At 33.9% G+C, this 72,089-nt stretch overlaps 3 protein-coding genes and 3 pseudogenes across 3 annotated transcripts; 3 read left to right on the plus strand and 3 right to left on the minus strand.

Annotated features, from left to right (window-relative positions):
* The first annotated feature begins 3,368 nt into the window (after positions 1–3,368).
* Positions 3,369–6,894, plus strand: LOC120209346 (annotated as a pseudogene).
* A 1,961-nt stretch (positions 6,895–8,855) lies between these two features.
* LOC120209347 lies at positions 8,856–11,528 on the plus strand (the record flags this gene model as incomplete). The annotated part of the gene is made up of 7 exons (XM_039208385.1): positions 8,856–9,116; positions 9,253–9,324; positions 9,765–9,829; positions 10,032–10,185; positions 10,825–10,905; positions 11,019–11,108; positions 11,213–11,528. Coding segments are annotated over 7 exons (861 nt in total), but the record flags the coding sequence as incomplete, so codon positions are not given.
* Positions 11,529–18,121: 6,593 nt separating this feature from the next.
* On the plus strand, positions 18,122–19,243 carry LOC120209340 (annotated as a pseudogene).
* Positions 19,244–21,646: 2,403 nt separating this feature from the next.
* Positions 21,647–24,799, minus strand: LOC120209342 (annotated as a pseudogene).
* Positions 24,800–31,111: 6,312 nt separating this feature from the next.
* LOC120209341 lies at positions 31,112–31,818 on the minus strand. Its single transcript, XM_039208383.1, has one exon. It carries the CDS (start codon positions 31,783–31,785, stop codon positions 31,186–31,188), a length of 600 nt encoding a protein of 199 aa, XP_039064314.1. The 5' UTR covers positions 31,786–31,818; the 3' UTR covers positions 31,112–31,185.
* A 2,123-nt stretch (positions 31,819–33,941) lies between these two features.
* Positions 33,942–35,789, minus strand: LOC120209343 (homeobox-leucine zipper protein ATHB-13-like). The gene is made up of 4 exons (XM_039208384.1): positions 35,458–35,789; positions 34,995–35,371; positions 34,032–34,405; positions 33,942–33,998 (listed from the first exon to the last, which is right to left on the minus strand). Exons 1-3 carry the CDS (start codon positions 35,585–35,587, stop codon positions 34,046–34,048), a joined length of 867 nt encoding a protein of 288 aa, XP_039064315.1. The 5' UTR covers positions 35,588–35,789; the 3' UTR covers positions 33,942–33,998; positions 34,032–34,045.
* Between the last annotated feature and the right edge of the window lie 36,300 nt (positions 35,790–72,089).

Here is a 72,089-nt window from a genome sequence, read left to right on the forward strand (position 1 = left end):
AATACAACGCGAATTTGCGATAATGGAGATCGCGTTGCGAATTAGCGATCGCATTGCGATTTTGGTCATTTTGGCAAATCCGAAAAAGTTGGTTAAAATCGTATATTATATGAGAATTTTGGTCACTGATGCGATTTTCTCTTTATGTATTCACAAGAATTCGAACTCGAGACTTGCTTAAGCGGAATCAAGCTGCTTACTACTTGAACCAATTAAAAGTGATGTAGAAACGAATTTTCAAAAGTTTTATACAAAATACAATTTAAAATTTAATTGTTTGAGATTTGTTAAAACTGAGTTTAAAAGGATAAAATATATTATATATTATGTTATAAATTAAAATATAATATTTAAGTTATTTACACTTATATATAAATTATATTAATTTAAACTATAATAAATTTTAAAATAATTATCATACGTGAATTATATTAATTTAACTACATCCACGGAGGAAGTAATCAATCTACTACATGAGGAAGCTAGGGACCATATTAACCAAGCTTAAGCTGAGCAGGCTATTTCTTTTTCTCATAAAAAGGATTTCTTTTATTAATTTATTATTCATATTTTAGTATATAAATCATAAATTGTATTTATTTTTAAATAATTAAAATAAATTATATAAATTATTAAAATAAAATGTAAATACATAATTGAGTGAAACTCATGCATCTGTATGAAAAAATTATAATTTGTTTCTAAACATAAAGTTAAAAATGAAAAATCTATAAATACCAACTTTACGGTTGATTTGAAATTACCATTTCTGCCGTAATTTTTTTATCTTTTACCCGTTTGATATTTTCACGATCAAAACGATTTTTTTTAACCAAATGTTCTTTTAAAAAACTTTACTAAATGTATTTTAAATTAATTGACAATTAAGAGAAGCCTGTAGAATTGATATGCCACAAAAGTATGGTGCACTCAATAACATGAGAGGACAAATCCTTTCTAAAACCACCTATTAGTAAGGTTTAGATGATTCATAGCTTATAAATTTAAAAATTATAATTATTTAAATTAAATTAAATGTTTATTTAATTATATTAATTTTTATAAAAATATACTTGAAAATAATAAAACAATTTTAAAAATATATATACAAATCACTAATTTTTTGTTTACTTAAAAATATAATTTTATAATAATTTTTTGAATTAAATCAAAAGGAAACTCAAATTTATAGGAATATAAGTAAACTCAACTATGATCGTCATGTGTATCTAGTCACCCCACGTACATAACTCCAATTATAATGGCGCAAAGCAATTCCTGGAGCCTGTGGTCAGCATTCTCTAGGTTTGTTTCTGATTTTTATTCTAATTTAAAGTCTAAATTTTGATTTTTGAAGAAAAAAAATATAATCACCCACCAAATTTTTGAATATATCAGAGACAATAACCTCGGGACTAACCGAGTCAAAAAACAAAACACTCCCAAACGAAGGACCCATGAAGCTAGCTTATGGGCTACCTGATTATAACCTGGAGAGCAAACAAATATGAAAGAATACATTAGAGTGCAAAAATAGATCGAGCCTCTGATAAATAGAAACCAAGAGTGGACAAGTCAGGAACGGTGTTGTTTAACTTACTAATGACCAAAGCAGAGTCAGACTCAAAAATCACTTTGAGCCATCGGTTCTCCTGAACAAACTTCAAACCGAAAATAATAGCATTGAGGATCAAAGGCACCATCAACATTGACTTTGATATAACCCGGATCCAGTGGATGCTAGCTTTCCTTCTTCACGTCAACCGCGGAAGCTAGATGTTGACGTAACTGTTGTGTCCTTCCCTCAGTATGGGACCTGGCCATCAAGTATTCTTTTTGAAGCATCCGAGCATTATGGACGAGAAGCCAAGCGGGTTGAACTTTATCATCATGAACTTCTGTATTAAGACCGTTTTATATGTTCCAAAGTAAAACAATTAAACCTGCAAAGCCTTTCAAACCAGTGCAGATATCACAGTCTCAAGCCAGCGTATTGGGATGGTACTATTTAAAGGAACGTACCTGTTACTCCTGCTAGAGCAAACGTGCAAAAAGGAGCTCCCAGTGAATGAAGAATAGTCTCCTCCTCCAAACGGCACATTGGACAGACGCCATCACTTATGCCTGTCGCACGAAGACGACTACTGACAGGAAGACCTCTATGTATAGATTGCCAAACTCTAGAAGCTGGCTCGACAGAGCCACAGTACCCAGACCGAACATAATAGGTATCTGAATTGTGGTTGCCCCACAAGAGTACCTCCTCTATGCATAAACAGCGAAGCAGTTAAATGCTGTGGAGGGTGGGAGGAATAGTCACCTTGAAGTATGACTAATTTAGAGTCGCTCCATTTGTCATGTACTAAGTTGAGCTTACTATTCACACTATTCTCTAATATATTACTCCATCAAAGGCTTGAATTGTTTTGTGGATGCCTTTCCAAGCGTAAGAGTTTTTATCCCCCGAGATACATTTAGGATGTCGCCATCAGGATGATATTTCCCCCTAGCATTCTACATAGCAGACAAATAGGATTGTAATGAGGCGCCAGACCTGTTGACAAGCATAGTCAAGAACTCAATAAAGAGACTTGTTCATCCTAATAAATTTTAATATTTATAATCTATTTTTCATTCCAATTTATGGTATAATTAAAAAGTTTTAATTACAATATATTAGAATTTAGGGTAAAGTACACAAATAGTCTCCTGAACTATTAAATGTTACAAAATGTCACTATAAGAAGTTGATTTGTTGAGTCCCTCGACTATTCAAAGTTATAAAATGATCACTCGACTATTAATTATGTTCCAAACTCTTCATTTTCTGTTAAATTTTTACGACATTCCGTTGTACGTTAACCTACTGAATGAGATATGATAAATATAATCTCATAATCTCAAATGACTATCATATCTTAGTCATTATGTTAACGTCCACCTCAGACTACCGTTAATTTTTTAGTGAAAAAGGACGAGTTTTAAACAAATGAATAGTCGAGTGATCATTTATTTAATAATTGTGGGACTCAATAAAGAAATTCCCGAGGAACTATTTTTTGTAACATTTAATAGTCAAGAGACTCAATAGAACAGTATCATACTACGATGGGTTTGGGCCTTAATATTAAAATAAGACTAGGGTCATTTTAGACATAATTAATGTTGGGCCCATTTTTGGCCCGAACAGAAGATGTTTCCCTGCTCCTGCAAGGCGTAAAAGGTGTTGAAACACAGACACAAAACAAAAAAAAAAAAAAAAACATCAGAAGAAATTTTCAGATCGGAGAGAGGGCTCAAACCTGCTCTCTCCCTCTACAGGTTCATCCCCATTTCGGGAAAATAATCCTAAAAATTTTCATGATTCTTTCCATTATATCCCTTTCTTTTATGCAATTTCTATTAAATTTTCAATTTTGTTTTTATTGCAAGAGAACTGAGTTTGCGCAGTGTTAATAACCATATGCTCCTTCTCCAGCGCATGCCCGAAACCAAATCCACATCCAAATCGACCACCAGCTACCAAAATATGGACCCGATTAAGCTCCAAATCCGATCCAGTTCCCGATCCACTGCTCTCTTCTCCCGAAATCCTCGTCAAACCAGCCACTCCCCTTTCATCGCGGTTTCAATCGCCATATCCATTGCGTTGTTTGTTTTTGTTTACATATTCTTTTTCTCGTCCAAGGATTCCGTCAAGTACAGCATCATAATCGATGGGGGAAGCACGGGGACGAGGATTCAGTGTTTAGGTACAACATTGACGGAGACAGAAACCGGTTTTCGATTTAAAGAAGGATTGGAGAGCTTGAAGGTCAATCCGGGATTGTCGGCGTACTCTGAGGATCTGGAAGGAGCTGCGGATTTGTTGAAAGAGCTTTTGGAGTTCGGGAGAAGTAAGGTTCCGGAAAGCCAATGGGGAGAGACGGAGATTAGGTTAATGGCGACGGCGGGGTTGAGATTGTTGGACGATGAGGTGCAGGAGAGGATTTTGGAGCAGTGCAGGAAGGTGCTTAGGCTGTCTGGTTTTAAGTTTCGCGACGTCTGGGCTTCGGTTATTACAGGTAATATTGTGCTTTGCTTTGAGTTATTTTATTGAGACAATGTGGGGAAAATTTTGATATTATTCAGAATGGAACAGCAGTGGGTAAGTAGTAAAAGGTAGTATACTTGGAGTTGGAAGCTTACATGTATGAACAGGCCTAGAAATGCTAATCGGATTCAGGTAGTATAATTGCTCGTTGAATCGGCTCTTGTAGTATCAATGCTGGAATTTTTACAGTCCAAATGGTTGTAGTTTCTGACCCATATTTTGAAGCTAAGTTTGGATGTTTTGATTGGTTTAGGCTCTGATGAGGGAGTGTATGCTTGGGTTGTTGCAAACTATGTCTTTGGTACTCTTGGAGGTAATCCTCAGCATACTACTGGAATAATTGAACTTGGCGGGGCATCTGCTCAGGTTTGTTTTTAATCTTTAATCTTCATTGCTTCTAGTTTTTTTTTGAATCTTTCTTTTGTTGGGATATAGTTGAAATGAATTTTTCCATGCCAGAATTTGCAAGTCATCCGAGCTTCTAATTATGACATTACTTACTAGTGTTCCTTGAAGCTATTTCTTGTGTATACTTGAAACAACAAAATTATTCGAATATTAAGAAGAGGAAAAAAGGTTAAAAGATTCTAGAAGCAATACTTTTTGATTAATTTCAAATGCATTTAAGGGCATATATGCCCTTTGCTTAAGATTATCATTGAATTAGCTGCTCGACTTATATTTCAGGTGACCTTTTTCTCAACTGAGCCTATGCCTTCTGAATTCTCACGCTCCATCAAGTTCGGGAATTTCACTTACAGTCTCTATAGCCACAGCTTTCTTCACTTTGGTCAGGTAACTTTAGCATGCATTAGATTCTTTTATTTATTTATTTTTCTGGTTATGGTTGCTATGCACATGTCTTCTATATGCAGGCATCTTATTCAACAAGAACGGCTTAGTTAAAATTAAATGGAATGAGAATATATATTTCTGAAAGTAGATAGTAATGATTGACTGTCCTTCTGCCAAGTGTTTTTCTTCAATCCTTAAAAAAATTTGCAGATTATCTAACTTCTAATTAATGTTGATACTATTTCAATATGGTTTTACAATTTATTTTGCAGTATCTCATTACAGATTATGTGAGAAATCCGAAGTTAATCTAGGAGTTTTTAACTTTTGTGATCTTTACAGAATGTTGCGCGCAATTCATTGAGGGAATCACTTATTAAAGGAGATTTCAGTCCAGGTATGTTTCAAGGAATTTGCTTTCTCTTAAAATTTGCGGGCTTAGAAGTGCTCGAAGAAGTCTTAGAGTTTTTTAATTGTGCTTTGAACTCAAATTAGGAATTTAATCACCTAGTTGTTCTTAAATCATCTCTTCGAGTCTCGCAATGTTAAAGCTTGAGGAAGAGATCAAAATTTGAGTATGGACACTGCTTGTATATTACAGTTTGAGTATTTAGCCATTATAGAGATGGTGTGGAGTTACTAGTTAGTTAAGTTATTATGTCTTTATTGTTCATTGTTATTCTTACCTCTATGCAGCTGCCGAGTCTATTCATAAGGAAACATATATAGATCCTTGTACACCAAAGGATACTTGCCCGATTCATCAAACTTTCGTTAGGTTCTAAGGCTGAAAAAGTAATATGTTCTGAATTTCAAGCTAGGGGTAACTTCTCTGAGTGCAGATCTGCTGCACTAATGCTATTACAAAAAGGAAAAGGTTACAAACTATCTTAGAACCCCACATTTATTACACATTATGCCATTGGATAATAATCACTATGTATTCTGTCATGCAGAGAAATGTTCCTCTGGTCTGTGTTACTTGGGATCAGTTTTCATGCCCAAGCTTCAAGGCAAATTTTTGGCTACAGAAAATTTCTTCTATACCTCAAAGGTATGATTATAATCAGTCCTTTTCTTTCAGCGTTATGCTTCTTGACCCCACCTTCCCCCTCTTTCCTTTCTCCCAATTCTTTTATGCCGAACTTGGATGATTTTACATGACATCCTAAAGCTGTGTAATATATGCTTGGGGTGCATGCCTTATATTTCTTTCTTTGTATCCTCCTGCTGGAGTAGTTCTTTAGGTTGCACCAAAAGGGCTCTCTTTCTGATCTAATAATGGCGGGCAACGTTTCTGTGAAGAAGATTGGTCAAAATTGAAGAAGAAACACCCATCACTCGATGAGGAAGATCTGTTGCGCTACTGTTTTTCTTCAGCATATATTGTGGCTTTACTTCACGATAGCCTTGAAATTGCTTTGGATGATGAAGGTATCTTTTCTACTCTGCTAGTTAAGTGTACTCAAAAGGAAACGGGAACCATGGCTTTCCTCCATATGAAAATATTAAATTGGCAGTCCGTCTATAGTTTTATTTGTTCTCTGAACAGAAATTCAATCTGGAACAGGCTCAGCTTTGCTAATCAGGTCAATGATATACCATTAGATTGGGCCTTGGGAGCTTCATATTGCAAAGCGCAACCAACTTGGATGTGCTGCACACCAACTGGATAACGAATATTATCAACAGTGATTCGACAATATTTTCTGTCTTGCCATCTCCGTAATATTGATGTTCAGTGTTTGGTCTATATCAAATGGAGGAAACCCCAGCTGAAGACCGTGTATGATCTCGAGAAAGGAAGATATAGTTACACGTATCAATCGAAGCTGATCTATCATCGTCTGGACAGGATTGAACCCTATGATTTTTTGAATCCAAGGAGGAGAGTTCCTTTTTCGAGGGTATTACTTTTTACGCTTCCTTGGTTTCTGCCCCACCTTAAGGGCATCATCATGGCAGGGACATGTAAGATCACAATACCATGGAGTTCCAACATATGAAACTTTATTGTAACATATCATGGCCGGGGAACTAGGATAAAAGATTATTTTAGATTTCCAATTTGTATCAACCGGAACCAAAACCCTTATTTTATTACCACTTGCCTATTCTATAGGAAGATGTAATTGTAAGGAGTATGATGGGTCAGTTGCAGGGTGAGTTTCCTTGTGCTGTCTCGACTTAGGTGAGTGATGAATATGGCGAAGTGGACAAAGTAAGTGCATGTTTATTATAATATATTTGAACCATCACATTCTTACTTATCTGTCTAAATATATTCACAAATAAATGTTACATTATTAAGTAAAATTCTTTTATTGCTAATTCATGAAAATAACATCAACTTATGTGCTAAGATGTGACCAAAAAAAACATTCCCACCAAAGTATAGATGATTATCCTAAATGTTTAATGTATAGGATATGAATTTATTTTCATAATCAACTTTCTCCCATGATTAATGGTATTTATAAATTTTTGTTAGAATTTATTTGAACAAAATGAGCTTATTTATTTAATTGCAATTTAACATTTTCTCATAATTATTAAAAAATATATTTACCTATACGGGTGTGAACTTCAAATTTAAATATACGATGTTAAATTTTAGGTGTATCATTTATATTATTGAATTTTTAATTGTTCTAATTATAGCATGAATTTAGTTTTGACTTCAATTATATCATTAGGGTTATAAAATCCAAATGGCCTAATAATATGGACAAAACAATATTGTTTTTGGTGAAACTATTGATGTTGAAGACGATATTGTTTTAAGCATAAAGTTTAAGTGTCTATAAATTTTGTCATTAAACTTTTAAATAATTCATTTTTTAGACACTATTTTTTTTTATTGTCACTAGTAGTGAATTATTGTCCGTCACTAGTTGTTATTCACAATAAGATTGATATTAAAATTTTTGTATTTCACTTCCTTTCTTTATCCTATAATTAATTTTCTACGAAACATACTCAAAATTGAAAAAATTAAATCAAAATATAATCATTTATAGGTTTAAGAGACTTCTCAAATTTGAGAGGATTAGAATATTCGTTCAAAAACTCAAATGATAAGAAGCATTATTTCGAGAAGAAAAACAAATCTCAAAACTAGATTAATTGGAAGGTCCTCGAAAAAGATGAGAGTATTAGCATTACGAACCTATAGATGATTTTTTTTTCAATTTTAAATAAGTTTTGTAGAAACATATTTCAGTGAAAAGAAAAATGACTGAAATATGAATATTTTGATATTTACCTTACCACAAATGGTGATCAATGATGGGTAAAGATTGAATGCAAGAATAAGCTAAAAATATTAATTGCTTAAAATTGAATCATTTTAATGTTTAACGACAAACTTGATACATTCTTAGAGTTCAATTTTAAAATATATTTATTATCAACATCATCATTGTGATAAAAAGATTAATCTACATCATTATAATGTTAAAATTTAACGATCATGTATATAATTAAAGTAAAACTCGTAATATAATTAAAGTTTATGTCATCATTACAACAATTGAAAGTCAATGATGTAAGGACTAAAATCTAGTTAGTTTATTCTTAAATATTATATACTTTATTATAATAAATAAAAAAATTCAAGCAAAAACGCGTTTGCAGTCAAAAGAAGCTTAATTAGAAAATTTTCTATCCTATTTTTCTTGGTTCCTCTAGGAAACGCGAATTCCCCATTTTTTAGCTGAAAGGTAAATGTTTTGAGGATTGGTTCATTTTTTTGTTGCCCTCTTATCAGATTCCTTTCTTTTCTTTCTATTCTCTCATTTGTTCGGAAACCTCCGACCCGCCGCTCTTTCTCAGTGCGATCCCGGGTCTTCCTTTACAATTATGTTTTCCATATCATACTGAAGATTTATTTTTGGTTGAATCGTTGAAGTAGCTGAAAGAAATTGGGAAAAATATTTTTTTGTTAAATTGTAGAAATTATGAGTGATCACTTGGTGTATATGTGGATCGTCTGGTGAGGCCGGTGCCCGTGCACCCAGTGGAATCGGAGGCTGGTCCCTCGACGGAGATTTCGGCGGAGGAAAAGGAGAAGGAGAAAGATAAGGAAGTTGTCCAAGGAGGCGAAGATGACGAGGACGAGGGAGAGGAGGAGGACCCGCTTATTCAGGCGGTGGAGTGTCGCATTTGTCAGGAGGAAGATTCCATTAAGAATCTTGAGACTCCTTGTGCCTGCAATGGCAGCCTCAAGGTAATTCGTTTCTTTTATTTTGTTGTTAAATTGATCGTTTTTTGGCTCTCAGTTTAGCAGACCTTATAAATTATGCTAATTTCTCATCAGCGTTTCTTTAAGGTAATTTCTCAGTTTTATATGTTCTGAATTGCAGTATGCGCATAGGAAGTGCGTGCAGCATTGGTGCAACGAAAAAGGAGATATAGTTTGCGAGATATGTCATCAGGTATCTACTTCTGTCAATCCTATATGTATATATATACACGCACACACATACATACATACATATTCTATGAGAAATACGCATGAGCTTACTTGCTACTCTTTTCCTTAAAGAATTGGAAGTTCGCCAATTTTGAGTAAGTAGTTGTGAATGACTCTCGAAGAGGGCGAATCGTTTGCTTTTATGATGAAGTCTGGCAGAGTGAAAAAAAAGGCAAAGAATATGAATTTTGGAGTGTGTTTTGTAGGAAAGATATTTATTCTTCTCCTAATGCATAAAAATGATTCATTCCGAATTTGAATGATAATAGACGGGAAAAAATGGAAGAGTTGTGAGTTAAGCTTGTGTATTTAGGAGATTATCTATTACTTACAAATGCTATAGTTGGTACTTGGTTGTTGTGGCTCCTTGTTGATATGGTCTGCCTTTAATTTACTGTGCAGCCTTATCAACCTGATTACACTGCTGTACCTTGTCGCCGAACTGAAGAAACAGCTATTGATATTGCGTAAGTTTGATTTTCTCACATGTATCAGTTTCTTTATGAAATGATTTTGGGTGGACCTTTCCTATTGGTAAAATTGAGTGTATGCCATTCGATTTACAAAGTATGATGTCCACTAGAAATTTTGATCTAAACTTGTTAGAAATCAATTTTGTATGATTTGTTTGGAAGATTCCATCATAATGATTGCATATCTGTCTTGTAGAGGCTGGACAATCTCTGGCACCCCTCTGGATTTGCGTGATCCTCGCATTTTGGCCATTGAGGAGGCAGAACGCCAATTTTTGGAAACCGGATATGATGAATATGCTGCATCAAGTGCCACTGGAGCTGCCTTCTGCCGTTCAGCTGCTGTAATTGTAAGCATTTAGTTACAAATCAATCATCTGGACATACTGAATTTCATTCAAATCATGTTTATCACGGACTCTAAAACACCTCATTTAAGCGAGTTTTAACATTTTTGCGTAAAGTTGGACCACCATCAATTTAATTTAGAAATACATATAATCATGTTCAAGGAATCGTTTTGATAAATTAATTTGGAGAAAAGAGCTCTGCTAAGGTGTATTAGCTTTTAACTGGAAGATCTTTATGTTCTTAGGAGAAATTTCTGCTCTCATTTTTCCCCGTTTGGAAACAGAGGGGAAACTTAGTATTACAGTTTTATGTATATTTTTTGGATTTAGCTCCTAATTTCCCTCCTCTCATCATGGTAAATTTGAGCCATACCAGCGGTGGTGCTATTCCACTTGGGCCACAATGGCTGTGGCATTCTTAGTTGATTTTCATGTCAACAACTTTCCTTTTCATTGCTTCGCTGTCTGATGGAAAACCATCCAGATTCTACCTCAGCCTTAAGCACTCTCCTTTGAAAATTTCATGTCAATAACTTTCTTTTGGTTCTTTCTTAAAAGATAATTGGAAAAAAAAGAGTTCATTTGTTACATGACAAGACCCAGTTAAAACTAAGAGTTGTTTTTTTTCCATTATTCCAGTTAATGGCACTTCTGCTGTTGCGGCATGCAGTGACTGTCCCCGATGCTGATTCGGATGAGGACGTGCCTTCATTTTTCTCTGTAAGTTTATACTTAAAGAGTTGTATTTTCACCTATGTACTTCTTAAGCATTTAGCTTACCGTTATCATACCATAGAGACATTTATTTCTTAAAACTGCTTGGTTTCTTATAGTTCTTCTTGCTTCGAGCCGTCGGCTTTCTGTTACCATGCTACATCATGGCTTGGGCGATCAGTATATTACAACAACGAAGGCAAAGACAGGTTATCATCCCATTACTTCACAAAGACTTTTTTTTTTAAAATTTCATCTATCCTTGCTTTTCTTCGGACCTTGTTATAGAAAACTCCTACGTTATCCGTACCAGGAAGCAGCGGCGTTGGCCGCAACCCAGGTCGCTTTTGTACTACAATCTGGGCAAAGTAGGGGCATGCATTTTGCCATAGCACCGGGACCTGCGGCGACTCCCTACTGGAAAACGTTTAACTTACAGGAAACCCTATGAAGTCCTGCACTGACATTATATTCGTTGATAGTTTATGAGCAAACGAGGACAGTTGCCCCTATCAAAGAACTTGTGTAAAAGCCGTTAATTTATTTCCTTTTATATACTTTTTGTTATGCCCAAATAGATTGTCGAGAATGATTTGGAGCTTTACCATTTCCTGTTTTAATGCGTTGTTGTAAAATTTTGCTTCATCTTGTCACAGTACTTCAGCTCTAGCCATTGAATGACTTGTGAGTTCGAGTCGAGTTTGCATCAACGGGCGTGTGCAGAGGCGCTGAACCCGAAGCCCGAAACCTAGTAGGATGTACTCGAATCCGTTCTCAATTTTGATTTATTAAGGATACTCACAAAAAGGAATAAGTGAAAAACTCATGTTAGCAATTGAAATTATTGTAATATAATCGTATTTAAACAATGTTGAAAAATATCTTTTTAAAAAATCAAAGGACTATCAATGCTATTTTCAATATTACAAGAACATTGAACTAATATTAATTTAAGGGTAAAGTATATAAATGGTCCCAAACAATAGAGTGTTATTTTATTGAGTTCTCTGATTATTAAAAGTTACAAAAAGGATCATTTGACTATAGAACGTTATTTTTTTAAGTCTTCTTGCTATTAAAAGTTACAAAATGGTCGATTAACCTTTTATTATGTTCCAAACTAGTCATTTTTGTTAAAAAAATTGATGGTAGTTTGAGTTTGACGTTAATATAATATGAACCCATAATCTCAAACGACTATCATATCTCAGTCAACAACTTTAACGTTCAGCTCAAACTACCATCAATTGTTTAAGAAAAAATGACAAGTTTGATCACAATGAATAGTTCAATGATCATTTTATGATTTTTAATAGTTTGGAGAAGTTAAAAAAGCAAAGTGTTTTAGTCAGGGGTCAAATTAAACTTTTAATATTCGAAGGACTCAATAAAGTAATACGTTATAGTCGAGGGATCATTTGTGTACTTTAACCTTAATTTAACTGAATAATATTATTAAAATAGTTAACCAATAATGTTATATTAGATATATAACTCTTAATAACCTAATACTTGTGTTTGCATGCAAATATTCGAAAGAAGTACTTGTGGACCATGGAATCTGGTTCTATAGATTGAAAATGAGTGGCGATGATTGATACAACACGAGGAGTTTCTGCAAGGAAATTAAGGGCCGCTTCTACTTCCATTTGCTGTCACGGGCACTGAATTTGGGCACTTTGAGTCCTTAAAACCAACCCCCCAGTTGGGACATTTTAACAAATAATCATCTTGTCGGTTGTTCTGATAAACACCAGTTGCAGGTGCTGCTTCAAGGAGGAAAAAAAGTTTAATTTGATTCGAATTAACCCGGTTCAAGTTATTTAGCTAATCAAATCCAAGTACTTTAAAGGAAATTTATCGAATCAGTACACGTTCGCCGAGTAACTTAAGGTAATTTTTGTTTCAATCCAACCGTCGAAGCTGACATGATTGTGATCAGACATCGTTTAATCTTAGTGTCTCTGAACATTGAAATCATATTTAGAACTAAAGTCTTGTCATTTTTCGTGCCGTGAACGTGATTAAGACTCGCATCCTCTGGGGCTTGGGGGATTAATTAGTGTGATCATGTCAAAGTTGTACAAGTTAAGAGACTTCATCTTGATGCCTCTCTACTCTAATCTTTAATGAATCATGGCATTAGATTCGTTCCTTGGATTCTAAATAAAAAGGCATGATTGAAGAACAAGGACATAAAAAGACAAAAACAGACCATTAGGAAAGGACCCGACCAAACCATCCTCTCTTACCCACGTTTTAACCTAATTGTCCTTTTAATCTGTGATTGTCTAGTCCAGTCTTGGTTCATGAATTCTTTTATCTATTATAGATAATTTTAATCTCTCGACATTAAATGCTCACACCCCTAATATTTTAAAGTTAGTAAAGAAATCGTTTACATGATTCTAATGCGACGTTATATAATCGATTAATTGAGAAGATATTAATAATTATAAAAGAAATATGAATGTGAACCGAAGAAAAACATTAGAGCCTGAAATTCAAACAAAAACACATTGATTAACATGTATGAATGAATAGGAGAAACAAGCAGCTGCTATTATTGGGGAAAGGATAAAAACATTACACGATACATGCATGTTCTGCTAATGACTAATTTGTCGCTAAAAAACACAAACAATTGGAATAGCTTTATTAATAATAAAAACATGGCATTGTCTTGCTTTTGCTTTCCGATTAACACGTGGAAGTAGACTACATGATTCATGATTAACGCGTGGAAGTCTAATGAAAGGTAATCCAATTTCAGGTTAAGAAAAAACGTTACTAAAAATGTTGTAAAAATTATAACATTTTAAGTTGGTCGCAAACCAAAATGTTAATTTTTAACATTTTTATATTGAAATTTTTTTATAACTTTTTCAGTTGACAATCGAAAATATTATGATTTTTATAGCATTTTCAACCGCGTTGATTTCCTACCGTTCCTTAACCTTAAATTATACTACAATACCCTATCTATTCTCGCATTTCTTTCGTATTTTCATGACTTCTACGCTGCTTTAAATCAATAGAATGATTCTAAAGTGTGCGTATCCAGTTTACCGTATTATTGTTTGGAGTTTAATTACTAAATCAAAGATTAGAGAAGCTAAATTCTTAAAATTGAAAGTAAAGAGACTAAATTTCACATAGGACAGAAGTACAGGGACTAAACAAGGTTACATCAGATTATAAATAAATGCATAAATTACTAGATCTAACCATCAACTAAACATGCTGTCCCAACCAATAGATTTAATCTAGTTAGGCTTGAATAAAGTAAAATTGACATCGGATCAGTTCGGTTTGACTTAAACGCCACTTACTAATTAATCTTTTATTTAAAATTAATATAAAAATTGTTGTTAAAAATAATATTAAATTAATAATAAATGTGGATTTCGAACTGGTTTATTAAGTTCCTGAATTATTAAGATAAGAAAGTGGTAGGGGACAGCTTCTGTTGTTACGGTGCATTTGGGTGTTTAATTAGATGAACTTGCTCTCCAACACTTGTATTTTCCCTATTTTGATCATTGGCCAATAATAATATAATATTATAATATGGTATAATAATAATTTAGTCCTTAAAATCTATAAACTTTATCAATTAGATCCTAATTCATAAATAATTCAATAAAGGGTAAATTACATCGTTCTTCACTGAACTTTATTCTCTCTCCTATTTTCCTCACCCAACTTTTAATTGATCAATTTGCTCACTTAACTTTACATATAAAATCATTTTCTCACTCTGTCGTTAACTATTTAACGGCGTTATCACGTGGCACAGGCATCAAAACGACGTCGTGTTGAAAAACTCAAATATACTCCAAAACGACGTCGTTCCGATGAGTAAAATATGAGAGAGAGTAAAGTTATATGACTCATGGTGTAATTTACCCTTTTTCATTCTCTTCTTCATTTTCTCTCCGCTAGCCACCATATCATTTTCATTTCGGCCACCTTCGACAGTCGTAGATGGTGGTCATTCGGTCCCAAATTTCATGGGTCGGTTTGTCTCGACCCCTGAGTCCGGATCTGGTGGTTGTTTCACTGGAAAATGTCCCAAACCCGTGAATTTGGACTGAAACGTTTCGGTTTCCTCACTTTCAATCTCAAATTCGTGGACTTCGAAACAAGTTCCGACAAAATGGAGGTCATATTCGAACTCAAGGTGTCGAGATGAATTAACCCATCCCATTTCAGGACCGAAACCACCATACGACAGTCAACGGTGGCCGACAGTGGCATCCGACCATCTTATGTTTTAATTTCATTTTTTTAAATTATTTTATATTAAATAATGATAAAAAATAACATATCATCAGGTGCTAGAGAGAAAACGATCGACTGAGCAAAATGATTCGATTGTAAAGTTTTTCGATGAGTAAAATAGGATAGAGAGTAAAGTTAAGTAACTCATGGTATAATTTACCCTTTTCCCTTCTCTTCTTCATTTCTCTCCGCCAGCCACCACGTCATTTTCATTTCGGCCACCGTCTCCCAAATTTCTTGGATCAGTTTATCTCGACCCCCTGAGTCTGAATCTGGTGGTTGTTTCACCGAAAAATGTCCCAAAACCCGTGAATTTGGACTAAAACATTTTGGTTCCCTCACTTTCAAACTCAAATTTGTGGACTTCGGAGCAAGTTACGACAAAATGAAGGTCGGATTCGAACTCAAGGTGTCGAGTCGAAGCGACCCATCCCATTTTAGGACCGAACGACCACCATCTACAGCAGTCGATGGTGGTCGGTGGTGGAATTCGACCACCTTCTATTTTATTTTTAAAAAAAAATTATTTTATATTAAATAATAATAATAAAATGCCACATCATTAGGTTTTAGAGAGAAAACGATCGAGTGAGCAAAATTATTCGATTGTAAAGTTTAGTGAGCAAATTGATCAAATTGAAAGTTGGGTGAAGAAAATAGGAGAGAGTGAATAGTTCAGTGAGGAACGGTGTAATTTACCCTTTAAGAAATTTAACATATGTTACTATCGTATTGATGAAAATAAAGAAACTCTAATTAGATTTAGAGGGGGATTGAACATAGGACCTAATATTAGCAACACATTAACCATTATATCAAGCTAACCAATTGTTTCATGGTTAAAAAATAGGTTAAGTTGGTTGATACAAAATTTTTAAGGAAAATGTGAATTGAGTTTGGAGGGATTAAACTTGGAATTTAGGATAAGACCATTCGTATCAAGCTAAATAAGTATTAAATGATTGATAAAAATAATGTTTTTGATCAGATTAATAAAATGTACAAATTTTAAGGATTAAAACTATTATTATCATGTCACATCATTATCTCTATTAAGTATTAAGAAAAGTTTATCGATCAATGATCAAATAGAAAAGAAAATCTAATGTTAGTGACTAAATAAGAGGAACATAATAGTTTGATAGTAAAAGTAGAAAATTATAATAGTATGGTGACTAACAATGTAATTTCCCCTATTTTTATAATTAAGGAGGTTCAAACCATAAATATATAAAAGGACAAAATACATCACATACAACCAAACTTTAGAGAGTGTATTTGTTTATACCACTAAACTTTCATTTAATTCAAGGCTTAAGGATCACTGTTGCCCCTATAGTAAACTCAATTTATCAATTTCTCCCTATCGTTTTTTTTTTGCATCGATTTAGCCCTTGAAGTTGTTTAGGGTATTGATCATAGCTCTCAAAGTTCGTTGACCGTTTTGACTAACATAACTGTGAGGCTTATGCGTTTGTGGACTAAGTAATTAGGTTAAAATATTTATTAAACACAATGATTAGAACAAATTCTCAAAATTTATTATTTATTTCAGTGAGATTAAGGGATTAGTTAAAAAATTTGGATATTTTTCTAACTGTTGTATTTAGTAAATATTTCATTATTTATTTTTAATACATGTCACATCATCATCAAGCCACATCAATATATTGGTTGATCTGGAAATTGATGGTGTTGATAAACACAAAAGACTAACAGTTCTGTTATTCAAAACGAACTTCGAGGGTTAGGATGAACACCCTAAATAACTTCGAGGGCTAAATTGATGCAAAAAACGATAGGGACAAAATTGATAAATTGAGTTTACTGTAGGGGCAACAGTAATCCTTAAGCCTTAATTCAATTATAACATTTAACTTTGACTTTGTCTTCAATTATACCATTGGATTGTTAAGTTTTAATGACATAATGATGTGGATGGATATCTCTGTCACTATGATGATGTGGACAAAACATCATTTTGGCGCCAGTTATTGATGTTTAAAATGATGTTATTTTAGGCACTAAACTCTAGAAATATATCAATTTTGTCACTAAACTTTAAAAATATTCAATTTTAGGCATTAAACTTTTTCGACCATCGTTGGAAGCTAATAGTCGTCAGTCACTGATCACTTTTTGTGACAATATCAACATCAAAATGTTCATATTTCTTCAACGAATTAGATTTTCATGAAATCCACTCAAAATTGACAAAAATCCATATAAATATTTGATGTACTAATGCTTCGATCTCCTCAAATGGTCGTCTGGTGAGGCTAGTTTTGTGGTATGTTGTTCATCTTCTCAAATAGTGCTTCTTATCGTTCGAATTTATGAACAAACATCCAAAGTCTCAAATCTGAGAAAGCTCCAAACCTCCTAAAAATGATGGATCTTTTTTTGTTTATTCTCGTCGATTTTGAGTGTGTTCGTGGAAAAGCAATCCTATAAGAAGAAAAATGAGTGAAATACAAACATTTTGATATTGACATTACCATGATAACTGTTAGAATATAACAATAATGATTCATTACCATGATAAATGTAGTGCCTAAAAGTGAACAGTTGAAATTTAGTGGTAAAATAGACACCTCCAAACTTTAATGTCTAAAATAAGGTTGTTTTATCTATGTCTTCGTACCGTTTAAATTTTAACAATCCAGTGATATAAAGTCAAATTTTAATTATAATAATTGGAACAATTAAAAGTTTGTATAAATAAAATAATAATCAATCACTTAATCACTAATGGTAAAGAAAATTTTGTATAAATTTTATTAATAATTGAAAGATGTATAAATTTTTGATTCCGTACAATGGATAGATTTGTTTAAACAGTGTTTAGTTTCGGGTAAGAGTGCAATAACTCGTCATTATAACAATCCATCATCATAATTAGATTACAATCGCAGCTCCCTTAAACGACTCGCCACCATTTTTCTTCCTATATTCACCACTTTAGACCAACAAACAAAAAGGAAATTCTCTTAAGCTTCTGCAAAGAAACCCTAACCCCAGTAAAGCCCCCCTCCTTTCACCAAGGCTTTCACCTTTAGTTATAGAAAAATGGAGCTAACAGATGCTAAAACCACCCCATACGCACAATCAGAGTCTTCATCCGAGACACACCCCACCAACAACGACGCCAAGACCAAGTCTTTATCGCTCCTCTTTCATCAGCACCACCACCCAATGGTTGTTTCCTACAGAGAGTGCCTCAAAAACCATGCTGCTAGCTTGGGTGGACATGCCCTTGATGGTTGTGGTGAGTTCATGTCTTGTCCTACTGCTTCCCCTACTGACCTCAATGTGCAGCCTGTGGTTGCCACCGCAACTTCCACCGCCGTGACCCTTATGACGGTCCTGCTTTCATCCACCACCTGCCACCGCCACCGCCACCGCTTAATAATCCTCCTAGCACAAGTCCAAGCCCAACGAACAGCACTAGTCCTAGCCCAACCCATACCCCACCCTCTCCTGTCCCTTACTCTTACTACTTCTGCACCCCACATGCTGCTGGCCTTGAGCACCGGCTACTCGGGGCCGTTGGATGAGTACAACCACTCTAATCCCAGGGTCGGAGGGACAGACAAAAACAACAGCAGCAGCAACACGAGTAGGAAAAAGAGGTCAAGGACAAAGTTCAGCAAGGAACAGAAAGAAAGATGCATGCTTTTGCAGAGAGGCTCTGTTGGAGGATGCCGAGGGGATCAGAAGAAAAGCTGCTAAAAGAGTTTTGCAATGAAGTTGGTGTCGACAGAGGAGTTCTGAAGGTCTGGATGCACAACAACAAGAACATTTTTGGCAAGAAAGATATATTAACAGTCGGTAATCTCAATCTCCATAGCAACACCAATGAAGACGATAATGGAAATGGCAATGCTGGAAATAGCTTAGATTCCAATGTTGACACCCCAACAATGAGCATTGTATTCAGCTTCATGTTACTAACAATGGGCCTTCTTCTGCATCGTAATTTAACTGCAAAATTTCACAGAAATCAACAAGCTTTAGTTGGGTGTTCTTCTTGCCGTTCCTTTCCTTCTTATTCCTTGATCCTATATTAGTGGAAGAGGATATGACTTGTGAGGATAACAATCGAAGGGGGTTTACTTTTGTCTTGTAGCTTAGAGTTGACAGTTGCCTTTCTTTTCTGTTTGGTTTTGTATCATCTCTTAATCTGTCTTGATTTGTCCAAAAGCTGCTGGTTTTGTTCAAATTGTGGTATCATCAGATTAGGGGATGTCCTGAATATGCAAATAGTGTCCTTGTCTTTTACTAGTTCATGGAGAACTACTGGTTTTTTTTTCTTCTTTTTTTTTTGCTGCAAAAGCTATGCACTTTGGAAAGTTTGTATCATTCACAGATTAGAAGTTCTATCTCTGCCTTTGAGTTTGGTGTACCTTGAATGAATTAAACCCCAAATATTTTTCATTTTTTATTGTTTATTTCCAACTATATATTATACCCTTTTCATTTTTTATTCTTTTAAAATTTTCGTTTTTCATTATATGTTTACTAATTTGATGTGTAGGTTGACATAGCTTTGAACATTTCTATTTGTGTATGTTATCTTTGCTTATCTAATCTTTAAAGGGAAGTAGGGTTTGATTTGTTAAGGAAATATAAAATAATACTTTGATCCTTTTGCCTAATGATGATAAGAAGTTGCTTATTGGTCTCATATTATTCTATATTATTATTAAGGGGAAAATGCCACTTTATAAGTGGGAGGTCAAATGATTTGAGTAAATAATTTTTGCCATCTAATTATTGATTAATTGATCATAATATAGTGAAAATGAACTCATCTATTTGGGTTAAATGATTGAGCTGATGTACATGTATTAATGGGTTGGGTGGTTGTTAATTAATTGGGTTGTAGGTTGGGTAAGGTTAGGGTAATTTAAACTATAAATATATTTAAAACAAATATAAATGTTAGTTTAATCGGTGTATTGAATTCTCAATTTAAAAATCAAAAATTGACCTTCCCATCAAAATTATTGAAAATGTGTTGAAATTAATAAAATATAGTTTTAGTTAGTGAAAGTAATTGTATAAATTATCGTTATATTTTTAATAATGTATTTAGTGAATACATATTTAGTCAGGATTATGGCGTTTGTGACCCTTCACTGCATGACTGTTGATTACTAGCATCACCGCAGCTAGATGGTTGTGATCGTAATATCATACAGACGAAGAAACAGAAACAAAACGTCCTCGTTGCTGCTGCCCTCGTTATAGAATAATGACTGAAACTGAGATTGCAGTCTATCTGCAGAACAATGCAATGGCACTTGAGAAGATGGTGATTCCCATTTCTTACATATGGGAAGTTAAAGAAGGTTGTGCGGGTTGGGCGAATATGCAAAGGCAGTGCAACTGCAGCTTATCCAATGTCAGGTGCCACCCAGAGTTCCCCCAAACTCTTCAGTAGGGTCCAAGAAGAGCAGACCCCATAGGCCCATAACCCCCCAGTGAAGTGGTCAGGGGAACTCCAGAGGACAGCTCATTCTATATTCCTTCTTTGATTAGGCAATACAAAGCAAACCTACATATTTATAAGTGAAGTCTCTGTAGGTGCGTGTGCCAAAGTATTTGTATATGAAACAAAATCCGTATGTAAAGTTCTCGAAACTGAATGTAGTCAGGATTATGGCGTTTGGGGGATTAGAGATGATAAGATAGAGAATATTCTTGAGCCAAGTGGACTCGGCTCTCCCCACTCCTTTCCATACTTGCATCTTTGTCATAGTCCAGCAAGTTTTATTTGCACTGCCCTTAACAACATCTGCCATTAATAATCCAAAGCTATTTTCAAACAAGACATTAATTAAACAGGTTCATTGTGAAGAGTTGGTTTCAGTTAACAGCTTCTTAGAGTCTCTGTGGGATGGAGAATAAAAGTATATGATCAGAATTTGATGCAACTCTGGGCCTCAAAATCTTTCCCTTAGGATTCATCTAGCCGGTTATTGCGTCTAGGTTGATCTTTCCCATGGAAATTATCTGAGCATCTTTTGCCTCGCGTGAATCCTTGGCTATTTATACACCGAACCGTCTGTACATAAGTATACCAAGAAACTGTTGTGCAGAGCATGAGAGAGGAATGTCAGGTGTTCCCTGCAGTTTCCCTCATCATTCACTGGGGATATCTTGAGAACCCTTCACTGAAGTGTTTTGGGGAACTCTGGGAGATACTTGACACTGCTTTGCCTGACAGGCATCAAATTCTGTAAGTTTCCAAGTGAGAGTTCAACTATCTGCAAGTTCTATAGATCATATTCTTCAACAGGACGGACACATAACTTTATGGTAATTATGATTAATTAGTTTCATGAACATTATCCAACTCACGAACTCATATGCAATCTAAGAATTGTCTTCATATTTTTACAATATGATTAACGTAGTGCATCAAGCTCATAATTCATAGACACCTGGATAAGTTCTGGGTTGCATCACAATTCATTGCATGGAATAAGGTTAATATTGATATGCATCACTGAAAGTGAAGGTACAATTACAACAATGAGAGAAGCTGACTATCACAACGAAAAACCGATATCCTCATGAAAAAAAGGCAGTGCTAATTTGTCACATGAAATGCAAAATTGCATAAAAAAAATAAGACACGGTGGAAAATTACATTTTACAAGCAACAAAATTATATACATATGCTTAGGAAATTTACAAATGGAATCAATGTGCTCGCGGGGATTGCTAGTTAGATGGTAATGGAGATGCAGTTGGTGTTAGATGCATCGGTGAACGCTGCTGTCTCATTGGAGATTTCCGAGCAGGAAGTGGAATTGTTTGCTGATCTGATTGAGTGTGTTTAGAGGCAGTTTTGGGGGCTTCGAGCTGCTCCAATGCAGCCAAAACTTCTGACATTTTAGGCCTGAGTTTGGCTGCATCACTTAGACATTGTAAAGCAAGGGTAGCAGCTGTATAAGCGCTTTTCTGGGGGTACTGACCCCCTAATCTAATGTCCATAATTCGAATAATTTTCTTCTGTCACCCAAATAAGGTTTTGCCCAGTCTACTAGATTCTGTTCCACACCAACTTTTGTGTTATCCACCGTGCGGCGTCCAGACAATAGTTCAAGCAGCACAACTCCGAAGCTGTATACATCACTCTTAGATGTCAATCGACCTGTTCAACAACGGAAGCTTCATTACATGCAACTTCTGACACAAAGCTTCATTGGGAACCATCTCATGCAAAGATATTCTACGAGTGCCAACTTTTTCTTTTAGAGCAAGCTAAGTATTCCTAGTTTTGGACGCAAGGCACTTCAAATAGACAACAAACAGACAAATGCCGCTGCTTGGTCTCTTAGATACCTTCACAGTTTCTTTTCAGCAACAAATATTACGGATGGTCAATTAAGATACTTCGAACTTATGAGAAGTCTGATGAAACAGCAAGTCGTACTATTATGGGATTTCACTGAACCTCGTACCTGTAGCAACATATTCAGGTGCTGCATAGCCGTGAGTACCCATGACCTGAGTTGACACATGAGTCCTATCACCAGTAGGCCCTGCCTTGGCCAACCCAAAATCAGAAAGTTTTGCATTGAACTCCTGCATCCAATCGGTTGCTACCATCAGAGACGTGTATAAAATCTATAACACAATTTTAAACATAATATTGAAAGGCACAGAATAATTATTTTTCTTTCTTAGCATACCCCGTCCAGTAATATATTAGAAGCTTTAAAATCACGATATATGACTTGGGATTTTAAATCATGAAGGAAAGAGAGTCCTCTAGCAGCACCTATGGCGACCTTAAGCCTCACTGCCCAAGAAAGTGGTTGCGGCCCTCCTGTAAAACAGTAGGTAGCATGATTAGCATCAAGGGTAACTAGAGTTCTCTTGTTTGGTTGTCTGAGAACCAAACTGCCAGGGAAACCTCTATTAGGACTGACAAAAATTTTAGTCTGGCAACTGTGTGTAGGTTAACGGTGACTATTTGAGGTTAAGAATTAATTTCAAGAGAGAAACATATAATACAATGCAATCGGATTCCAGAAATCCTCATCAATTCATGGATACAACACTTTCAAATAGATGATTCTTTGAAAATGTTAATAGGATGTGATACTTACTTCTAAAGAGATGATTCTCTAAACTTCCTTTAGGCATGAACTCATAGACCAAAAGTCGGTTTTCACCCTCTGAGCAATAGCCAATCAACTTAACCAGATTTCGATGATGAAGTTGGCCAAGATAATCAACTTCAGTCTGAAATCAGGTAATGAGCTGACTATCAGCCAACAGGGCATACACACAAAGAGGTCAAGCAAAAGGAGGAGAAATGAAACCTACCAGCCACTCTTTGTGACCTTGAAAACCTTCAGGTTTAAGCTTCTTGACAGCAACAACCATCCCCGATCCAGGCTTTGTAGCAGCTAATGTGTTATAGTCAAGCCATCCTTTAAAAACATAACCAAAACCACCTTCACCAAGAAGACTGTCGGGACGAAAGTTTCTGGTGGCACTCTTCAACTCGCCGAACGAGAAAGGTTTCAAATTAGGGGATGACAATATTTCTCCTTCAGTCCTAGGTGTCGGAAGACATCCTGTACTGCTTGTATCACTGAAAGATGGGATGCTTAAGCTTGAAGGAACTGAAGAGCGACTAGTTTTGCTGGAAACTCTTGAGCTTCCTGATGCTGCAAAGAAATAACATGATATATCAAATGCAAAAGAAATTCAAACTTAAAGTTATTTAACATCTGTTTTGCTTCCATGAGAATGTTAAGCATCACAAAACCATCCAACTCAGCATGTATTTGCATTTATGGAGCATGAGTTTAGAAGCAACATCTAGCTTATGATGAAATCATCAACACATGGTGATGAGGAAGTCATAATTGACTAAGTTACAAAAAAAAATTATTTGAATAGAAGTTTGACAAAGACACCCAAGTTTTAAAATCCAGCAAGATTTATTAGGTAAAAAAAACACAGATTAAAGCATAGGCGAGAGCACTCCAAGTTTGCATTAACTTCATAACATAAATTTGTAGTATATTTTGTCCTACAAGAACCCTGCATGTTTATGTTCACATGATACTCCAAATATTAAAACCAAAAATTTAGTAGCGAACTACATCTATTCACCGACAATTCATCACACTCAAAATAAAGAAATCGAAGAACAGACTCAATAATTTAGCTCTGAGCATCTCTCTAAACCTTTAACCAGAAGTAAAACCCATGGACAACGATAAACAGTAAAAGAATACCCCCCCCCCCCCCAAAAAAAAGTCAATTCCAACCGAAAAGGTTAAATCTTCATAGCCAAAAAGACATCCCAAAAATCTTCAGAAAACAATAACCAACCAGAACAACAAATACCATTTTAAAGGAAACAAATGGTTACCGGAAGTTGCATGGGGGCTTTGACTGGAATCCACTCTAGTAGAAGAAAACAAGCAGTTTCCCATTGTAGAAAAACTAATGCTTCACCACAGTAAGAATTATAATCTTTCTATTTTCTTTTATAGGAGCCAACACTTCAACAAGTCATGGTAACTAAAGAGGATGTCGAAGAAAAAAGGAAACTGAAAAAAGAAAAAAAAGAAAAAAAGAACTCCCTTTATATTGGAATTTGTACTCTTACAAAAAAGGGTAAATTTTTAACTACAAAAAAGGAGATAAAGGAAGAAGGTAAAAGAAGAACAGATGAAGAAGGAGAGCAGGAGAGAGGAAACTGAAGTTTGGGTGTTTGTTAACGTGTGGTTGGGGTGAGGATTTATAAGGCATGAACCGCGTGGAAGGGCTAAAGAGCAAGAGGGGAGAGGACTTGGCCTTATCTATGAAGCGTGCATCACACACAAGCAAACAGATTGGTTGCTGCCTTTGCTTAGTATATTGGTGGCAACCATGAATGCTCTTCATCTTCTATTTCCTATATATTTTCCCAGAAAATCCCTTCTTTACTGAAATGACCCACCTCTCCGTTTGATTTACTACATAAAAGTCCACCTGCTTTCCATGTCTTTACCGGTCAACCTCAAATGATCCTCCTTTTCTCAATTGCATTGTTTTCCTCATCAACTTTGCTAACAAATATCCGTTGTGAGAATAGTAAAATTTATTGAATTTAGATTTTATCTACATTAGCTCAAACTATTATATTTAAATTCGTCCTGATTTTATACCATATTCATACATTAAATGTATATCGGTGGAGAATTAAATGGTGGAACGGGCATGGCATTTTGGTTCCAATATGTAAGTAGATATGGTGGTTAAAAGTTATTGTATTTATTGATATAAATTGGTTGGAAATATAAATAGAAGAACCAAAATAAAGTAAATAAGCAAACCTTCCCATATAAAATGTGAAAGCAAGCATATGCCAATATTTTCTAAATCAAATTTGCACGTTCTAAATATCCCATATATTTTGCTTTGCTTCCAATTCACTTCCACTTAAGGCTGATTTTACTCTACCATCGCCCTCTTCTATCAACTCAACGCTTTCAAGGATGACTCGAGGGACGGGTAGGGAAGTGACACCCTGAAAATTTAAAATTATCATATATTTTATATTTTGTCTATATATTTTCAACTGAAAATATGTTTTCGCCCCCTGAAGTTTTAGTTTGCCCCTTAATTTTAAGTTCATCCCTCATAACACAAGGATGGAGTCAGAATTAAATATTGAAAGGGGACGAAATATTAAAGTTTTTAAGAAAAAATACAATGTCTTATTAGGTATTTAAATTTAAGCACGAACCAAGCGATCTAGGTGGTAAAATAATTGTTGTTATTATTTGAGATCCCAGGTTCGAGTACTAGGAACGTCGGGGGTTGAGAGTTATCTTTGAACATATAATACTTTGTATTCACCCCAGATTAATTAAAAAAAACTTAAAATTCATAATACAATACTTAATTTGTCTAATATTTAAACTTATAATGAACTAAATTATTATTAGACCAAAAACTTTGAGAATATGAGATTCTTCTTCTTTAATTCAACCCTTGATTAAATGTTTAATAAATCTTTATATTTTTTTTTAAAATTTAAATACTTACTTTTATATAAACCAAAATACTATTAGACGAAAATCTATCGAATATATAAATTTTTTATAGGGGTCGAAGTCCCTTTGGGCCCAATAGAGCCCTGCCTCTGTCTAACATGAAATCATGTGTTCGTTCCATAACGCAATAAAATCGTTTAGAATATAATTTGATGACAATTGACCAAAATTTCTTTTGACATGCGTTATTCATTTGTTTGGAGTTATGTTTAAAGCTTCCATGTATGAGAGTGATCTTTGACTTTCATCTTCCCAGGATAATGGAATATTTACTTTTGCTTTAAGATAAAGTTTCTTTGATTTTTTTTCTATTCCATTTTGACAAGTAAGATCATCTTTACTTCCTCACTCTGAAATTGACCCATCCATCCCAAGGAAAGGACTTTACCCCTCGTGAAAAAACCAAGTACTCTGGTTTTGGTGGCATGGGAAAAAATCTGCAGAACAAAACGTTTAGGGGGCCTGGGATTCAGAGATCTCAAACTGTTTAATCTCGTTTTGCTAGGCAACCAAGTTTGGAGATTCATCCAAGATCAAAACTCCTTGGCTTTCAAAATCTTCAAAGCAAAGTATTTCCCCAATTCATCCTTTTTAGAAAGAAAATTTGGAAATAGAGCTTCGTATGTTTGGACTAGCCTCTTCAAAGCAAAATAATACTTGAAACACGGCTTCTTTTGGAGGATTGAGTTTCAAGGGAAGGCCAGAATATTCCTTGATAAATGGGGGGATGCATCTCCGATAAGCTGGACGAGCTTTTACCGCGATAATGAAAATTCTCTTTTTAAATGATCCGACTTTATGCTTCCAAATGGCCCCAAATGGGACGAAGCAAGGATCCAACAGCTGCTCACCCCGAAGACGCGAACAGAGTCCCCAAAACCCTCATTGCTCCCACCCATGATGATAGATTTATTTGGAGCCATCGTAACACCGGATGCTACTCAGTGAAATCAGGGTACAATCGGCTTCTTCTTTAGAAAGACCTCCCCACTGAACAGGGAGAGATATGGAAAACCCTTAGCAAATTGCCTACACTACCTAAAATTAAGATCTTTGGGTGAATAGCGTGCCACGACGCAATCCTTACAGGGGGGAAATTTGAAGAAGGCCCGCTGTCTGAGGAATCGTGTCCCATTTATGGGAGTGAATTGGAAAATACAATCCACGCTCTTAAGAATTGCCCAAAGACACGTGTCATCCTCCAAATCTCAGGGCTCAATCCCTCAGTCATCGATCGACTAGCAAAGGGCATCGAGTAAGGATTGGTTGGAATGGACATCCACTCAGTTGGATGCGGTTGGACTAGCCAGACTCTTGGTACTGCTCTGGAACGTGTGGAACCAAACAAACAAATGGTTGTATGATGAAAAGAGATACAAAACGATAGGGATATGGTGGTGGCCGCACGGGGGCTTCGTGCTGATTTTGTTCAAGCCAATTCAATTGGAAGTTTTCCCACCCCCTCATAGAGCTCGATGAGGAGCCGCCGTAAGATAATTGGTGTTAATATTATCGTCGATGGGGCTTTTAGAGAAACGAAAGCCACAACAACAATAGGCATTGTGGTCAGAGACCACAACGGGATGGTGCTTGGGGGCATGTGTCGACAAATTACTTCACCTTTCACGGCAGAATCCACGGAAGTGGAAGCTTTTACATAAGGGCTTAAGTTCGCAATTGAGAATGGGTGGATGGATGCAATTATTGAAGACGATGGGATTTTCATTGTCAATAAACTTTCCAATAAAAGAGAAGATGTTTCAACCATCATATTGTTACTTAACGAAGCACAATATATTGTAACCAGAAATAGTGATCTTAAAGTTTTTTTTATGTAAATCGTGAAGCGAATCAGGTCGCTCACTTCCTGGCAAATTAGGTTTTGTCGAGATCCAATCCGTACTGATTTTACTATGATGAACCAGATTATAGTAAATATACTATAATCATGGATACTATTGGAATACAAAGATTTTCCTCTTTAAAAAAAACACCAAGTAATAAACTTATGAAATTTCCCTAGACGACAATAGTTTTTGAGTTATTGCACATTAAATAAATTGTATTATTTTTTTGTGATCATAGGTTTAATCATACTACATGTCATTTAGGTGAATAGTTTGATTTGAGTCAAATTAATGTAAATTTTAAAAATATTAGTTTATTTTTAATTAAGGTTAGTTTTAAGTTTAGATTATCTCAAATTTGAGTTAGAGATATTGTACATTAAAAAATATATTTTTATATTCTTTTCGATCCGCTCAAGTATGTATAATTTTAGAAAATACATTGATCTCAAAATAGCAATGTTTTGGTACTATGGTATGAAAATTAAAAGGGTAAACTACATATTTAGTATATAAATTATCAGTTTTGATCCGTTTCAGTACGTAAACTTTCAATTTTTTAAAACAATATCTAATGTTTAGTTTTTGTTTTGTTTTAGTACCTACTGTTAAAAACTTTAGTACCTAAACTATCAATTTTGTTTCGTTTTAGTACTTAAAATGATACAAAAACTAAACTTTAAGTATGGTTTTAAAAAAATTAAAAGTTTAGATATTAAAACGTATCAAAATTGATAGTTTAAGTACTAAACGTTTAATTTACTCTAATTAAAATTAGAGTGGTGGGATTTAAAAGCCGCGTTGCATTAATATTGAATGATGATGGGGCAGGGCTGGTCCCTTAGGTGGCGTTTGGTTGGCATGAATCCCTTGGAATTGGTGGGAATTAGAATCCAATTCCACCACTTTCCCATGTTTGGTTCAAGTTTTCCAAGGGAATTGGAATCCCTCATGGCTTCAACTTTCCATCAAATAAGGGAAAGTGAATTCAATCTAAAAATGGATGAAATTCAATTCCCTTGTTGGAGGGAATTGAAATTTGATCATACTACCATCATCAATCTTTTGGTAACTTATTCACATATTGAATAAAAATATTTTTTTATTATTTCGGGTCAGGTCGGGTTTCTAATTCATATATTCGGGTCAGGTCGGGTGAAACTTTATTTTGGTCGGGTCGGGTTGGTTTTTTAAGTGTTATATTCGGGTCGGGTCGGGTTCGGGTTTAGGGTGAAAAATACCCGACCCGAAAATATATATAATTTTACTTTATATATTTAGGAATAATTACAATAATACCCCTCTATATATAATTTTTTTCAATTAAGTCACTGTTTTTATTGAATAAAAATAATTTTTTTTATTTTGGGTCGGGTTCGGGTTTAGGGTGAAAAAACCGGACCCGACCCGGAAAATATATATAATTTTACCTTATATATTTAGGAATAATTACAATAATACCCCTCTATATATAATTTTTTTCAATTAAGTCAATGTTTTTATTGAATAAAAATAATTTTTTTTATTATTTCGTGTCGTATCGGGTCGGGTTTATAATTCATATATTGAATAAAAATAGTTTTTGGTATATTTACTAATTAACATACTCCGATTGGAATGTTTCGAAATATTGTTATATTTTTTGGTAACTTATTAACATATTTTGATTGCGATGATTTTAACTTATGATGTTTATTAGCATGATTTTTATAATTTATTGAAATGAATAATCAATCAATAAAATGAAAATTTAATATTTTTTTTATTTTTTATAATATCTTATTACATGTAAGTTGTAAAACAAACTAAAATAAAGAAAAAAAACAAGAAGGGCAATTCTGTCATTTTACATTATTAAAATCAAATTCATCTGACATGTCTGCGAACCAAACAGAATATCATGCCAACCAAACAGAATATGGAATTAGATTTCAATTCCTGACATATTACAATTCCTTCACAGATTCCAATTCCCTCATAAACATTCCAACGAACGAAACGTCACCTTAGTTATATTACAACATTGAAACAAGGAATTAAGGTCCATCCTCAACTCAACTCATGTGATTTCAGCCTGAAAATCTTATCCAATTCCTATGCCTTCTATATCATAAGAGTCTTCTGGTTGCCCTCAATTCTCCTCCAGGCTTTGCCTTGCTGCTCAGTCCTTGGATAGCAAGCCAACTGTGTTTGATTTAATAGCTTCGATCATTTGATTTAAAAACTCGTTGGTGTATAAGGCAATAGAGGAGACTCACTCAGAAATCAATTTAACAACCAATTGAAATATATAAGGGCCGAATGGCGTGCTTTTGTGCAACAAGAGTGGGTGGTCCGTTTTATACATATTCCTTGGTCTGAGAATCGGGTTGCGGATTTTATACATATATAAGTCCGTTATGTTGAGGATACCCGAGCGGCGTTCATGCTTTGCTTTATTTTGACATGTCTGGTTCTGGTTCAAGAACACTTGGTGGGGATGTGAACCTGGATGTATAAGATTTGTTTCAGTGTTTGTTCTTTTAAAAAGTACATGTGTACTCTTTTCCTCTAAGGAGATTTTTGACGAGACACGTATGACTCTTTCCGTGTATGATTTTCCTTATTTATCATATCATCTTTACCTAAAAAAAAAGAAATATATAAGGGCCGAGATTTTGAAACAAGACCAAGCAACTCATCTCCTTTTTCTCCTTTCTCCTATCTCTGTCTCTCTACCCACACCCTGTCCTGTCCTAAACAGGATGAACTAAACATCTCCGTCAGCCCCATTCCTAGTATCCTCAAATATCGAAGCTTAACCCTTATTGTGATCTCATTTCTATTATGATATAATCAATAACCACTAGGCTACTAATCCCATTACTACTTATGATAATACCAAAACATATACCACTTTACTACTAAAATTCTTAACTGAAGAACCTCAGAATAGTATGCATATATAGTCAGAAGAAAATTCAAAGAGATACAATTAATTAAGCTTCAATTACAATTATGTTCCCAGTAAAACTATAAAATGTGACACCAACATTGTATATAAAAAAATTCACAGTAAAAACACACAACTTACACGCCTAAAACCCTTTAGCTCCAGTTTCCTTCAAAACAACAGGTTTCTCCGCTCTGGACAGGCAGTACTTTGCAATCTCTCGGAACCTAGGCACGCTCCTAAGATCAACCTTTGTCCCGTCCGTCAAGGTTATGATAACATCACCCCACTCACCTATGAACCTCGGCACCACCTGCACGTCCTTAATCACCTTGTACGAGAAGTCGCTTCTATCCTCGCCCGTCAGGCCCGAAATAACCGTCACCCTTAGGTTGGTGAACCGGTACCTCAGGAAGAAAGCCCTCGAAACAGCAGCTAGAGTCAACGGCAGCCATAGAAGGGTGAAACCCAGAAGCAGGTTGGCTAAGAGGTCGCCGTGGTGGGCTCCTCCGTCGAAGAAGACTGTTTCCTCTTTGGGGTTCTTGGAGGAGGAGGGGGTGGCGGTCGTGGCGGGTTGGTCTGTTGGGGAGGACACGTGGAGCCTGGAGGAGAGTCTGCTGTTTCTGGAAATGGGTTTGGAGAGGAGTTTAGGGAAGGGAAGCTTGGAGGGGAGATGGAGAGAGTGGTGGGTGATAGAATTGGCGGCAGCGGTGGCGACCGGTGAAAGAAGAGAAGTAGAGGCCATGAAGGATTATCCGTTTTGAGAGGGAGGGAGATGATAGGAGGTAATTAAGTTGAGCCGTTGCTGGTCATGTATTTGCCACGTCACGATTGTTCAATTTTTGGGTAAACTATCTTTTTAGTCCCCCAACTTTCAATCAACTCCATTTATTTTTTCTAATGTTTTTCGAGTAGGGGGGAAGGAAACTTAATGGAGGAAAGTATTACCACTTGAGCATGAATAAAATCCTTAAAGTTTTCATATATAAAAAGTTCTGGTTAGAAAGATCCTTTCCATTACCATCCAATGGAGGAAAGTAAGATTCCACTTGGGCACTGATCAGGATTCTACCTGGCATCACTTAGTCTTGAGACGACATCTATGCGATAATCCATAGAACTATGGCGTGTGCTTCAAGTATAAATACTCGTCTGACTATCACTTAAGTTTTGATGATCAATTATTAACACTGCTATACCTTGCACACACACACACACAATGGTCAATTGGTGGTCAGTTCTTTTATTTCCTGTTTCAGGATTCCGATCATCATATGATCCATCAGCCTGGCCTCACTGACAATATAAACAAATAGTAACTGGAAAGAAAGTTTGGTAATGGTGACTACTACTATCTCTAGAGTACTGCACTCCTATATCAAACTGATAACCCCAGCAGCTTCACGTTTCTCTCAGAAGTTGTGAACATGGGCAAGCATCGGTCTACTCAAGTCTAACTCTCGATTTTCATTCAAAAAAAAAAAAAGTCTAACTCTTGATTCAGTCCCATGGCATATCTACTACTTTCCAAGAAGGGCTTTGGAATTGCTGAGCCCAAATCAAGTCAACAATTTGACCTTGTTGATTTTTCATGCCAAGGCTGATTAAAAGTAAAAAGAATGTGTAGTTATCTCTGAGTGGGGGAATTGTCCCAAATGACTCTCTTGATAATGGCACAAAAATGACCCTCTACGCGCATAGCTAAGACCTGATTGTTGTTAAAAGAATCAAGATGTCATATACTCAGAGATATACGGAAAATTGGAGCATTAACTCAAAAGCTATTCAAGACCAGAAAAGGTTAGAGGCAGTTCACATTGTGAAGTTGGGGGGTTCTTTGTTTCACAGTATTTGTTAAATCTCATCAACATTCCTCGATACACGTAGTCACATAAAGGCTCTTCGTGGCGTCTCTTCATCTAAGGCCCCTCCCATGAGACTTCTCGCTTTGCACCCTGTCTCCTGTAACCAATACACTCACATGAGGACTTCATTTATTAACTGTCACATCTTATTTTCATTATCGTTTTTAATTCCACATGACACATCATATTTTCATTATAGTTTTTAATTCCACATGACACATCATATTATCACTCTACCTAAACTTATGAGAAAAAATCACTTATATAGTGAAAGAAGACATTGCTTAAATGATTTTCTGGGATACACAAGGCTTCATTAATTATATATATCATGATTATGCTTTACACAGTTCAATGAATGGTAGGATCGGATTATAGGTTAGCTACCGAACGATGATACGATTAGGTGTCTTATACTGTTATACATGTATACATGCAATACAAAACCAAGCAGTTAGTTTGTGCAATTTAAACCAAAAAATAAAAAATCCTTAGAAGGAAGTGGGGGTTTAAGAATGAGGAGTTTATTGGACGAGAGGGAGTGGGTGTCAGAGGGCCATATGATACATATATAGATATATACAGACGTATATATATGTATATATAGTTTTGGTGCAATCAAAGAGTCCAAGAAAGTCAGAGCAGTAAGAGGCAGTGGTGGGTAAGACAGGTTTTGGCAACGTCCCCTTCACGAGAACAACAGTTTCCAACTTTTCTTGTTTTCTTCTGCTCTTCAATCCTCTTGTCTTCTTCTTCTCTTGGAATGTGTGTTGGAATTCGACACTCTCCCATTTTTTTACAACAAATATAGAAAAGAAAGGGTTAAAATACTACACTTCATTAACCATTATCAGCACCAAAAAGTACAAAAATCATTACAATCTGATCTCTCTTCATTGCAAATAACACGATTCCAAAGCCAGCTACAGGTGCTGCAATTCAACTAGCAACTTAAGCCTATTGAAACCTGATTATATATAATATAACTCAGATACACAATTTATTCCTCCAAAATCATCTCCTAGGGAACCTCTTGATCACCAAAAGTTTCCACTTGATATGATACTTAGAGCCCTCTTTATGTAAAACTTTTCTGTAACTGAGGTGATGGTGGAGGTGGTAGTACTATTCCCAAATTTATCAATTGAAATTGTGTTGCTCGAGCCATGGCCAAAACCCGGTTTGATCCTCGATGTTACAGAACATGTTACCGATGCCTTCTTCTTTAACCATCTGATCCATCTTTTGGCAATGAAGGTGATTATTGACCCTCGACGATGCGGTTTGGAACGGCTGTGCAACCTCAACACCGCCGCCTGTTGGCCTAATTGATGTCGTAGGGAAAAGGGTTATGCTTGTTGGATGACTGTCGATTGCTGGTGTCCTTGAGATAACCAGATTCACATCCGAGCTGTTTTCACTTCTGTTACTGCATGAACCTTCGGTATCTTTATTGAGGTTGATGGATTCTGTCGGCTCCCTGCCTTTCAGTGCCAATATCTGCACCAACAAATTAACTTATCCGATCAAAGATGAATAATGTTGCTACACAAATAACCCAGTATTCATAATTTGATGCTAAAACCAATGAGATCAGTGTTGTAAACTGTAAGAAACATCTCTCACTCATTGCATGCCACAGTCATATGACTCATGGTTACTCTAATTACGCTTCAAACAATGATTAATCATCAAGATTTATTTATGATTTTAGCCCCTCTACTGTGTTAACATTTGCAATTAATCCATCTACTTTAATTTAGCATAATTTGGTGCTTCATTGTTCTAATATCATTAGTGTGTCAAATCGAAAAAAACTCACAGCATCACTTGAATGGCAGTAACTGAAGGTGTTATTAATCTGGACCTACTAATAACATTGTAAAATTAGAGCTAAACTAGAGTACAGGGATTAAATCTCACAACAGTAGAGTGACTAAAACCATAATTAAACCATCAATCAGCCTAGAAGGAAAGTAAAATTATTCTGTAAAAACAATGATTCCATAGAAAGTCAATAAAGCTTTTGCTTATGATTATAATCTTCAAAAAGCTCAATTATATATTCAAAACATGTATATATGATTACCTGTGCATGAAGTTTTTGGTTGTGAGCTTGGAGGGCATCATTATCTGCTTTGATTGCTTCATACTGTCTTTTAAGCAGATCATAGTCTTTCTCTAGCTGCTTAGTTTTCCACCTTGCTCTTCTGTTCTGAAACCAAATAGCTATCTGCCTCGGTTGCAATCCAAGAGCTCTAGCCAGCTGCATTTTTCTCTCGGGTTCAAGCTTGTTTCCCAACTCAAAGTTCTTCTCGAGAGTCTTCACTTGTTCCACGTTAAGCCTCCTCTTCTTTTCTCCTGCCTGTGAACCATCATCTGATAAATCATACTCCCCGTTTGTCTCTTCGCATGCATCGATACCAGAAAACGATATTGAACTCTTCCCCAGAAATGATGCAACGCCTATATATACAAAATAAAACAGAAATCAATTCCATTATAGACTTAGATACTGATAAACCCTAACGATCCAGATGATTTGTATATACCATGAAAGTCTAGGGGTGTGCATGATGGAACCATTTGATTTGTGGAGCTTTGGGGTTGATGATGATCTTCTTCATGGGGAGTTTGGGGCATGAAATTTGCTGGGAAAAAAGCCATCCGATTGCTAGACATGACCCAACAGGCAACTGAGTTTAGCACTAAACTTAGTTCCAATTAGTTTCATACTTGACTGCCATGGTGTTATTCTAGGGAAAGAATTATGCAGCAGATACTGGGAGTGGTGACACACAGTTCAATGAAAGCAAAGCAAAAGATATATTTGATTTATCAATCTAAAAGGAAAAAAGATTAGAATTCCTGAAATGGAAAGAGAAACAGAGATATGCATGTATGATTACTCTATATACTTTCACTTCTCTTTATTTCCTTTAGAAAAAAATGTTTTCTTTAATATATAAAATTCGGAATCAATATCAATTAAAAAAATTATATTATCACATTTGGCTATGTTATTGGTTAGTTGGTCCGTTAACGTTAAGTCCCTTAAATAAAGTTTAGGATCTGAATCATGATATTATGAATAAAATAAATTTAATTGTGAGAATTGTCTTCGTTATGAATCTACTCGTTCTATGAGCGAAATAATATTTTTTATATACACGTACGCGCATGGTCGTGGAAAAAAAAGGGGAAGAAAGCGATAAAATTCAGTGAAAAGGTTACTAACTAAACTTGGTTATATATGGTGAATGTGAAAGCATTTAAAGTAGTGATTCCAATATAAGTTCAATAATTTGAGGTAATTTTCACTGTATTACACTCCTTTTTTTCCACGCTTGGGAGACAGACGTGGTGTTTTCTCAATAAAGACAGTTGCCTTGAGATATACATTAAAATTTTCAAACAAGCTTGAAACCATAGCTACTGGTTCTACAATATCTTAAAATCATTGAATATATCCATATTAAAGTTTCAGTTGAGCGAAGTGATGGTAAATGGGCAATCTTGGGTTATGGTGTAGGGCCATATTGATATAGGCGTGTTACATTCTGTAAGGGGCTATATTTACGTGAGGAAAAAGAAGGGTTGCTTGAGAATCAAGAGAAATTTGAGTGTAGGGTAGGTGAGGGGATGGGACCAAGGGCAGGGGTTGCTACCTAACCCACCAACACCCATCGTGGTTTGGGGCCAACCCTTCTTTCCCATCCGTTTCCTCTCTGCAAATGCCTCTGAATCACAACAAAAGCAAAAAGGAGGGCTTTGAAATAACCCCAGCAATGCTCCTGTTGTTTCCAACCCTACAAGAGCTGGTCTTTTTTGTCTCTCCTGCTACCCCAATGCTTTTGCATTCGCTCATTTCATGTCACGTCTTCAATCTTCTATCTCTTGCCGTATCCATAGAAGGCTCGAGTTTGAAAAAAAACATTAGGAACATAGATTACATTACAATCATCGTACTATTCAAATAAAAAACTTTCATGTATAGTCTCTCTCCCTAAGAAAGCAAGCTTTTCCAAAAGATTAGAGGGAGAAAAGAAAAGTTAATTTAAATATTTCCCATAAATCAAGATTCTGATGCAATGATCAGTACCAAATCTGAACTTCCCATCTTAAACAGACGTATGCAGGTCTCATGATTAGACATAGTTGCTTCCATCATCTTTTTCTCTTCTTTTCCTTTTATCCCGATGTATAGTCTCTCTCCCTAAGAAAGCAAGCTTTTCCAAAAGATTAGTCGAGAAAAGAAAGGCTTTTTTTCTTACAGAAATATCACTTTCATACTAACTAATTATTTCTCTTAATATTATTAATTTAGCACCCTTTTTAAAAAAGTGCGGATCACCATCCGCGCCTTCGCTTAACCTCTTACATATATGGAAGGCACGGATCATGAAACGTATCTTCTATTAAAAATATTGACATGGCGTCACGTGAGAAGGCGCATATTTCAAGGGCATGCCTTTCAAGGTCCACGTCATCTCTCAAAGCATTTAAAAAAATATGCTTTAAAATTTAAAAAAAATGAAATTATAGGGACTAACATCGTTTAATACATATTAGTTCCATGAGTTGAAGAGCTTAATGGGGTTAGCTTACATAGGCATATCAGAGTGTTTAGGTTATGTTTCTTGACAATGTAGAATAAAAGTTAAAAAATATATATCTATATCTAATGAATTTATTTATGGAACTAATATGCCTATATAAGCCAACCCAATGAATCTATTTATGGAAATAATATTCCTATATAAGCTAACTCATTAAGCTCTTCAACTCATGGAACTAATATGTATTAAATTACGATGTTAGTCCCTATAGTTTTATTTTTATAATTTTTCAAAGTATATTTTTTTAAAATACTTTGAGGGATAATGTGGACCTTGGAAGGCATGTCCCTTGAAACGTGTCTTCTTACGTGGCGTCATGTCAACATTTCTCATGAAAGGCGCGCTTCATGATTCGCACCTTTCGTATATGTCAGAGGTTCAGCGAAGGCGCAAATGATGATCTATATCTTTCCTTAAGTGGCGTCAGTTCAGACAAAACTCCGCGAAGGCGTGGATGGTGATCTACGTTTTGTTAGAAAGGGTGCTAGATCAATAATATTATGAGAGAGGTTGTCTGATAGGTAATTAATGGATTTGAGAGTGATATTTTGGTAAAAACATCGGAAAGAAAAACTAATTTAAATATTTCCCATAAATCAATATTCTAGTGCAATGCTCAGTACCAAATCTGAACTTCCCATCTTTTTTTTATTGATCTAACACCCTTTCTAACACGGTGGCAATAAAGCAATATCATCCGCGTCTTCACGGGGTTTTGTCCGAACTGGCGCCATGTAAGGAAATGCGCGTATAGCGATCCACGCCTTCGTTAAACCTCTAACACGTACAAAAGGCACAGATCTTAAAGCACACCTTCTTGGGAAATGTTGACATATCACCATGTGGGAAGGCGTGTTTCAAAGGGCATGCCTTTCAGGATCCACAACATCCCTAAAAATATTTTAGAAAAATATGTTTTAAAAAATTAAAAATATAAAAATATAAAGATTAACATCATAATTTAATGCATATTAGTTTAATGATTTGAAGAGTTTAATGAGATTAGTTTATATAGGCATATTGCAGTGTTTAGATTATGTTTCTTGACAATGTGAGATAAAAGCTAAAAAGTGTATTCCTTAACTTTTTTTTATCTCTATATCTAATGAATCTACTTATTCACTATTGTTATTAACATTGATTGATGATATTTATTATTAAGGTTTATATTAATTAAGATTATTATTTTTATATGTTAATATATTTAAATAATTATATTAGGTTAATATTTATTATTAAGGTTTATACGAAATTAAATTTTGAATATGATATATATCAAGGGGGAAACGATATACTCATGTAAGATCGAATATAAGATTAATTATATTTGAGCGGCTCAAACGCCTTAAAACATTGTATGTTCTTTTGGTTTAAATCTAGATTATGAGATAATGAGTAATTTTCATGTAATTTATTTAGTTAAATGTTTTTGCTGTAGTAATTTGAGATGGAATAAGCTACAAGATGTTCTTCCTTATGAAATTAGCGAGCTTAAGAGTCTAACACATCTGTAAGAAGCACCTGGAGTATTTTTTTCACGTTATGATAATTAAGATTGTTGCTTCCTAATAACCAAAAGATTGATTAGGTATCTGAGCTTCAACAATTTTAAAGATGAGATCCCAAAGGAGTTAACAATAGAGTATAAGTAGACTCATTAGATATCGAGATAAAAAAGTTAAAAAAACGTCTTTTAACTTTTATCACACCTTGTCTAGAAACATAATCTAAACACTCTAATATGTCTATATAAGCTAATCTCATTAAGCTGTTCAACTCATGGAACTAATATATTTTAAATTACAATGTTAGTCCCTATATTTTTTTTTAATTTTTTAAAACATATTTTAAAAAAATACTTTGAGAGATGATGTGGACCTCGGAAGATGTGGCCTTTAAAACGTGTCTTTTCACTTGGTGTCATGCTAATAATTTTCATGGAAGGTGCGCTTTATGATCCGCATCTTTTGTATATGTCAAATGTTCAGCGAAGGCGTGGATGGCGATCCGCGCCTTCCCTTACGTTGCGCCAGCTCGAACAGAACCCCGCGAAAGTGCGATGATCCGCGCTTTATTATCACTCTATCAAAAAGGATGCTAGATCTATAATATTAAAAGAAAAAATACCTTATAAGTAATTAATGAGTCTGATGATATTTCGGTAAAAATGCCGGATTTCCGAATATGTATTAATTGATTGATAACTATTTATTTACCAAAAGTTTGTCAAATACGAGGAAAGGTTAAAAATATTAATTGAAACGTCAAAAATTAGTATGCCCTAACACTGAATCTCTACTTTGACCACAGTAGCACAAAATAATGGGTTATGAACGGAAAGTCAGTAAATTCACTTTTTTTTCCTTTTCTCTTACTCAGAACAGAGAATCTATCGGTTCTACGGCTCCAAGAGCAATGCTACAATGATTAGTACAAAATTTTTAACTCTTGCATGCGGATTTTACTGCCCAATGCTTTGTTTTTCTTTACCTTTGACAGTTGTCACAGAAAAGAAAGAGAAATGAACCCGTGCGGCGTCTAAAAAATGTTAAAAAATGATGTGATTTATTAAATAAGTTATCGATTAAAATTTAGAATGGTTATACTATATCATTTAACTGAAAATATTATTAAATATAATAATATATTAGGTGGCGTTTATATTGACTTATTTTTTAACTAAACATATATATTTAAATCGATAACATTACAAATTTACCTATTACATTATAATTATCGGTTTTGATGTTTTTGGTATTGATACAATTTTAAATGTATCGACACTTTATGTGTGCACTTCGTTGTGCTTTCATTTTGAGAAAAAAATATCGACACATATTTAAAGAGTGTCAATACATAATGTAAACCTATTTGCTAATTAACCAATATATTTTTACCGGTTACATTATAAATTTACCTGTTTCTGGGTTTTTGTTCTTTGAGAAACTGATAACATGATAAGTTTTTCAATGCCATTCTTTTGTTACTGTAAAGTTTTTGTTCTTTTCTTACTGGGTTTTGCTTAAAATATTCAACTTTTTGTATTGAAAAATGAAAATTCTGAATTAAAATGACCACACAAGCACACTTTTTTACTACTGATTTTGTCATTTCGAGATCGATTTTGTCATATTTTTACCTGTTATATTATTATGGATCGATATATTTTTATAAAGTATCGACACTTTATTGATTCTATAACTTCTTTTCTATTAAATTCCAAAAGTGTCGATACTTATAATAAAGTATCGACACTTTCAACATATCTGGTAGCTCTTTACCGATTTTGTCATTTCGAGACCGGTTTTGTCATATTTTTACCTGTTATATTGTTATGGATCGATATATTTTTATAAAGTATCGACACTTTATTAGCTCTATAACTTCTTCTCTTTTAAATTCCAAAAGTGTCGATATTTATAATAAAGTATCGACACTATCAACATATCTGGTAGTGCTTTACCTGTTTTGTCATTTATAGACCGGTTTTGTATTTTTTTACCTGTTATATTGTTATGGATCGATACATTTTTATAAAGTATCGACACTTTCAATATATCCGGTAGCGCTTTACCTGTTTTGTCATTTATATACACATTTTGTCATTTTTTTACCTGTTATATTGTTATGGATCGATACATATTTTATAAAGTATCGACATTTTCAATATATCCGGTAGCGCTTTACCTGTTTTGTCATTTATAGACCGGTTTTGTCATTTTTTTACCTGTTATATTGTTATGGATCGATACATTTTTATAAAGTATCGACACTTTCAATATATCCAATAGTGTTTTACCTGTTTTGTCATTTATAGACCGTTTGTCATTTTTTTACCTATTATATTGTTATGGATTAATATGTTTTATAAAGTATCGACACAAACCAACAAACTAAGTTTGTTTAATGACTGCATATGAATACTGTTTAGCTATGTATTTATGTATTTATTTATACATGCATTGCATTTTATCTAAATTTTTAATTTTCTGATTGCCGGAGGTCTTCCACGGAAGCTACTCTCAACCTGGCGTTGGGGGTAGCCTATTACCCTACCTCCCCCTTACCCCATACATATGGGAATTGAGTTTTGTTGTTGTTGTTGTTGTTGTTGTTCATGATTTCCACCTATTACATTATTATTACTCGAAATTTCTGGTAGTACTAAATCAAATTTGTCAAATATCTTTTAATATATCAGATAACGCCGTTTATTAATTATATATTAATCCGACTTTCCTAATATAATCTCATCCAACATATGGTTCCTAAAGAGGTAAAATTACCCACAAATGTACAACCGACACGAGATTCGTAGATGATGAAACGGGCTGTCAGATTCCCGATTAGTCTATCAACTGATTGGAGGTTTAGAATTGAGGGTTCGATCTTGACGTTTTGAAAAAGAAAAATAATGTTATCACTCACTGAATTTCACTGCCTTTTTTTGTTATAAATGTGGGAATGTCTCAGGAAAGGCGGGTTAATATACGGTTAATATATAGTATTACCGAATACATTAAAATGTATTTAATAAATTCGGTTTAGCGGTACCTATTATGTTGACAACTAATAATGTTTTAGGTAAAAAATATGAAAAACTATTAAAAAATTTGGTAACCGGTAAACTTTGGTTATCGGTAAGTATCTATCCTTTTTATAAAAGAGTACATACTTTTAACATATCAAGTAAATTTTACCGGTTTTGTCATAATGAATCTGGTTTTGTCATATTTTTACCTGTTATATTGTAAATTATCTATCATTTTTATAAAAGTGTCCATACTTATTTCACTGTGAAAATATATTTATTATTATCTTTAGTTAATATTGTTAAATTTAAAATCTAAATAATATTTTATAAAATATCAAAACAATCAAATAATTTTTTGTGTAAATGAAATTATTAAATTAATATTGTAGGTAGAAAATATGAAACACTATTAAAAAAATTGAAACATAAATTAAATAACTTTCAAAAAAGTATATATCATTTTTATAAAAGTGTTCATACTTATTTCACTGTTGAAAACATATTTATTATTATATTTGGTTAATATTGTTAAATTTAAATTCTAAATAATATTTTATAAAATATCAAAACAATCAAATAATATTTTGTATAAATTAAATTATTAAATTAATATTGTAGGTGGAAAACATGAAACACTATTAAATAAATTGAAACATAAATTACATAACTTTAAAAAAAGTATATATCATTTTTATAAAAGTGTCCATACTTATAAAAGTAGGTCTAAGTCATGAAGAAATATTAAAAAATTGTGCTACCGGTTCGTGTCGATCCAAATTAAAAATGTGTCGATCCAAAACGATATAACAGGTAAAACTATGACAAAACCGGTATAGAAATGATAAAACCGGTCAAGCGCTACCGGATACATTTAAAGTGTCGGTACTTTAATATAAGGATCGACACTTCGTGAATTTAAAAGAGAAGCAGTTTTAAATCCTATAAAGTGTCGATACTTTTAAAAAATGTATCGATCCAAAACGATATACCAGGTAAAAATATGATAAAACCGGTAACAAAATGATAAAACCGGTAAAACGTTACCGGATATATTAAAAGTGTCGATACTTTATATAAGGATCGACACTTTGTGAATTTAAAAGAGAAGCAGTTATAGCGCCTATAATGTGTCGATACTTTAAAAAATATATCGATCCACAACGATATAACAGGTAAAAATATGATAAAACCCGTATCAAAATGATAAAACCGGTAAAATGATACCAGATATATTGAAAGTGTCGATACTTTCGTAAGTACGTGTAATAAATTATCGACACTTTCAAAGAAATAAGTAATTATCCTTTCGAAAGTATCGACACCTGACATAAAAGTATCGACACTTTTGTATTTGTATCGATTAAATATAAATAACATATCCGATGAAAATATAAAGGCCATAGCTAAATATCCTCTGAAAAAAGATAGAACGACGAGTTTTTGAAATCGAAGCGTAATTGTTGCTGCATTTCAGAAGGCGTTTCTAAAGCGAAGTTTGTTTGTTTGTTGCTGCAGTCGAATCGAAAAGTATGTTGTCGAAACCCTAATTTTTTATTATTACAGTAATCGCGATAGGGTTTTTTATGTGTTGTTTGGGGTTTTGGAGTAAGGAAGCATTTGGGACCGATTGCAGGTAGAAATAGATATTCAAGGAAAAATATAAATGTCGATACTTTTATTAAATATTATAGGTAGAAAATGATATTATAGGTTGTATAAATGTGCCGACACATTTTGGTGTGGCCATTCAAATTCTTTTGAAGAAAACCGTTTTACCACAAGAGTAGTTATCTATATTTGTATATTGAATAAAGTGTATGTAACAAAATAATTTGATTTGCGTAAACTGATATATGAAGGAAAAATGGAGTCAATGGGTTGGAAAATTGTTGGTGGAGCAGATGACTTTAAAATTGAGGCCGAGACTCGAAAGCAACCAAAGGGTGGATATATGTACTTCTAGTAAGTATCAATGTCCTTTTGTTATTATTGTTGAAATGGTAATTGGATTAAAGTATCGATAAACTTTAAATTGATTACAAATTTTAAATGTTAACAGTATGGCCGAATGCAAAAGGATGAAGGGAGATGGCACACAGAGCGGTTCGGTATGTAAAATAAAATTGACATTGAGTAGTATTAGTATTTAGTGTTAATGTATTGATTAAGAAACGTTTATGTTTAATATTAGGTGAAAAAAGATGTGAGGTCCAAATGGAATTCAATGAGTGATGCTGAAAAGGAACCTTACATCACACAGTCAAGGAATGATAGTAAAGAATACAAAGAACGGAGGAAAGCACATGAAAATAAGGTATTCATTAAACTTGTAAATACATTGATACAAAATATATAAGAACTATAACATTATATATTGTTAAAAAATGTAGGAAGTGTCGACAAGATGCAGCATTAAAAGGGTGAATTTATTAATTAAACACCTTAAGGAGAAGGGTCATTGAATGTGCTGGGAGAAATAGGTTTTGGATCGTTGATCGGAGTAAGGGATCGACCTATTCGGAGGGAATTGTGTCGATCCTTGATGGCACAATTTGACGTCAGTCAATGTATGGCTAAGTATGGTGATTATTCATTCCCTTTGGGGGTATCGACTGCTGCAGCCGTCTTGGGGGTACAAAACAAAGGCAAAAGTGTTATAGAAGTCTGTAGGAGTAAGAACTGGAAAGAACTTGCCTCCAAATATGGTTTGAATCATAAGGTGACATATGCTGAAGTTGAAGAGGATATCAAAAAGTGGATCTTACTGGGGGGATGAGCTGAAGGCCCGAGTTCTATTGTACCTTGTCGGGATATTTCTTTGTCCAACGGGTGATACGTCAACGAACAAGGAATATATGAAGCTCATTTGCGATGAAGGCTTGAAGGGTGAATTCAATTGGGCTGAATATATCCATTCGAGATTGATTGAATCAATAATCACCTTTAAAAAGGGCAGCCAGAGATACCTCAAAGGGTGCATAGCAATCTTAGAGGTAAATGAGTTGAATCACTTTTTTGTGTTTTTATATAAAATATAAATTTTATTATAAATGCAGGTTGCACTGTTCGATTTTTGGTCGGGCTGTGAGGCAGTGCCGGCTTATGAAAGAACCGGAGTGGCACGCATCCGTGCATGGGGGAAGGAAGAGGTGGTTAGAGTGATGGTGAAGTTGAAGTTGGATAGAGGGAAGAAGCAAGAAATGGTAATAAATGTAATTAAATAATATTAAGAATATAATCAATGTCTTAATATTGTAATTTAATTTTGAAGGTTATTGGCAAGGATGTAGAGGAGGCAGTGGAGGCAGAGGAGAAGAAAGGAGGGATGGTTGTATTTGGGGATGACGGTGAGTGGGACGACGGTGAGGGAAAACATAGTAACTTCGACATTTTGATGTCTGAATTGGATGATATCAAAAAAATCCAATTTGAAATCATGCAAAAGATAATCAAGAGTCGAAGAGAAACTTGATCGAGTCGTAGAGAAACTCGAGAGAGTCGAAGATACACTTGAGAGGCATAAGGGGGTAGTGGAAGGAAAAATAGATGGAGTGGTGAAAGAAGTAGAGGTGTTGAGGGGTGAAGTGGTGAAAGAAGTTGGGGTGTTAAGAGGTGATATTAAGATGGTGACGGGAGAAAAATTTGAGGGAGTGGTGAAGGATGTTGTGGATTTGAGGAGTGAACTTACGGGGTGAAGGGGTGGTTGATAAATACTCGGATGAAGGAGCTCAATTGAAGGGTGAAATAAAAGAGATGAAGAGCTATGTAGAAAAAAAGTACGATGAACTGAAAAAATATGAAGAAGAAAAGAGGGAGGAGGAATAATAAGAGATGGAAGAAATGAGGAGGAAGGAAGTCGATGTCATTTATACACCGGAGAGTGTTATAGCAGCAGTTTTGGATTCGGAATGTCCTGCACCCCAGAAGAATAAGCAGAAGGTAAGTTTAATAAAAGAATACTTAATTTGATTTTTATTATGTTGTTGTGACAAAAATTTGTATGCAAAATTGTAGGTTGAAAAAGCGGATATTCCAAGCGGAATTGATGACATCGAAGCTGCAATTTGTGATTATTTATGGAATAGCGAGTTAGAATCGGGGTAAGTGAAATATATTGTTTTGTGAGTGATATTTAAATATTTCATGATAACATATTAATCCTAATGATTCATACAGATATTCTGTAATCTCAATGGGAAATCAATTCGCTACTGTATACGACGTTGCAACGTTGAAGCCTACGGAATGGGTTGGCGGTGTGGTAAGTAGAAAGTAGAAAATGTTAAAACTTATTGAATATGTTCTGATTGTGTAATTAATTTTGTTAGGTTATCGATTTGCTCGCCTGGACCATATGCTACGATTCTCAAAAGTCACTCCGGAGGATTGGCTACCTTCCATACCTCTTAGTGGTGAGTTAAATTAATAAATATTGAAAAGTAGTGTTATAGACGGTAAATTAATAATGTTTGTTGCGTAATTACAGCAACAGGCGTTGGATGCCAACAACAAAGAAAGTGTTGAGAGTATTTCTACCTTCTGGGGTGTCATATTGGATAACTATGTGAAATTCACCGACTGTGAGAAGGTAAGACACCATACCAATTGCAAATGATGTTTTCGGATATAGAATGTTGAATTTTGTCAAATTGGGTGTGAAATTTGTTGCAGATCATGATCACAATAACTACCATAATTCACATTGGTATCTGTTGGTGTTGGATATGGTAGATCATGTTGTAACAATATATGATAGTATGTTTACAACTGAAGCAGCTAAACAGAGAGTGAAGGATGCTAAGAGATTGGTATGTATGTATGTATGAAAGGACATTATGTAAATTATAATGCATAATTTTTTTGGTGCATAACTTCTTCTATTTTAATGCAGATTAAAATATTAGATTCTTATAATAAGAAACGCATTTGGGTTGAGTCCTGTGGATCTCTAGGAAAGTATCCCTTGAAAAATTTCAAATTTGTGGAGCATAAGAAGAATAAGCAATTGAATGGGTATGAGATGTTATCACAAATAGAAAGCTTAATTTATGCAGTATTCATCATAATTGACATGTGTGGTTTTCAAATTTTGTAACAGATATGATTGCGGCATGTATGTGATGATGTGGATGGAATCGATCGGTTCTACAGGGGCAACTGGTGATTTTGTAAGTGGATAGAAAAAATCGTTTGTGGTAAAATTGTTAAAAGTCGTAGATTGAATGCTGTAGTTGACAATACTTAACGTTCTGACAATTTGAATATAGGTTGTTGGAGACTGGGATCGATCGCGAATATTGGATGGATCGACTGTTTGTGAACAGGATCAAAAAAAATGCAAAACATACGATTCTGTTACCTACTGTAAAGATCTCAATGATGTTTGGAACGCGTGTCCAGATTTTAACGAGCTAAATACACTTTTGGTCGATGATTCAGCGGAAAAAATGATTTATAATCCGGTAAGTTGCATTTATGCAATATGTTTTTCCAGTTGAACAGGTGTTCAGACATTGATTATTTTAACAACTTATGTGTTTATATAGAAATACAATTACATATGTCCACATACCTTTGACGCTGCTTCCCATTCGAACGACAAAGCTCTAGGTATGACACAAATTTATTCATGCTTATGCGAATTTAATTTATTGTTAGTAAAATTGCACCTCATTAGTTTGATAATTGAAATTATTTATGTATGTCCTCAGAAAAAGGCGGAAACATACGAGAGTATTTGGAAAATTTGTTGAAGGCCTCTAATATTCCGGACTTCGTTAGAAACACCCTTTTTCATCGGATTAATTTGTTTGTCGGTACATTATTTGAACATTCTTGTGTATTTATATTTGGTGTGATTATATTGTGTGTATATTTTCATTAATTATTCCATATTTGCTTCTATGTGTACATATACATTTGAGTGTCTATACTTTTTTAATATATTGTAAAGTATCTATCATTTTTATAAAAGTGTCTATACTTTTTCCACTGTGGAAAACATTAATTTAAGGTTATCTTTTGAGTGAGTTTTAAGATATTAATTTAGTAATTATAGGCGTCTAATGATTTATTTTTTACGTTACGGTATATATTATTAAGTTAAAAATTCTTAATATTATTTTATAAAATATCAAAACAATCAACTAATTTTTGTGCAAATGAAATTATTAAATTAATATTGTAGGTGGAAAACATGAAACATACTTAAAAAAAATTGAAACATAAATTACATATCTTTAAAAAAGTATCGATCCTTTTTATAAAAAGTATGGACACTTTCAACATATTATAATAAAATAGGTAAATTTGCAATGCTATCGGTATAAATATACCGGTTTTATGCGCGAATAGGTCTACAACCTATATCGACACTTTTTAATCTTGTGTCGGTACTTTATGTCCAGATTGGAAGAAAAATGTGTCGATACATTGTTAAAAGTGTCGACATTTACACATCGGAACCCATAATTATAATGTAATAGATAATTTTGTAATATAACCGGTATAAATATACCGGTTTTATGCGCGAATAGGTCTACAACCTATATCGACACTTTTTAATATTGTGTCGGTACTTTATGTCCATATTGGAAGAAAAATGTGTCGATACGATTTAAAAAAGTATCGACATTTACACATCGGAACCCAGATTTATAATGTAATAGATAATTTTGTAATATAACCGGTATAAATATACCAGTTTTATGAGCGAATAGGTCTACAACCTATATCGACACTTTATAATATTGTGTCGGTACTTTATGTCCAGATTGGAAGAAAAATGTGTCGATACCATTTAAAAAAGTGTCGGTAATTTTAAGTAACGCGGTTTTTCTTCCTTCATTCAAAATATTTATATGTACATACAATAGGAGTCATGTTGATACTTACGATATATTATATGGAGATCGTTGTCATTCCATTCCGTCTTCGAAAAAATCAGTTGATGTAGGCTGTGTGCTTGTACTCAAACTGAGCTTGACTTGAGGACATGTTAGTTTGTTATGCCCCTCACCGTTGCAGTACCCACATCGCCTAATTTTCTTCTCGACCTTGTTCTTCGGCACTTCTTTTCGCTTGCGTTGTTTTCGTTGAGGGTCATGAACATTGTTTACTACAATGCTCTGGTTGACTGAATGATTCAAACCAGACGAGTTTTCTAATTCTTCTATTAGTTTTTTCATCTCATCTCTTGCGGTTTTGAAAGACTCGTCTGTCTTTGATGCAATGTAGCATAACCTACTTGACGTTGAACGTAGAGAAGCGAACCTTGCCATTTGCATCACTTCTGGAGACACATTCAAATCAACATAGCTGGGTGCAGAAGCCTTCGCATCATTAGTCCACCTACTTTGAATCAAAGTCCCGGGCAAATATGTGTAGTCCAATTGCTTCAAAATGTGAAGTTGATGGCGACACGGAAGTCCAACGGTCTCGAATTTTTTGCAGGAGCAAATTAGAGTTTTCGTACGAGAATCAAAACTAATTTCAAATTTCCTATTTTTTTCTGCGTACTTTGACAAAATATAATGTTGACATTCATCTGATAAGGACTTAATCTCTGCCTCAATCCGGTACAATGTCTCCCGTATAAGTTCATCTTGGAACACATGAAAAGATTCGCGGGTAAAAATCGCAGCGGCATGGCTTTCAAGGTCGACCAGTTTTGTGATCTGGAAGGGCTTCGTATGGGAACTTAAGTAATCCGCTTTCAACTCGTTCATACGCATTCTACTAATTCCATCTTCATTGCACGAACAACATCTAAATATGTCTTCTTGTGTTTCAGTGCAATAGCTAGTGAAGCATTCATAGACTCGCACCTTTGTGTTGAGCGAATATTGGCAAAGAAATGACCGGTTAGATATGCTTGTGCCCATAAGTGTCGTGTATTTCCCTTCTCAATCACCCATGGATGCTTTTGGACGTTGAATTCTTAAACAATCGAACGCCATTGAATATCAAATTCCTTGGTTGTCCACCAGGAAGCCATGCATTTTGAGAATGCTGCTGTAAACTTTGGGTCACCAATGTTAGCTTGTGCATTGCGAGAAAGATGCCAAGAACATAATATGTGCTTAGCATAAGGGATAACAGATTTGATAGCCCTCTGCATTGCCCTATCCCCATCGGTTACAACGGAAATATGTGATTTATTCATCATGGCTTCTAAAAAATTCTGTAGCACCCACTCGAAAGATTGAGAAGTCTCATCAGCGATTATGGCAGTGGCAAACACAATTGTGTTATGGTGATGATTGACACCAACAATAGGCATAATTGGTCGACCATACAAATTATCTTTGTACGTTGTGTCGAACGCAATTACATCACCGAAGCATGTGTAATCCGATCTCGATGTAGAATCCGACCAAATAAGATTATACAATGCCCCCGATTCGTCTACCGAGTATGTCATAAAAAACCCGGGATCATCATGTTTCTTATAATCAAAGTAGGCAATAAGCGCATTCACATCCCCATCGACGATTTCCTTTGCTTTACCTCTTTGAAGTGCATTGTAGAGGTCTTTATGTGTAAATCCAACATTATGATAGCCCCCTGCCTGCTGCGTTAAATAGTTCATTACTTGTGACGTGCCAACACCGACCTCTTTCAATGTTGTTGCCTCATCGATATCAGCCTTACTTACAGCTCTATTAGAACGCATAAATGGTGTCATAGCAGATGTGCACAATGCATGATTATGTTTCTGATCAGACTTACTTATAACCCACTGATCGTTTGTATTTGTTGCTGTAACTACGACTCTAGCCTTACATCCTGTTCTTGTGACTGGCGTATGAGCACGTTGACGATCAACAGTATTGACTTTTGATACTCGAAACCCTTCTTTGGAACAACAAAATTCTTGTGTCTTCACATTCCCTTCCATGTCAAGTCGTGTTGTTCCCTTACGTGCACTAAACCCATGTTCCCGTGTGAATCCCTTGTAAAAGTGCCAAGCTTGATCACGTGAACAGAAGAGCTGACCAACCAATCTGTCAGATTCATCAACATTATGTACTTCATGGCATTCCTCGGTTGGCTTAACATTGTCTACATCAGTATGGTCCATGGCAAAAATTTTGTTGTGCAAGTTCAGTGCTCCAGGAGTTGATGGAGATGTAAGCAAAGGTTCATTTTGAACATGTTTCAGTCGTGCTGCTTTCACTATGATGTGGCATTGGTAGTGGTAGTTAAAGGGTGGGTACAACATTAAATTCGCAGTACATATTTAGGTATGTACAATAACTACAAGTATATATTATCATTAAATTTAGGTATGTACAATAACTACATATTTAGGTATGTTTGTTAACTACATATTTAGGTATATACATCTTTTGAGTGAGTTTTAAGATATTAATTTAGTAATTATAGGAGTCTAATGATTTATTTTTTACGTTACGGTATATATTATTAAATTAAAACAATAAACATATATATTACATATTTATTATTATCTTTGGTTAATGTTGTTAAATTTAAATTATAAATATTATTTTATAAAATATCAAAACAATCAAATAATTTTTTGTGTAAATGAAATTATTAAATTAATATTGTAGGTGGAAAACATGAAACACTGTTAAAAAAATTGAAACATAAATTACATAACTTTTAAAAAAAGTATCGATCCTTTTTATAAAAGTATGGACACTTTCAATATAATAGGTAAACATATGATGTAATAGGTAGCGCTTATATAATGTAATAGGTATCGTTTATATAATGTAATAGGTAGTGGTTATATTGTAAAGTATCTATCCTTTTTATAAAAGTGTCCATACTTTTTTCACTGTGGAAAACATTAATTTAAGGTTATCTTTTGAGTGAGTTTTAAGATATTAATTTAGTAATTATAGGCGTCTAATGATTTATTTTTTACGTTGCGATATATATTATTATTAAATTAAAAATTCTAAATATTATTTTATAAAATATCAAAACAATCAAATAATTTTTTGTGCAAATAAAATTATTAAATCAAATTACTTTATTCCAACCATGTGACAAGTGTGACAACTCCATCAACTCACAACTCAGCTTTGAACTCAATCAATATTGTCTTTTAGCTTGATGGTTCATAAAGCATGTTACTTGAACAGTATGAATCAATTATGCAATTTTCATGTTCAATTTAACACTGCATTTCAAATTCATTTCATATGTAATTGGAGTTTGAATTTAAATTTCAATTTGAGTTTGAATTTCAATATATATTTCGGCTCCACTATAAATATTAGCCCAAGCCAATATGCATGATAACATTGATTATTCCTAATTTCCATTGTTTTTTTTCCAACGTTTAAACGCGAGGGAAATCCCGACCATTGTATTTTTTGGTCAACTTTAAAGCGTCAGAAACGTTTCGGGCGTATGATATGGGTGGTAAACAAATAGCAACTAAAATCATAAGTCCAAAATGCTTCTGAGTACCACCCAAATCATAAGTCCGAAATACTTCCGATGCTCATCAAAATCCAAAGCTCATATGGTGCCAAGCAAAAGGAAATCAAAATTCAAATCTCATATGATGCCAAGCAAAAGGTTATCTTTTGAGTTAGTTTTAAGATATTAATTTAGTAATTATAGGCGTCTAATGATTTATTTTTTACGTTACGATATATATTATTATTAAATTAAAAATTCTAAATAATATTTTATAAAATATCAAAAAATCAAATAATTTTTTGTACAAATGAAATTATTAAATTAATATTGTAGGTGGAAAACATGAAACACTATTAAAAAAAATTGAAACATAAATTACATAACTTTAAAAGAAGTATCGATCCTTTTTATAAAAAGTATGGACACTTTCAATATAATAGGTAAAAATATGATGTAATAGGTAGCGCTTATATAATGTAATAGGTATCGTTTATATAATGTAATAGGTAGTGGTTATATTGTAAAGTGTCTATCCTTTTTATAAAAGTGTCCATACTTTTTTCACTGTGGAAAACATTAATTTAAGGTTATCTTTTGAGTGAGTTTTAAGATATTAATTTAGTAATTATAGGCGTCTAATGATTTATTTTTTACGTTACGATATATATTATTATTAAATTAAAAATTCTAAATAATATTTTATAAAATATCAAAAAATCAAATAATTTTTTGTGCAAATGAAATTATTAAATTAATATTGTAGGTGGAAAACATGAAACACTATTAAAAAAAATTGAAACATAAATTACATAACTTTAAAAGAAGTATCGATCCTTTTTATAAAAAGTATGAACACTTTCAATATAATATAATGTAATAGGTAAATTTGTAATACTATCGGTATAAATATACCGGTTTACTTATAAAATAGGTAAATATAAGCGCTACCTATTACATTATATAAGCGCTACCTAGTATGTTATTGTACTTTATAATATTTCCAGTTAAATAATATAACATAACCGGCATAAATTTTAACTGGTCAATTGTTTAACCGGTCACGCCGTATATTAGCCGTTTTTTAGGCGCCGCACCGCAGAACTACCCTATAAATGTCCATTTCGTTGATAGATAAAGTTTTAATATTAAAATAAGTATACAAATTATAATGTTTTCTTAAAATAGGTGTATGTTATAATATTAAAATAATGATTATTGACAAATAAATAAACATGATCAAAAAGAAAATATCAAGAATATCAAGATTTACGTGAAAAACTTAAAAGGAAAAAATCACAGGCAGAGGAGAATAATTTCACTAATATGAAGAAGGAAAATACAAGAAGATTTTGGTGGAAAAAAAACTTAATATCTAACTCTGACCCTTAGTATCTATCTATATGATTTATATTTGATTACAAAGGAAAACTAAATAAAGTAGAAATTTAATTTAATAAAGTTTTTACTTTTAATCAAAATGTGTTTCCTACTTTCCTAATATTTATATGTTAATTAATTAATTTGTGTCATTTTAAATTCGAGTCAAACTATAACATTGTCTAAACTATTTTTTGACTTATCTAGATGTTTAATGTTACAAACGTTATCTATTTAGGTGTTTCGGTCGTCAATGATGTTAATTTTTCCGTTAAGTGACATGTGACACAAACCGGTAAATTTAAAAATTAAAATTATATGTTGTTTTAAAAAAGAAAACACAAATTTTGAAATAAACCCAAAACTTTGAAAACCTTCATTTCAACCCATAAACTTATAGTAGCTGTCATCTTTTACCATTGACGAAGCTCCACCTGACCTCCCTCCCCGCGGTGACCACAACCCCTATGAAATCATGATCGATCGATGATGAATCAACGTTTTATACCCTGCGAACCTTACGTTGAAAATCATGATCCCTACGATTCTGACGGCCAATCGACGAAAACTACGATGGCATACGACTATGAGGATGGCATGGACTACATCAGCAGCGATGGTCATGGCCGAAAAGGGTGGCGGCGACGAATTAAGGTTATGGTTTAGGGATTTTAAGGATTTGGGGGTAATTTTATAATTTATGAGAAATTGTAGTTTTTTTTATAAATATAATAATGTTTTTAATATTTTTTTAAAAATAAATTTCAAAATCATCAAATTGTGACACATGTTACTTAATGGGAAAATTAACATAGTTGACGACCCGAACACCTAAATGGGTAACGTTTTTAACGTTAGAAACTTAGATGAGTCAAAAAATAATTTAGGTACCTATTTGCAAAAAATGGTATAAATTTAGACACTTGTTATGGTATTAAGCCATAGATAAATATTATGTAGTTTCTCATCTTTTGTTAATATCACATATATTTGATTTAATAGTAAATTAATTCAGATCAAATTTCTTCGGTACCTATTAATATTTAAATTCAAAACTTTTTAAAGATAATAATTATTTTTTTAACTATTGAATTTTTTGATATAGAATTCATGGAGTATATATATATATAATATAGTTGGGATTTAGGACCCATCCCCTCCAATCTGCATATCGTTGCCTGGTGGTGGGCTCCTAGTCCTAAATATTATTGCACTTCTTATGCAAATAATATCAAGTCGAAATAAATACATGACAATAAATGTTTAAAGATAAATCTTAACTGTTTGACAATTAATGTTTGTACTCATAATATTTTTAATGTTCGAATTCGAAATCTTAAGGAATAATAACAATTCATTTACCACGAGACAACTCGATTCGTGCTATCACAAGATAATTTGATATTATATTTGGATACCCAAAATATTTTTCTTCCTTGAGACGTTAGAAAAAATAAGTGGATTAAATTAATCACAACCAAAAAAAAGCCGAGGTTGGCGGGAAAGGTCCGTGTCAGTCTCGTGCTTTAAAATAGGCTCTCACTTTAGGAATAGGCCCATGATTCACCCTTTGAAAATAGAAGGCTGCAAGCTATTTTCACTGTAAAAGGGCTCAATCAAATGGGATACTGGCCCACCTAATCTTAATTAAATCCTAAATCTTAAATTATAATTTTTTTATTAAGATTACAAAGTGGTACATGTTCTAAATATTCTCAATCATTTGAAAATAAACACTCAATCATCAATGTTATATTCGTTTGTACTTAAACCTATAATCTCAACCTTAAATTAAATATTTTAGGGTTTATCTTAAAAATGAAATTTTAATTCTTCAATACCACACGTTATCCATGCAATATATATATATATATATACATTTTATTCTTATGACTGAGATTCCACCAAAAATAGAAACAACAAAGTTCCCACGACGAAATGACATTACTTCCCAAACTAGACTAGAATAAAAGATTTTCTTCTTACACAAAGACAAGAAAGCATATAGTTTTTGTGGGGGGATGAATCCATTTATGGCAGCATTGATTCCATTTTCATCACGAGTGAGAATGAATTAACAAGCGGGGGGTGTAAATTTTCTTACAGAACCTGATTCTTCCAACGACAAATTCTTGGTCCCCGGACACCAAAATTAATTGTCTTAATTTTGATTCACGTTGGTGTATAGTGGATGGGACATGACTAAACGTGGTAAGAATAACAACCCCTGAAAAGGGTTTCTGTGGTTGGCCTATCAACATCCAAAGTCAAATTATGTATTGTATTAATTAAACCTACCTATCAGTTCAATGTATAAAAACATGTATATGATATTCAACTTGGGAATAGGAGGATGGGGCACACTAAATTGGAAAAAATGGAAGTTGAAACACACACAATTACACCCTTATAAAAGTTAAAACATGTCCTATCTTAATCATTATTCACATTCTAATTTATCCTTAAAGTTATAATTCACATTCTAAACTCATCGTCAAGCCTTTGAATATTCTAACTTTATCTTCATACTATGACTTTTATTCTAAATTGATCTCTACACTTTCTTATAATTTCGCATGAACGTAAGTCCAATATGATGTGATTGAAACGTAAAAAAAGATTCTTCCCAACCCATTTGAGAAATGAAAAAAAAAAGATTCATCCAATGTTATATATGTCATTTGTCATTGATAAGAAGAAAAGCATCCAATCTCTTTGGCATTTTACAAGTGATTATAAAAGCTGAAGGAGTTGAAAAACCAAAGATGCTTTTATGGGGAAAACAATATAATTAAACTAAAGAGCATACATATTCATGTATCTTTCTTCATTTAGACACGTTTTATTGGGATAATTTCTCTTTCAATCCAATTTGTTTCATCCATTATAACGATATTCAAATTGTAGACATTGTTCAAGGGACCGTGTCTCGTCTAGTTGCTAGGTCAAAATTGAAAACACTCTTACTAATTACACTACAATTGATGATTTGAAATCATCATAAAAATAAGAATGTGTGAAAAATCAATTTCACCATATTTAAAAATAGAATGACTAAATCTTAAATTTTACAACAATAGAGGGAGCAAAATAAGAATAAAACCCTTAATGATAGATTGTATATTTTATGTGTTGTACGTCAAAATTGGGTTTTGGGTATTTTATTTGCTTTTTGGATGACAAGTAATTATCTAGCTAAAGACTATGATGTGTAGTTATTGAAGGCGACGTTTGCCTAACAATGTAGTTTTAGTTTTGGGATAATATTATTTCTTGTGGAAATGAGATAGTCCGAGTGGGAAAGGCACAAGCAATACGTCTCTCCTTTGATGACCTTTCCATTTGGCCTTTTGTGATTATTGACTTAATTGCACCAATCATAATGGTCCCTCCCCCTCTTTGTTACTTTATAATTATAACCCAAACTTCAAGCTCAAGATATACAAGTAAGACGAACCAAATGATTTTTGTGGTAAATGAATTATTGTTATTCTTTGAGAATATCGGGTCAAGCACCATAAATATCAATAGTGTATAAGAAGAAAAAGTATGACAAAAATGTTACTCTTCAATTTTTGTCATACTTTTTCTTCTTATACATAGATATGAGGTGTATAAGAGTAAAATGTTACTCGAAAAAGTATGACAAAATGAAATGTACTTTTTCTTCTTATACATAGATATACAAGTAACATTTCACTCTTCAATTTTTTCATACTTTTTCTTCTTATACATAGATATCAGGAGTGTATAAAAGAAAAAAATATGACAAAAATTGAAGAGAAAATGAAATGTAATTTGGATATGTATAAGAAGAAAAATTATGACAAAAATTGAAGAGTGAAATGTTACTCTTATACATAGATATTAGGGTTTATAAGAGTGAAATGTTACTCTTCAATTTTTGTCATATTTTTTCTTCTTATACATATCCAAATTACATTTCATTTTCTCTTTTCATACATTCTCAAAACAACAATATATTCCCTTTAAGTCGGAATCTCTAAATTAACGAATATTTTTTCTAGACAGGTGATTAAAACTGATTCAATGTAAGGAATAGTTTTTCTTTTATTTTGAGTTATTTGAGATAATTCAAATTTTGACTTTTCGTGTAATATCCCATATTTTAGATTGGTTACTGGAATGTAAAATTTAAAAGTTTGGAGACTAAAGTGTATATCTGTAAAAGTTTAAGGACAAAAAATGTAAATTTTCAAAAGTTAAATTTTGGATTGGTATATTATTAGTTTAACCCAAGATAATTATTTTAGTGGGTTTCATAATTTTGATCTAGAGTTTGCATAAAAACCTATTAAAGGACAAAGTTCAGTATATTATTTGGATAATCGGAACGAATCGAAAGTTTATAAAAAATTTCAAGGAATGTATATTTTGTTTGTAAAATTTTATGGATATTTTTAAACAATGAAATTTAAGTTGGGTCGGTGGAATTTGGTGAGAATTGCACTATAAAGTGAGATAGTGCAATTTAGTGACTAAAATGAAATTTTGGAAAATTGGAGGGTCAAAAAGAAAATTTGAGAGATGAGAATTTTCAAATATTTAATAATATTAAAATAGGGATGAAGGAGTGGCATGGAGGTAATTTTGGGAATTCATTAAGGGTAATTTTGACTTTTGGACTAAAGTGAATTTTTAATTAATTTTAAATTGGGTTTTTAAAGAGATATTTTGTGAGAAATTTCAAGAAGTCTCAGCTCATCTTTTCCATTCTACCGTGACTAAGGTGAGTAAGTTTTTATTTTCATTTTTGATCCAATTTATTTGGATTTAGGGCTATGGTGTGAAATAAGAAAATAACCCCCATTAAATTCTCTACAATTTGGTGTAACTATTTCTTTGTTTCATGCTTGAATGGTGAAAATGGGTGATTTAGGTGATGAAGAGGAGACTTGGATACATGAAAGTTTATTGAATTAAGTTAGGAATAGATGTTAGGAGTGTTGTACAATAAAATTCTAACATGAAATTGGATTGAAAACCATTAAAAAGTAAGAGTGAAGCATTCAACCATAAGCTTGATGAGTGAGGAATTGATTGAATTGATTTATTTTACTTTGGAATTTATTGGAATGGATTGGAAATGGTACAATTATGACTAAATTATGAATGAATCAAATTGGAGACCAATAGGTGAAATATTGCAAAGTTTCGGTCTAATAGAGGAAATAAAGGGAAAATTTTTGGGGCAAATTCCTAATGGTTTAAATTGAATGCAAGAATAATTTAGGTGCTTGAAATGATGTTTGGGACCAAATTTGGAACTTTGCTAGGCTTTGAGAACATTTTCACAAGCTTTGATAATTTAAAGGGTTAATGTGTAATTGTGGAAAATTGAGGTCCTATGCTGAAATTTTGTGTTAGAATATCAAATTGGACTGATTGGAGGGAGTTTACAAGTCAGGAACTTAATTTTAAGTTGAAGGAAATTTGGTGGTGAGTTAGTGAAGTTGTGTAACATCCTAAAATACGGGTTAGTGACTAAATCATAAAACTTCAGAGTTTGGTGATTTAAGTAGGATATTTATATAGTCCGATGATTTGTTCTGAAATATTTCCTGAATGTTTTTAGTAATTATCCAAAGAATTAAAGGGCAATGGTCATTTAGCATGAAAGATATTTTTCTTTCCCAATATTATGAATGAAACACGTGGGGGGGGGGGGAAGAGTTATCTGAAAACTCTTTCTTCTTCCTTCATTCTTCTCCCAACCGTGGAAGCTAGGCAAAGGTAAGGGTTTTCTGATTTGTTGGTTATTTGTTAAATTAAAGGTTAGGTTTTGATCATTAGATGATAACTAAGCTTAAGGAAAGCTGAAGTTGTCTTATAATCAAAAGATGAAGAAGTTATAAGAGATTTAAGAAAACGAGTTTTTATATGAAATCATGGAAAAGAGTTGATAAGTTGAATTTGAAGTTAAATTTGACTTGTCATCATGCTAATTAAGGAATATGAAGTGTTAGAATTGTATTTAGAACATACTGAAATTTGAGTATGATTCTTGTATTTCATATGAAGGATAGGATTTTGAAGTTATAGATGATTTTCATGGATATAAGTTGGTTTAAGTAATGGTAGTTGAGTTTAATGACATGATAGGGGTTTAAAATAGAAGTATTAAGTGAAAATTTGATGATTTTCGGGGTTAAAATACAATTTCTGGGTAGAGGGAACCGATACCCTATGAAGGGAATCGATTCCCCCTCTTGGACAAAAATTTCCAGAATGTCCAGGGGGTATCGATTCCCTCTGGGGGTATCGATTCCCTCTAAAGGAAAAATGAAATTGGGTTCAATAATCTGGCTTAAGTTGTTAACATCAAGTTTAAGGTTTAGGCTTCTGATAGTTGTTTTGAAATGTTATATTTATGTAGATATTGAGCCTAAACAAATTCCGGAATAATCAAATGATTATAATCAAATCAAAGCAAGGCTAAGGTGAGTGCAATTTTAATTGTACTTATATTATTGAACATTGGCTTACGATGAGCTAGTGATAGAGTTACTATGGTAAAAAGTGACTCTTAAAATGTTAATTGATTTGTGATTCTTATATATGCATGAATACATGAAATGGGTATAGGTTATTATATATGTTATATGATATGCATAGACATAAGAGCATGAAACATAAGATATATGATGAGATATGCATGATTATATGCATATGTGATATATGCTATGAGACATGATCAATGTGAAATGAGATAAGTTATGTGAATATATGAAATGATATATGAACGTGATACATGTGATATGATATGAAATACATGGTTACACATACATGTGGTATGTGACAGAAAAGAAAGGACAAGTGATAAGAAAAGTATTTATCATAAATGCCCATAGTATATGATACGAGAGCTATAGGTATAGTTGACATGCCAAGAGTCAAGGGTATTGTAGTCCTTTGGGACGTAGTGGTCCTACGAGACATATATAGCAGTCCTTCGGGACGAATACTGAACAAATGTTCGGTGCCCCATGAGGGAATTTATACGAGTTGTGGTGACAGCATTGGTGCACAACCTCAATGTACTCACATACCTCTATTCTCAATAATATATATGGGCAACAACAACAACATCAATTGAAATATAAATTAAAGTGAAAGTGATGCAAAAAGGTAAGTTTCATGTGTGCATGACTTGGTTATATATGTTATAGGAAATATATTCATGCATATTGAAATATCATGATCAAATGGTAAGAATGCATATTCATGAATCTATTGTTAAATGTTTATTTATTGCCTCACTAAGTCTATAACTTAGCGTGTAAGTGATTTACACGTAGGTACCAAGAAACGTGAAGAGCAAGAATAGAAGTGGCAAGGACAGTATTATTACTAGAAGATCAGATCAGAAGTAATCGATAAAGTATATATTTTGTTGTGTATAGAGTGTTGGCATGTAATAAGTCGTTAATTATGAGCACTCTGATCGATTTTGTATTTTGTAGTCTCTTCGATGTAAATTAAAGTATTTTGTTTTAAACAAAGTTTTAAATTTCCCGGGGATTTTCTTTTAGTGTCAAGGTTTTAAAAGTCAATATGACACCTCAGACTCGTATTCGGGTCGGGTACGGGTTGGGGTGTTACAGTTAATGGCATCAGAGCTAAGGTTTAGTCGATTCTCGGCATAAACCGAAGTCTAGAGTGTTTTATAAGGTATACATGCCAACAAAATAGTGAAAACTTCTGATCTGATGGAATAGTAAGTATACTGTTGTGCTAATAGAACTATATGATTGTATTTTTATAGATGTTCGGACAAGGTAGTTCTAGAAATGAAGTGGGAGATGATATACTCGCTGAAAGCAGTAATTCACCTGTCCTGGCCAGGCAGAGTGAAGAACAGACACCCTCTGGAGTGCCTGTGAATGATCAAGATGTATTCTTTAAAACTTTAGACGCGGTATTGACGCGTTTTCAACCTCCTGTTACTTCAACTCCAAAAATAAATGTTGCAAAAGAGTTGAAGGGTTTAGGAGCTCCAGAGTTTAAAGGGGAAGCTGATGAAGGTCCTGTTACTGCGGACCTTTGGCTTAATGATGTGAAAATCATGCTTGAGGGACTTCATTATTTCGATGCTGACAAATTGGATGGAGTCGTCTCCTTGCTTCGAGGGCAAGGGAGAATTTGGTGGACCAACGTTACATTGAGAATGTCTTATGATCAAGTAACTTGGTCCTTGTTTTTAGAAGAATTCAAACATAAGTACATCGGAGATCAATTTGTTCGACAAATGAAGAAAGAGTTCATGAATCTGAAGCAATGGAATCACACTGTATATGAGTACGAGTGTGAATTCAATAAGTTGAGCCGCTTTGCTGCCGAGCTTGTTCCTACTGAGAATGATGCTTGTGAGTGGTTCGTAGAGGGGTTACGTTCTCGGTTGAAGGAGATGTTGATTGTATTGAATCTATCCTCGTTTCAAGAGGTAGTCAATCGTGCCAAAGCTTTGGAAAGAGCTCAGAATGAGAGATTTGAAAATTTAAGGACTCAAACAGTCAAAAGAACGGGTGCTTCTTCGAGTTCCACACCGTCAAAAAGAGGTAGAGATGCTGGTTCTCGACCTCAAGCTAGATCGGAGTCATTGGTATCCTCAGCTAGAGGATTAAATCCGATGAAAGGAAGACAAACTCAGTCAGCAGGATCTGGAACTGGGAAATTTAACCAGAGTCAAGATAGACAATGCCCACATTGTGGAAAAAATCATTCTGGGATATGTAGAAGGATTTCTGGAGCTTGCTTTAGATGTGGGGAGACCAAACATTTTGTTCGGGATTGTCCTAGAGTAGTCGAAGAAATCTACACAGCCAGAGAGGTCTATGTCTACAGGCCAAAGGGGAAGAGGTAGAGGCAGGGGAAGAAATCAGTCAGAGTCATCTGCTCAATAAGAGATACGTTCCACTACTCGAGTGTATAATCTCAGGACCAATGAAGATAGGGATGATCCAAAGATTATAACAGGTACCTTTCTACTGTTTGATAAACATGTTATGGTATTGATTGATACGAGGTCTACATATTCATACATTACTAGTAAGTTAGTGAGAGAATTGAACATTCAATTAGAAGCTACTAATAATGAGGTGATAGTGACGAATCCGTTAGGGCACAGTGCTTGGGTAAATATGGTGAGTCGAGGGTGTCCTATACGAATTCAAGGAATTGAATTCCCTGCTAATTTGATGGAATTACCTTTTGAAGAATTTTGAAGTGATACTGGGAATGGATTGGTTATATCGTTATTATGCTAATTTCGAGTATAGACTGAAAAGAGTAACGTTGAGAAGTCCAAAAGAGGTAGAAATCGTGGTGTTTAGTGAAGGGTGGAATCCATTGGCAAATGTGATCTCACTGATGACGAAAAAGAAGTTACTGTTACAAGGATGTCAAGGGTTCATTGCTAGTGTGTTGGATGTAAGAGCCAAAGACAAAGAGATTGAAGAAATTCCTATCGTTAGAGAGTTCTCTGATATATTGCCTGCAGAATTGCCAGGTTTACCTCCGGACAGAGAGGTAGAATTTCAGATTGAGATAATGCCGGGAACAGTGCCCATTGCAATGACGTCATACAGAATGGCTCCAAAAGAGTTGCAAGAGTTAAAGATTCAATTACAAGAATTGCTGGACAAAGGTTTTATTAGACCAAGTGTATCACCTTGGGGAGCTCCATTTTTGTTTGTTAAGAAGAATGATGGTTCAATGCGTCTCTGCATTGACTACAGGCAGCTCAATAAAGTGACTATCAAGAATAAATATCCACTTCCTCGAATCGATGACTTATTTGATCAATTAAAGGGAGCTTCAGTGTTCTCAAAAAATCGATCTACGTTCGGGTTATCATCAATTAAAGATTCAAGAGAAAGATATTCCTAAGACGGCGTTTAGAACAAGATATGGTCACTATGAGTTTATAGTGATGCCGTTTGGAGTTACGAATGCACCAGCTGCTTTTATGGATTTAATGAACATAAATTTTCAACCCTATTTGGATCAGTTCGTAGTGGTTTTCATTGATGATATTTTAATATATTCAAAGTCAAAGGAAGAGCATAGTTCTCATTTGAGGACTGTCTTGCAGAATTTACGAGACAAGAAGCTTTATGCTAAATTCTCTAAATGTGAATTCTGGTTGAATGAAGTGACATTTCTTGGACATGTAATTTCTGCCGAAGGAGTTCGAGTGGATCCTCAAAAGATTAAAGCTATTCTGGAGTGGGAAGTTCCAAAGAATGTATCAGAAGTTCGAAGTTTTCTGGGGTTAGCTGGTTATTATCGAAGGTTAGTTAAAAACTTTTCAATAATAGCATTACCCTTAACTAAGCTGTTGAGAAAGGAAGTAAAATTTACTTGGACTCACGAATGCCAAGAGAGTTTTGAAAAGTTAAAGAAGATTTTGACAGAAGCTCCAGTGTTAGTTCAAACTGAGTCTGGCAAGGATTTTGTAGTGTATAGTGATGCATCTCATAATGGCTTGGGATGTGTGTTAATGCAAGAAGGCAAGGTGGTGGCCTATGCTTCACGACAATTAAAGCCGCATGAGAATAATTACCCGACACACGATCTGGAGATGGCTGCAGTAGTGTTTGCTCTTAAGATCTGGCATCACTACTTGTATGGTGAAAAATACTACTTGTATACGGATCACAAAAGTTTAAAGTACTTGATGACTCAGAAAGAGTTAAATTTAAGACAGAGAAGATGGGTGGAATTTCTCAAGGATTGTGATGTTGTGATTGATTTCCATCCCGGAAAGGCAAATGTGGTAGCGGATGCCTTAAGCTGAAAGACGTTTGCAGCCTTACGAGCTATGGATGCTAAATTATCATTAGGTGGAGATGGTGCAATTTGTGCGGAATTGACTATCAAACCATCATGGTTAGATCGAATTAAAGAATTGCAAGCTAATGATGAAAAATGTTCAAAGAAGTTGCAGCAAATAAAGAATGGAGAGTGTACAAATTTTGAGATGAAGACTAATGGGAACCTATATTATCAAGGGAGGTTAGTGATTCCAGATGATAATGAAGTAAAGAATGATTTATTAATGGAAGCTCACTGTAGTCCATTGACGATGCATCCAGGAGGAAACAAAATGTGTAACATCCCAAATTATGGGTTAGTGACCAAATTGTAAAGTTTCATAATTTGATGACTAAAATAGAAGAATAAAACAGTTCTATGATTATTGGATACATATGATGAAGGTTATTTTGTAATTGTTAAAGGAAATAAAGGGTAAAATGGTCATTTGATCATTTAAGGAATTATATACACGTGGGAAATGGGAGAAACATCCAGAGTTCTCTTCTCCTTTCTTCTTCTTCATGCGTGGGAGAGCAAGGCAAATGTGAGAGTTTTATTAGTTGATTATTATTTGAATTTTAAGCTTGGTTTTGATCTTTAGTTGATGGATAAACATAAGGAAAGCTTGGGTTACAGTAAAAATCAAAGAATGGAGGGGTTAAGAGAGATTAAAGATTTGGAGTTTTTATATGAAACTTTGGAAAAGAATTGATAAGTAGAATTTAAAGTTAAATTTGACTTGTCAATGGTTAAATTAAGAGATTTGGAGTGATAGAATTTGATTTTGAACATATAGAAAATTTGATATGATTCTTGAATTACATATGGAAGATAGGATTTTGAGGTTTAAGATGAAATAAATGAATATAGATTGGTTTAAGTATGTGTACTAGAGTTAAGAATGAAAAGGGGATGGTATATGAAGTGTTGGGCTGAAAATGAAGTGATTTTCGAGCTAAAAATATGATTTCTGGGCAAGGGGAATCGGTACCCATTCAAGGGAACCGATACCCCTTCAAACGACAGAATTCCAGAATGTCTTGAGGGAATCGATACCCCATAGTAGGGAACCTATTCCCCCTAAAGGAAAATGTGAATATTGGTTTAATAAGTTCGTTTAAGTTGCTAGTATCCAATTACAAGGTGTAGGTATCTAATGATTGCCTCAAAATGTACATGTATGTAGATTCTACGCATAAAGCAATTCCGGAACGTTTGGCAAGTAAGATCGATCAAGGAAAGATAACAGATCGATATTGACTAGTGAGGCCAGGTGAGTGCGTACTATTAGAATATACGTATTGTGTATGGAAATTTGACTTGCGACAAGTCTGTTTCCAATATGTTGAATATATGATTGTATGATTATGTTTATATTACATGAATATGTTTAGTTGTATTACATGTTAGGTGGTATGAATTTATATGATATGTGTTATATGGCAATGATTTATGTATTATAGGAATTAGATGAGTTATATGAACCTGAGATATAATTATAGGAGCATGAATTATGTAAAATAGCAATGATTTATATGATAACAAGAGAAAGGATATAATTACATGAGTTAGATATATATATATATATATATATATATATATATATATATATATATATATATATATATATATAGAATTGTATAACCAACTTATGAGATTAGATGAAAAGTGAGATAAGTTAAATAACATTGATTTATAGGGCAATATAAGAATAATATATAAATGAGGAGACATTGACAGAAGTGATTATATGAACATGTAAATAAGTTATATGGAGAGGATATATGAGCTGAAATGAACATATAATACATGAGTTATATGGTAAAGATTTATGAATCTATAGGAAAATGTTATGGGAACTATGTGATGATAAGTTATGAGAAAATATTTATATAGGTAACAAGCTATGTGAAATTGAATTAAGTAATATATGAAACTAGAATATAATTAATGTGAAATAAGTGATTAGGTAAAACTGTGAGAAGTTATAGGGCATTGTTATTCGAAGTATATGAAAGTATGTATATGGATACCTGTATAAGTTTATAGGTTATACTATGTGCTATGTGATATACTTGGTGTATGAGAATCATATGAGAATAAGAGATGACAATGAGTTACATGCCAGATGAACACAAGAGAAGTGTTATAAGCTACGTGACAGATGATTATGAAATGTACATGTGAATATGTGAAGTGATATGAATATAATGCCCATGTTATATGATACGAGAGCTATAGGTATAGTTGGCATGCCAAGAGTCGAGGGTTTACCTATGTCTTTCGAGACATATGGACAGTTTACCTAGGTTCTTCAGGACTTATGGACAGTTTACCGAGGATATTTATGACCTCTGGACAGTTACCGAGGATCTTTATGACCTCTGGATAGTTACCGGGGTCTTTGTGACCTCTGGATAGGTCCTTCGGGACATTTATATGAGCTGTGGTGACAGCATAGTGGTGCACAACCTCAATAGACTCACATATCTACAGTTCTCACAGGTGCACATGGGCTAATAAGAGATAACATGGAATGTAATGTATAAGATATATGTGATGTATATACTTTTGGTGATATGTCATGTGTTGCTTGAATTATAATGATGTTGATAAAAATAATAATATACATGGGCAATGCAATTGGAAGACAAACGAAAAGTGAAAGTAATACAAGAAGGTATATTGCGTGTGTGTATGACATGATTATATATATATTGTTATCATGCAATAGATACATGCATATTGAAATGTCATGATTCAATGGTATGAATGCACGTTCATGAATTTATTGTTATATGTTTAATTATTGCCTCACTAAGTCAATGACTTAGCGTGTGATTGTTTCACACGTAGGTTTCGAGAAGAATAAAGAGTAATGCGGAGCAAGACAGGTCAGTTCTCCTTACCAAATGTCAGATCAGAAAATGTATGTACTGTTTACAGAGTGTAGTTGGCATGTAGTCTAAAGATATAAATGGTATGAACTCTTATATATGTTGTAAATGTTTTGAAATAATTTAAATGTCATCAAAGTTTTTAAATTACTCACTATTTTATACGAATAAATGTTTGAAAAGTCAATGTGACACTTCGGACTCGTATCCGGGTCGGATACGGGTTGGGGGTGTTACAAAATGTATATGGACCTCAAGAGTCGATATTGGTGGCTGGGAATGAAGAAAGACATTACGAAATTTGTATCAAAATGTTTGATTTGTCAGCAAGTTAAGGCTGAGCATCAGGTTCCGTCGGGACTGTTACAATCAATTTCAATTCCTCAATGGAAATGGGAGAATGTAACAAATGGATTTTGTGACGGGGTTACCTTTAACTCCGAACAAAAGAGATTCAATATGGGTGATTGTAGACAGGTTAACTAAGTCAGCTCATTTTATTCCGGTACGAACTGATTTCTCTATGGATAAATATGCTAAGTTGTATATCAGAGAGATTATACGGTTACATGGTGTACCTGTTTTCATAGTTTCTGATCGGGATCCTAAATTCACGTCACGATTTTGGAAGTCTTTACATGAATCATTGGGCACAAGACTGAATTTTAGCACAGCGTTTCATCCTCAGACAGATGGTCAGTCTGAGCGAACTATCCAAATTCTGGAGGATATGTTAAGAGTTTGTGTTATTGAATTTAAAGGATCGTGGGAAAAATATTTGCCACTTGCTGAATTTGCATACAACAATAGTTATCAGTCAAGCATCAAAATGGCTCCCTATGAAGCTTTATATGGGATAAGATGTCGTACACCCTTGAATTGGTATGAACTTAAAGATAGAGAAGTTATTGGTCCTGAGTTGATTCAGGAAATGGAAGAGAAAGTCCAAGTAATTCAGAATAATATGAAAGCTGCAGCTGATAGACAGAAATCATATGCTGATTTAAAAAGGAAAGAAATTGAGTTTCAAATCAGAGATAAAGTGTTCTTGAAAGTGTCTCCGTGGAAGAAAGTATTGAGATTTGGACGTAAAGGAAAATTGAGTCCTCGGTTTATTGGACCATATGAAATCGTTAAGAGAGTATGACCAGTGGCATATCAATTAGCTTTGCCACCTGAAATGGAGAAAATTCACAACGTCTTTCATGTCTCCATGCTTAGGAAATATCGAACCGATCCATCTCATATTGTGACTACCGAAGAGATCGAGGTTCAATCAGATTTGACTTATGAGGAAGAACCTGTTCAAATATTGGCTCACGAAGTCAAGCAATTAAGGAACAAGACTATTCCATTAGTCAAAGTGTTGTGGAGAAATCACAAGGTGGAAGAAGCAACGTGGGAACGTGAAGAGGACATGAAGATTCAATATCCTCATCTCTTTGTACAATGAAAATTTGAGGACGAATTTTCTTAAGGGGGAGAGATTTGTAACATCCTAAAATACGGGTTAGTGACTAAATCATAAAACTTCAGAGTTTGGTGATTTAAGTAGGATATTTGTATAGTCCGATGATTTATTCTAAAATATTTCCTGAAAGTTTTTAGTAATTATCCAAAGAATTAAAGGGCAAAATGGTCATTTAGCATGAAAGATATTTTTCTTTCCCAATATTATGAATGAAACACGTGGGGGGGGAAAGAGTTATCTGAAAACTCTTTCTTCTTCCTTCATTCTTCTCCTAACTGTGGAAGCTAGGCAAAGGTAAGGGTTTTCTGATTTGTTGGTTATTTGTTAAATTAAAGGTTAGGTTTTGATCATTAGATGATAACTAAGCTTAAGGAAAGCTGAAGTTGTCTTATAATCAAAAGATGAAGAAGTTATAAGAGATTTAAGAAAACGAGTTTTTATATGAAGTCATGGAAAAGAGTTGATAAGTTGAATTTGAAGTTAAATTTTACTTGTCATCATGCTAATTAAGGAATATGAAGTGTTAGAATTGTATTTAGAACATATTGAAATTTGAGTATGATTCTTGAATTTCATATGAAGGATAGGATTTTGAAGTCATAGATGATTTTCATGGATATAAGTTGGTTTAAGTAATGGTAGTTGAGTTTAATGACATGATAGGGGTTTAAAATAGAAGTATTAAGTGAAAATTTGATGATTTTTGGGGTTAAAATACAATTTCTGGGTAGAGGGAACCGATACCCTATGAAGGGAATTGATTCCCCCTCTTGGACGAAAATTTCCAGAATGTCCAGGGGGTATCGATTCCCCCTGGGGGTATCGATTCCCCCTAAAGGAAAAATGAAATTGGGTTCAATAATCTGGCTTAAGTTGTTAACATCAAGTTTAAGGTTTAGGCTTCTAATAGTTGTTTTGAAATGTTATATTTATGTAGATATTGAGCCTAAACAAATTCCGGAATAATCAAAGGATTATAATCAAATCAAAGCAAGGCTAAGGTGAGTGTAATTTTAATTGTACTTATATTATTGAACATTGGCTTGCAATGAGCTAGTGATAGAGTTACTATGGTAAAAAGTGACTCTTAAAATGTTAATTGATTTGTGATTCTTATATATGCATGAATACATGAAATGGGTATAGGTTATTATATATGTTATATGATATGCATAGACATAAGAGCATGAAACATAAGATATATGATGAGATATGCATGATTATATGCATATGTGATATATGCTATGAGACATGATCAATGTGAAATGAGATTAGTTATGTGAATATATGAAATGATATATGAACGTGATACATGTGATATGATATGAAATACATGGTTACACATACATGTGGTATGTGACAGAAAAGAAAGGACAAGTGATAAGAAAAGTATTTATCGTAAATGCCCATAGTATATGATACGAGAGCTATAGGTATAGTTGGCATGCCAAGAGTCGAGGGTATTGTAGTCCTTCGGGACATAGTGGTCCTACGGGACATATATAGCAGTCCTTCGGGACGAATACTGAACAAATGTTCGGTGCCCCATGAGGGAATTTATACGAGCTGTGGTGACAGCATTGGTGCACAATCTCAATGTACTCACATACCTCTATTCTCAATAATATACATGGGCAACAACAACAACAACAATTGAAATATAAATTAAAGTGAAAGTGATGCAAAAAGGTAAGTTTCATGTGTGCATGACTTGGTTATATATGTTATAGGAAATATATCCATGCATATTGAAATATCATGATCAAATGGTTAGAATGCATATTCATGAATCTATTGTTAAATGTTTATTTATTGCCTCACTAAGTCTATGACTTAGCGTGTAAGTGATTTACACGTAGGTACCAAGAAACGTGAAGAGCAAGAATAGAAGTGGCAAGGACAGTATTATTACTAGAAGATCAGATCAGAAGTAATCGACAAAGTATGTATTTTGTTGTGTATAGAGTGTTGGCATGTAATAAGTCGTTAATTATGAGCACTCTGATCGATTTTGTATTTTGTAGTCTCTTCGATGTAAATTAAAGTATTTTGTTTTAAACAAAGTTTTAAATTTCCCGGGGATTTTCTTTTAGTGTCAAGGTTTTAAAAGTCAATGTGACACCTCGGACTCATATTCGGGTCGGGTACGGGTTGGGGTGTTACAAGTTGTTAGGGACATTTTACAAAGTTTAGGAAATTTAAAGGATTTAGATGCAAGCTTTGGAAATTTTGGATGCAATGCTGGAAAATTTAGTTAAAATATGGGAATATTGAATTTGGATAAAGATGAAAATTTTCATAAGATTAAGGAATTGAAATTAGTTTCAAATATGTGTCGATTATTTTTAGAAACTTGTTTGAATATAAATGAATATTATAATATTAGCTAAAGTACTCATTCGTATTCAAAATTGTTTATGTTGGGAAATTGATGATATGAAGATCGTGATCGAAAACAAAACAAATTAAACCAAAAGAAAAGGATTAAGTTCAAGGGTGTAAGGAAGATAGTAATTAAAGTGCAGTGAGGCAACAGGTGAGTGCAACTTCTTTATTTAATATTCAATATGAGGACGTCTTCCGATGAGCCAACCTTGAAGGTTTTCGATTGAAAACAATTTGAAATATTTTATGAAATATCTTTATAATGATTTACTAAATGTTTTTATATGATTTTGCGTTTGAATAATCCAAATTATTTTATTCGATAGTTTATTTCCTAGCATGTGAATATTTTTAGGTATGAACTGCCCATATTTGATTTTATAAGAATTGTTTTATATTCAATTATATAAATGCATTGTTTTAATATGCAAATAGTATATGATTTTTAATAAGCTCGTTGTATAAGAATGAGGGTTAGTGGTACAATGACATGTCATGAGGTGGAGTGTTATCTGATTACTGATATGATTTGGTACATTTGTCTGGTACTAAATTTGCATTATAATAGTCATGATGTTTTGACGTCATGAGCTATCATATTTGTTTCTGATTTAGTGTAGTGATATTGTGTTCTATAGTACCTATACTTCTATTTAGACCA

The sequence above is a fragment of the Hibiscus syriacus genome, unplaced genomic scaffold (genome assembly GCF_006381635.1).
Source record: "Hibiscus syriacus cultivar Baekdansim isolate YM2019G1 unplaced genomic scaffold, ASM638163v2 tig00018715_pilon, whole genome shotgun sequence".
Taxonomy (NCBI): domain Eukaryota; kingdom Viridiplantae; phylum Streptophyta; class Magnoliopsida; order Malvales; family Malvaceae; genus Hibiscus; species Hibiscus syriacus.

Coding starts and splice junctions, on each gene's coding strand:
- LOC120209341 (XM_039208383.1), bottom strand. CDS start 31,785: ATGGCCTCTACTTCTCTTCTTTCACCGGTCGCCACCGCTGCCGCCAAT.
- LOC120209343 (XM_039208384.1), bottom strand. CDS start 35,587: ATGTCTAGCAATCGGATGGCTTTTTTCCCAGCAAATTTCATGCCCCAA. Junction 35,372..35,457: donor CACACCCCTAGACTTTCATG/GTATATACAAAT, acceptor TTGTATATATAG/GCGTTGCATCATTTCTGGGG. Junction 34,406..34,994: donor ACCAAAAACTTCATGCACAG/GTAATCATATAT, acceptor TTGTTGGTGCAG/ATATTGGCACTGAAAGGCAG.